Raw genomic sequence first — 56,553 nt, 5'->3', positions numbered from 1 at the left:
GTTTGGTCTAAGCGCAGATGGCATTAATCCTTTTGGGGAGCAGAGCAGCAACCATAGCACCTGGCCTGTGACTCTATGTTTGTATAACCTTCCTCCTTGGTTGTGCATGAAGCGGAAGTTCATTATGATGCCAGTGCTCATCCAAGGCCCTAAGCAACCCGGCAACGACATTGATGTGTACCTAAGGCCATTAGTTGAAGAACTCTTACAACTGTGGAATGGAACAGATGTACGTGCGTGGGATGAGCACACGGGGGAAGAATTTGACCTAAAGGCGTTGCTGTTCGTGACCATCAATGATTGGCCTGCTCTTAGTAACCTTTCAGGACAGACAAACAAGGGATACCGCGCATGCACGCACTGTTTGGACGATACCGACAATATATATTTGGCTAATTGTAAGAAGAATGTGTACCTAGGACATCGTCGATTTCTTCCGAGCAGGCATCCCGTAAGAAAGAAAGGCAAGCATTTCAAAGGTGAGGCGGATCACCGGACGAAGCCTCGCCACTGTACTGGTGCTGATGTACATGATATGGTCAAGGATTTGAAGGTGGTCTTTGAAAAGGGTCCTGGTGGACAACCTGTTCCGAATGACGCTGAGGGACACGCACCCATGTGGAAGAAGAAATCTATATTTTGGGACCTGCCCTATTGGAAAGACCTAGAGGTCCGCTCCGCAATCGACGTGATGCACGTGACGAAGAATCTTTGTGTGACCCTGCTTGGCTTCTTGGGCGTGTATAGGAAGACAAAAGATACACCTGAGGCACAGGAGGACCAGCAACGTATGCACGAAAAAGACGGCATACATCAGGGTCATGCAAGCTACGCTCTTACTAAAGAAGAGAAGGAAATCTTCTTTGAATGCCTGCTTAGTATTAAGGTACTGCCTGGCTTCTCATCGAATATAAAGGGAATAATAAACATGGCAGAGAAAAAGTTCCAGAACCTAAAGTCTCATGACTGCCACATGATTATGACGCAACTGCTTCCGGTTGCATTGAGGGGGCTTCTACCGGAAAACGTTCGATTAGCCATTGTGAAGCTATGTGCATTTCTCAATGCAATCTCTCAGAAGGTAATCGATCCAGAAATCGTACCAAGGTTAGAGAATAATTTGGTGCAATGTCTTGTCAGTTTCGAGTTGGTGTTCCCACCATCCTTCTTCAACATCATAACACACGTCCTAGTTCACCTATGCGAAGAGATTAATGTTTTGGGTCCTGTATTTCTACACAATATGTTCCCCTTTGAGAGGTTCATGGGAGTCTTAAAGAAATATGTTCATAACCGTGCTAGGCCAGAAGGAAGCATCTCCAAGGGCCATGAAAATAAGGAGTCCATTGAGTTTTGTATTGACTTTATTCCTGACCTTAAGCTGATTGGTGTTCCTGAATCGCGACATAAGGGCAGACTGGATGGAAAAGGCACACTAGGAGGGGAACAAATAATATGTATGGATGGACATTCTCTCACTGAAGCACACTACAGAGTTCTACAGAATTCCGCCTTGGTGGCTCCGTATATGGATGAACACAAGAATTTGCTACGCTCCAAACACCCGGAGCGGTCTGATGACTGGATTACATGTGAACAAACCAGGAGTTTCGCCAGCTGGTTGCAGACACGTACCATGCATGACACCTCTATTGAAGATGACATGTACTTGCTGTCCTAGTTACCATCTTCGAATATAATGACTTTCAAAGGGTATGAGATAAATGGTAATACATTTTACACGATCGCCCAAGATAAGAAGAGCACCAACCAAAATAGTGGTGTCCGCTTTGTTGGAAATATGCCCTAGAGGCAATAATAAATTAGTTATTATTATATTTCCTTGTTCATGATAATTGTTTATTATCCATGCTAGAATTGTATTGATAGGAAACTCAGATACATGTGTGGATACATAGACAACACCATGTCCCTAGTAAGCCTCTAGTTGACTAGCTCGTTGATCAATAGATGGTTACGGTTTCCTGACCATGGACATTGGATGTCATTGATAACGGGATCACATCATTAGGAGAATGATGTGATGGACAAAGACCCAATCCTAAGCCTAGCACAGAGATCGCGTAGTTCGTATGCTAAAGCTTTTCTAATGTCAAGTATCATTTCCTTAGACCATGAGATTGTGCAACTCCCGGATACCGTAGGAATGCTTTGGGTGTGCCAAACGTCACAACGTAACTGGGTGGCTATAAAGGTACACTACAGGTATCTCCGAAAGTGTCTGTTGGGTTGGCACGAATCGAGACTGGGATTTGTCACTCCGTGTAAACGGAGAGGTATCTCTGGGCCCACTCGGTAGGACATCATCATAATGTGCACAATGTGATCAAGGAGTTGATCACGGGATGATGTGTTACGAAACGAGTAAAGAGACTTGCCGGTAACGAGATTGAACAAGGTATCGGGATACCGACGATCGAATCTCGGGCAAGTATCGTACCGCTAGACAAAGGGAATTGTATACGGGATTGATTAAGTCCTTGACATCGTGGTTCATCCGATGAGATCATAGTGGAACATGTGGGAGCCAACATGGGTATCCAGATCCCGCTGTTGGTTATTGACCGGAGAGTCATCTCGGTCATGTCTGCATGTCTCCCGAACCCGTAGGGTCTACACACTTAAGGTTCGGTGACGCTAGGGTTATAGAGATATTAGTATGCGGTAACCCGAAAGTTGTTCGGAGTCCCGGATGAGATCCCGGACGTCACGAGGAGTTCCGGAATGGTCCGGAGGTAAAGAATTATATATAGGAAGTGCTATTTCGGCCATCGGGACATGTTTCGGGGTCACCGGTATTGTACCGGGACCACCGGAAGGGTCCCGGGGGTCCACCGGGTGAGGCCACCTGCCCCGGGGGGCCACATGGGCTGTAGGGGGTGCGCCTTGGCCTATATGGGCCAAGGGCACCAACCCCAAGAGGCCCATGCGCCAAAGGGACAAGAGGAGGGGAGAGTCCTAAAGGGGGAAGGCACCTCCGAGGTGCCTTGGGGAGGATGGACTCCTCCCCCCCTTGGCCGCACCCTTCCTTGGAGGAAGGGGCAAGGCTGCACCCTCCCCCTCTCCCTTGGCCCTATATATAGTGGGGGGAAGGGAGGGCAACCATACCTAAGCCCTGGCGCCTCCCTCTCCCTCCCATGACACATCTCCCTCCTCCCGCAGCGCTTGGCGAAGCCCTGTTGGAATCCCGCTACTTCCACCACCACGCCGTCGTGCTGTTGGATCTCCATCAACCTCTCCTTCCCCCTTGCTGGATCAAGAAGGAGGAGACGTCGCTGCTCCGTACGTGTGTTGAACGCGGAGGTGCCGTCCGTTCGGCGCTAGGATCATCGGTGATTTGGATCACGACGAGTACGACTCCATCAACCCCGTTCTCTTGAACGCTTCCGCGCGCGATCTACAAGGGTATGTAGATCCACTCCTCCCTCGTTGCTAGATGACTCCATAGATAGATCTTGGTGACACGTAGGAAAATTTTGAATTTATGCTACGTTCCCCAACAGTGGCATCATGAGCTAGGTCTATGCGTAGTTTCTATGCACGAGTAGAACACAAAGTTGTTGTGGGCGTTGATTTTGTTCAATATGCTTACCGTTACTAGTCCAATCTTGATTCGGTGGCATTGTGGGATGAAGCGGCCCGGACCGACCTTACACGTACTCTTACGTGAGACTGGTTCCACCGACTGACATGCACTAGTTGCATAAGGTGGCTAGCGGGTGTCTGTCTCTCCCACTTTAGTCGGATCGGATTCGATGAAAAGGGTCCTTATGAAGGGTAAATAGCAATTGGCATATCACGTTGTGGTTTTTGCGTAGGTAAGAAACGTTCTTGCTAGAAACCCATAGCAGCCACGTAAAACATGCAAACAACAATTAGAGGACGTCTAACTTGTTTTTGCAGGGTATGCTATGTGATGTGATATGGCCAAAGGATGTGATGAATGATATATGTGATGTATGAGATTGATCATGTTCTTGTAATAGGAATCACGACTTGCATGTCGATGAGTATGACAACCGGCAGGAGCCATAGGAGTTGTCTTAATTTATTTATGACCTGCGTGTCAACATAAACGTCATGTAATTACTTTACTTTATTGCTAACCGTTAGCTGTAGTAGTAGAAGTAATAGATGATGAGACAACTTCAAGAAGACACGATGATGGAGATCATGATGATGGAGATCATGGTGTCATGCCGGTGACGATGATGATCATGGAGCCCCAAGATGGAGATCAAAGGAGCTATATGATATTGGCCATATCATGTCACTATTTGATTGCATGTGATGTTTATCATGTTTTTGCATCTTGTTTACTTAGAACGACGGTAGTAAATAAGATGATCCCTCATTAAAATTTCAAGAAAGTGTTCCCCCTAACTGTGCACCGTTGCGACAGTTCGTTGTTTCGAAGCACCACGTGATGATCGGGTGTGATAGATTCTAACGTTCACATACAACAGGTGTAAGACAGATTTACACACGCAAAACACTTAGGTTGACTTGACGAGCCTAGCATGTGTACAGACATGGCCTCGGAACACAGAAGACCGAAAGGTCGAGCATGAGTCGTATGGTAGATACGATCAACATGAAGATGTTCACCGATGTTGACTAGTCCGTCTCACGTGATGATCGGACACGGCCTAGTTGACTTGGATCATGTAATCACTTAGATGACTAGAGGGATGTCTATCTGAGTGGGAGTTCATAAGATGAACTTAATTATCCTGAACATAGTCAAAAGGTCTTCGCAAATTATGTCGTAGCTCGCGCTTCAGTTCTACTGTTTAGTTATGTTCCTAGAGAAAATTTAGTTGAAAGTTGATAGTAGCAATTATGCGGACTAGGTCCGTAAACTGAGGATTGTCCTCATTGCTTCATAGAAGGCTTATGTCCTTAATGCACCGCTCAGTGTGCTGAACCTGAACGTTGTCTGTGGATGTTGCGAACATCTGACATACACATTTTGATGACTACATGATACTTTAGTGCGTAATGCTAAATGGTTTGGAATTGAGGCACCGAAGACGGTTTTGAAACGTCGCGAAACATATGAGATGTTTCGAGGGCTGAAATTGGGATTTCAGGCTCGTGCCCACGTCAAGAGGTATAAGACCTCCGACGATTTTCTTAGCCTGCAAACTGAGGGAGAAAAGCTCAATTGTTGAACTTGTGCTCAGATTGTCTGAGTACAACAATCGCTTGAATCGAGTGGGAGTTGATCTTCCAGATGAAATAGTGATGGTTCTCCGAAGTCATTACCACCAAGCTGCTTGAGCTTCGTGATGAACTATAATATATCAGGGACATATATGATGATCCTTGAGATATTCGCGATGTTTGACACCACAAAAGTAGAAATCAAGAAGGAGCATCAATTGTTGATGGTTGGTGAAACCACTAGTTTCAAGAAGGGCAAGGGCAAGAAGGGATACTTCATGAAACGGCAATTCAGCTGCTGCTCTAGTGAAGAAACCCAAGGTTGAACCCAAACCCGAGACTAAGTGCTTCTGTAATAAGGGGAACAGCCACTGGAGCAGAATTACCCTAGATACTTGGTAGATTAGAAGGCTGGCAAGGTCGATAGAAGTATATTGGATATACATTGTGTTGATGTGTACTTTACTAGTACTCCTAGTAGCACCAGGGTATTAGATACCGGTTCGGTTGCTAAGTGTTAGTAACTCGAAATAAAAGCTACGGAATAAACGGAGACTAGCTAAAGGTGAGCTGACGATATGTGTTGGAAGTGTTTCCAATGTTGATATGATCAAGCATCGCACGCTCCCTCTACCATCGAGATTGGTGTTAAACCTAAATAATTGTTATTTGGTGTTTGCGTTGAGCATAGACATGATTGGATTATGTCTATCGCAATACGGTTATTCATTTAAGGAGAATAATGCTTACTCTGTTTATTTGAATAATACCTTCAATGGTCTTACACCTAAAATGAATGGTTTATTGAATCTCGATCGTAGTGATACACATGTTCATGCCAAAAGATAGTAATGATAGTACCACCTACTTGTGGCACTACCACGTAAGTCATATCGGTATAAAACACATGAAGAAGCTCCATGTTGATGGATCTTTGGGCTCACTCATTTTTGAAAAGTTTGAGACATGCGAACCATGTCCATTGGTGTATATGCATGAAGAAACTCCATGCAAATGGACCGTTTGGACTCACTTGATTTTGAATCACTTGAGACATGCAAATCATACCACATGGGCAAGATGACTGAAAGCCTCGTTTTCAGTAAAATGGAACTAGAAAGCAACTTGTTGGAAGAAATACATTTTGATGTGTGCAGTCCAATGAGTGCTGAGGCGTGTAGTGGATATCGTTATGTTCTTACTTCACAGATGATTTGAGTAGATGTTGAGTATATTTACTTAATGAATCACGAGTCTGAATTATTGAAAGGTTCAAGTAATTTCAGGGTGAAGTTGAAAGATCGTCGTGACAAGAGGATAAAATATCTATGATATGATCATAGAGATGAATATCTGAATTACGAGTTTGGCACAGAATTAAGACATTGTGGAAATTGTTTCACAACTAATACAGCCTGGAACACCATAGTGTGATGGTGTGTCCGAACATCATAACTGCACCCTATTGGATATGATGCATACCATGATGTCTCTTATCGAATTACCACGATAGTTTATGGGTTAGGCATTAGAGACAACCACATTCACTTTAAATAGGGCACCACGTAATTCCGATGAGATGACACCGTATGAACTATGGTTTAGAGAAACCTAAGCTATCATTTCTTAAAAGTTTGGGGCTGCGACGCTTATGTGAAAAGGTTTCAGGCTGATAAGCTCAAACCCAAAGCGGATAAATGCATCTTCATAGGACACCCAAAACAGTTGGGTATACCTCCTGTCTCAGATCCGAAAGCAATAAGGGATTTGTTTCTAGAATCGGGTCCTTTCTCTAGGAAAAGTTTCTCTCGAAAGAATTGAGTGGGAGGATGGTGGAGACTTGATGAGGTTATTGAACCGTCACTTCAGCTAGTGTATAGCAGGGCACAAAGAGTTGTTCCTGTGGCACCTACACCAATTGAAGTGGAAGCTTATGATATTGATCATGAGACTTCGGATCAAGTCGCTCCCAAACCTCGTGGGATGACAAGGGTCCGTACTACTTCAGAGTGGTACGTAATCCTGTCTTGGAAGTCATGTTGCTAGACAACAATGAACCTACAAGCTATGGATAAGCGATGGTGGGCCCGGATTTTGATAAATGGCTCGAGGCCATAAAATCCGAGAGAGGATCCATGTATGAAAACAAAGTGTAGACTTTGGAAGAACTACTTGATGGTCGTAAGGCTATTAGGTACATATGGATTTTAAAAGGAAGACGGACAATGATAGTAAGTATCACCATTAAGAAAGCTCGACTTGTCGTTAAGATGTTTTCGACAAGTTCAAGGAGTTGACTACGATGAGACTTTCTCACTCGTAGCGATGTTAAGAGTCTGTTGGAATTATATTAGCGATTACTGCATTATTTATGAAATCTTGCAGATAGGATGTCAAAACATTGTTTCCTCGACGTTTTTGAGGAAAGGTTGTATATGATACAAACCGGAAGGTTTTGTCAATCCTGAAAGATGCTAATAAGTATGCAAAGCTCCAGCAATCCTTCTAGGGACTGGAGTAAGCATCCCGGAGTTGGAATGTATGCTTTGATAATGATCAAAGATTTTGGGTGTATACAAAGTTTATGAGAAACTTGTATTTCCAAAGAAGTGAGTGGGAGCACTATAGAATTACTGATGAATATATGTTGTTGACATATTGTTGATCAGAAATGACGTAGAATTTCTGGAAAGCATATAGGGTTATTTGGAAAGTATTTTTCAATGGAAAGCCTGGATTAAGCTACTTGAACATTGAGCATCAAGATCTATAAGGATAGATCAAAACGCTTAATGGTACTTTCAAATGAGCACATACCTTAATATGATCTTGAAGGTGTTCAAGATGGACCAGTCAAAGAAGGAGTTCTGGCCTGAGTTGTAAGGTATGAAGTTAAGACTTAAAGCTCGACCATGGCAGAAAGAGGAAGGACGAAGGTCGTCCCCTATGCTTTTGTCATAGGCTCTATACGGTATGCCATGCTGAGTACCACACCTGATGTGTGCCTTGCCACATATCTGGCAAGAGGGTACAAAGGTAATCTAGGAGTAGATCACCAGATAGCGGTCTAAATTGTCCTTAGAGGAATAAGGATATGTTTCTCGGTTATGGAGGTGATAAAGAGTTCGATGTAGAGAGTTACGTCGATGCAAGCTTAACACCTATCCGGATAGCTCTGAGTAGAGATACCGGATACATATAATGGAGCAACAATTTAGAATAGCTCCAAGTAGAACAGTTATTTGGAATAGCTCCAAATGTAGCGTAGTAGTTGCATCTACAAGATGACATAGAAATTTGCGAAGTACATACGGATCTGAAAGATTCAGACCCGTTGACTATAACATCTCTCACAAGCAAAAATGATCAAAACCCAGAACTCATTGAGTCTTAATCACATGATGACGTGAACTAGTTTAGTGACACTAGTAAACTCTTTGGATGTTGGTCACATGGCGATGTGACCTGTGAGTGTTAATCACATGGCGATGTGAACTAGATTATTGACTAGTGCAAGTGGGAGACTGTTGGAAATATGCCCTAGAGGCAATAATAAAATATTTATTATTATATTTCCTTGTTCATGATAATCGTTTATTATCCATGCTAGAATTGTATTGATAGGAAACTCAGATACATGTGTGGATACATAGACAACACCATGTCCCTAGTAAGCCTCTAGTTGACTAGCTCGTTGATCAATAGATGGTTACGGTTTCCTGACCATGGACATTGGATGTCATTGATAACGGGATCACATCATTAGGAGAATGATGTGATGGACAAAGACCCAATCCTAAGCCTAGCACAGAGATCGCGTAGTTCGTATGCTAAAGCTTTTCTAATGTCAAGTATCATTTCCTTAGACCATGAGATTGTGCAACTCCCAGATACCGTAGGAATGCTTTGGGTGTGCCAAACGTCACAACGTAACTGGGTGGCTATAAAGGTACACTACAGGTATCTCCGAAAGTGTCTGTTGGGTTGGCACGAATCGAGACTGGGATTTGTCACTCCGTGTAAACGGAGAGGTATCTCTGGGCCCACTCGGTAGGACATCATCATAATGTGCACAATGTGATCAAGGAGTTGATCATGGGATGATGTGTTACGAAACGAGTAAAGAGACTTGCCGGTAACGAGATTGAACAAGGTATCAGGATACCGACGATCGAATCTCGGGCAAGTATCATACCGCTAGACAAAGGGAATTGTATACGGGATTGATTAAGTCCTTGACATCGTGGTTCATCCGATGAGATCATCGTGGAACATGTGGGAGCCAACATGGGTATCCAGATCCTCCTGTTGGTTATTGACCGGAGAGTCATCTCGGTCATGTCTGCATGTCTCCCGAACCCGTAGGGTCTACACACTTAAGGTTCGGTGACGCTAGGGTTATAGAGATATTAGTATGCGGTAACCCGAAAGTTGTTCGGAGTCCCGGATGAGATCCCGGACGTCACTAGGAGTTCCGGAATGGTCCGGAGGTAAAGAATTATATATAGGAAGTGCTATTTCGGCCATCGGGACATGTTTCGGGGTCACCGGTATTGTACCGGGACCACCGGAAGGGTCCCGGGGGTCCACCGGGTGAGGCCACCTGCCCCGGGGGGCCACATGGGCTGTAGGGGGTGCGCCTTGGCCTATATGGGCCAAGGGCACCAACCCCAAGAGGCCCATGCGCCAAAGGGACAAGAGGAGGGGAGAGTCCTAAAGGGGGAAGGCACCTCCGAGGTGCCTTGGGGAGGATGGACTCCTCCCCCCCTTGGCCGCACCCTTCCTTGGAGGACGGGGCAAGGCTGCGCCCTCCCCCTCTCCCTTGGCCCTATATATAGTGGGGGGAAGGGAGGGCAACCATACCTAAGCCCTGGCGCCTCCCTCTCCCTCCCATGACACATCTCCCTCCTCCCGCAGCGCTTGGCGAAGCCCTGTTGGAATCCCGCTACTTCCACCACCACGCCGTCGTGCTGTTGGATCTCCATCAACCTCTCCTTCCCCCTTGCTGGATCAAGAAGGAGGAGACGTCGCTGCTCCGTACGTGTGTTGAACGCGGAGGTGCCGTCCGTTCGGCGCTAGGATCATCGGTGATTTGGATCACGACGAGTACGACTCCATCAACCCCGTTCTCTTGAACGCTTCCGCGCGCGATCTACAAGGGTATGTAGATCCACTCCTCCCTCGTTGCTAGATGACTCCATAGATAGATCTTGGTGACACGTAGGAAAATTTTGAATTTATGCTACGTTCCCCAACACGCTTTGATGCAGAAACCAAGACAGGAAAGGAAACATATTATGGTTATATACAGGACATATGGGAACTTGACTATCGACGTGGTTTGAAGGTCCCTTTGTTTTGGTGCAAATGGGTCAATATGACACGAGGCGGGGTAACGGAAGACCCGCAGTACGGAATGACAACAGTGGATCTCAACAATCTTGCGTATGCAGACGAACCATTCGCCCTAGCCAATGATGTGGCACATGTTTTCTATGTGAATGACATGTCTACCAAGCCAAGAAAAAGAAAAGATAAGGAAGCAAATGTATCGTACGATGAGTCAAAGCGGCACATAGTTCTTTCTGGAAAGAGAAACATCGTGGGAGTGGATGACAAGACAGACATGTCAGAAGATTATGAAAAGTTTGATGAAATTGCTCCATTCACAGTGAATATTGACCCGAGCATCCCGTTAAATGATGAAGATTTTACATGGTTACGGCGCAAAGGGACACACGCGAAGAAAAAGTTTCACATCCAAAGATCTGGGATGTGATCGGCTTCACTATCATCACTTTCTTTTGTGTTTCACACCCAGGAGGGAATCTCTGTAATAGTTAGGGTAGTTATGTGTTATGGCATTTGAAACGCGAAGAAATTTTATGTGCAAACAAATTCTTTCATGCCTTTACTGATTTTTAAAGTTAAGTTATTCACAAACTAGTGATTCACACTAATTTCAAATAATTCAAATAAACTATTCAAATTTGAAAACTACGGGCACTAACAGAAAGTTTGTAATTTTTTGTACCTAAAGCAAAAATATTCACAAAGAAACTCTAAATACACAAAAAACAACTAAAAAATAAATAAAGCAAAAAAATAAAAAAAATCCCGTCTACTGGGCCAGAGCGGCCTGCATACGACTAGAAACCCAACCTGTTGTTGGGCCAGGATGCAGGCCCGCAAAGGCCCAGTAGGCCCACAAGGCAGCACAGAACATGTAGGACCAGTAGGCCTGCTTTGGAGAGGAGCTCGAGAGAGCTACCGCACAAGGGTTTATAAACCAGTGCGGACGCCCCTCGGCTAGCGAGGTGGGACTAAACTTGCCGCACAGCACCTTGCCAGCGCACCCCCTTTAGTATCGGGTGGTGGCTCCAACCGGTACTAAAGGCCCCCCCTTTAGTACCGGGTGGTGGCTCCAACCGGTACCCTTTAGTACCGGTTGGAGCCACCACCCGGTACTAAAGGGTGTGCGGTTCCCGCCGCTTGGCCTGGCCAAAATAGGCCTTTAGTATCGGTTGGTGGCTCCAACCGGCACTAAAGGTCCATCCTATATAACTAAACACTTCAAAAATTTTAGTTTCTCATCTGCTTCTTCTCCTCTGCCCCGTCGCCCGCCGCCCCCGTCTCCATATCCCTTGTCGCCGCCCCGTTCCCGTCGTCGCCGCCCCGTCGTCCCCGTCCCCGCCGTCCCTGTCGTCACCGCCGCGCCGTCCCGGCCCGTCCTGCGCGTCGTCCCCGTCCCCGTCATCGCCGCCCCGTCCCCGTCGTCGCCGCCCCGGCCCGTCCCCGTCGTCGCCGCCCCGTCCCTGTCCCCGTCGCCGCGCCCGTCGTCGTCCCCATCGCCGCCCCCCGTCGCCTCTCGCCTCGCCGGTGAGTACACACACACATACATTTTTTAGTTTTTTACTTATAGAAATAGTTATAAAAATGTTAGAAATTTTTCTTTTTTTAGTTATAGACATAGTTAGTTATATAGCATTGTTAGAAATGTTATAGAAAAGTTAGAATTGTTAGGAATTTTTCTATTTTTTAGTTATAGAAATAGTTATAAAAAAGTTAGAATTTTTTCTTTTTTTAGTTATAGAAATAGTTAGTTATATAGCATTGTTAGAAATGTTATAGAAAAGTTAGAATTGTTAGGAATTTTTCTGTTTTTAGTTATAGAAATAGTTATAAAAAAGTTAGAAATTTTTCTCTTTTTTTAGTTATAGAAATATTAGAAATGTTATACAAATGTTAGTTATATATATAGAAATGTTATAATTTTTTTTCTGTTTTTAGTTATAGAAGTATTAGAAATGTTATAGAAATGTTAGTTATATAGCATTGTTAGAAATGTTATAGGAATGTTAGTTATATAGAAATGTTAGAAATTTTAGTTATCAAAATCCAATCATTAAAAATTTCTTACTTTTTGCAGGCATATAGCTAGTATTTGTTCTCGACGATGCCCAGCCCGCATCCTCGCCGTCGACCCGTCCACGACGACGTCCGGCTGACCCATGTCCGGGACTAGGCTCCGCCGGGCTGGCACTGGGAGGTGCTGCCTGGAGGGGCGCGCCGCTTGATGAGGAACCCGGCCCCGGTCGTCGACCCTGATCTTGTTTGGTGGCGTTCGCGTGGGCCAGTTTTGGTGCGGAGGGAGCCGGCCCCGCCGGAGGTGGTATGTCGCCGTGTCAGGGAGGAGGACGAGCATGTCCATCGCTACATGGTTGCGTTAGAGGGCGGCAGGTTCTCCAATACCTGGCAGTTTCTTCAGGGATCTCACTTCAGCTATGATCCTGTGAGGGTTCCTTCTCTTTGGGTGTCCACCGCCCGCGCCGCATGATCCGACGATGTATTCGAGATTATATCTATTATTCGAGACGATGTATTCGAGATTATATATATTATTCGAGACGATGTATTCAAGATTATATCTATTATTCGAGACGACGTATTCGAGATTATATTCGATGATGCTTATTATGTATTATGATTGATTCAGTTTTTCCTTATTAATTGATTGCATCCATGCATTGTAATTTGAATATTTTTCTTTTGGATTAGTTAAACAAAACCTATGGCGGACAATACCGACAGAGAGGGAGAAGAGGCCTTGTTCAATATCATACGCAATCCTCGCGGGCCAGATGATGATCAGAATGAAGAAGATTATGACGGCTCCGAATATCTAAACAACACCGGGGAGGGTGATATGATATTCGATCGCGACGACCGAATTGATGAAGTCATGAACTATGAACATGACGAAGAAAATGTTGATCTTGAAACAACAAAGACCGGCGAGGTATATATATTTATATAAGCAGGCATCTGGTGATCATCACATGTTTTAAATGACTTGAAGATATATTAACGAATCTATCTTTCTTCTTTCAGCCATCCGGATCGAGCGAATCTTCAGGCAACAGGACGAAACAAGGCCCGAACAAAAAGTTGAAGGAGGGCGTAAAGTACAATATCGAGGCAATCAGACCTAATGGCGAACCATTCGCGCCTAAGAAGATTGCGAACAAGTTCGTTCGTCAGTGCAGAGTTCTTGTGAAGGACCAACTCCCGATCTCCCTTCAAGAATGGAGAGAGCCAGCAAAGCCACGTCCAGGAGTTACTTTTGTCGACGACAGACAAAAACATTTGCTTTGGGAAATGCTCATGGAACATTTCACCCTACCAGATCATTTCACAGATGCAGATGTGGAGAAAGTCAAGGACGCTGCTCTTAGGAAGATGGCGGTTGCATTCAAGAATCACAAGATTCGTGAATGGGCCAAGTACGTCAACGGAGGAAGGACGAATCCAGTATTCGAGGGAACACTAGAGAACCAAAGTGCTCATTGGGACGATTTCGTGAAATTCAAGGATTCAGAATTATCTAAGGAACGGTCGAGAATAAACAAGGCCAATGCCGCAAAAAAGGATAAGTTCCATAAGCTGGGGCCAGGTGGCTATGCGGTGGGAATGCCTAAGTGGGATAAGTCTGAGAAAGAGATGCTGGATGCAGGTGTCACTCCAGAAACATTGAGCTGGCCCCCCGGGTGCAGGACTTGGTTCTATGCGCATGGGGGGAGTTGGACCCGAAGACAGGCAAAGTTTTGAAGAAGGCATGTCTGGACGGAGCTGAAGATAAGCTACTTGTTGCAATAGAAGAGGCTCGATCTGGGTTGTTCGAGCCCAACAGAGAGAACGACGAGCTTACGCGTGCCTTGGGAAATCCTGAACACCCGGGAAGAACACGAGGCATGGGCGCTATTCTGTGGTATGAGGGGTTTTCGGACTGGAACGCCGACTATAGAACCGTGCGAGAAAAAAGATTGCGGAGGAGAAGAAGAGGAAGATGGAGGTAGAGCAGAGGAAGCTAGACTGTGAACGCCTTCAAGGCCTAGAATCAGCGCACGCGGACTTGGCAATCAAATTCCAGAGGCAGCAGGAGCAGATCGACTCACTTAGCCAGCAAAGGGGGTCTCAGCAGCTAGCGGATGATCCACCAATGGATAGCACCGTTCCATCCATGCCGAGAAGCAGCGTGGGTTCCGCCCCGGGCGACGCATTGCTGGATAGCTACCCAGTGGATGACATCATGGAGAACACTAACTGCGAGCTACACTTCAAAATGAAGAACATATCCATGAAGGTGGCGGACGCCCTTGCTTTTACAAATCCCCCCGAGGCAACCTTCCATTGCAACCCGATTCCAGCGGGCTATGCTCGTGTCTTGGTTGATGAGGTGGTGGACCAATATTCGGGGCTAGAGCTTGACATTCCTGGAGGTGACGATGAGCACACACTAGGAGAGGCCAACCATTGTATCATCCTATGGAGAAAGGATTGCATCATCTTTCGAAGGCCACCGACACTGCGTCATCCGACTCCTCGTCGCAGTCCACCACCGAGTCAGCAGACTCCCGCTCCTCCAAGTCCACCAACGCGTCAGGCCACTCCTCCTCCAAGTCCGGCACAGCTTCAGGACACTCCTCCTCCAAGTCCGGCAAAGCGTCAGGCCACTACTCCTCCAAGTACGGCACAACTTCAGGCCACTCCTCCTCCAAGTCCGGCACAGCTTCAGGCCACTCCTCCTCCTCCAACTCAGCCACGTCACCCGTCTTCGCCGCCTCAGCAATCATGGAAGAGAGCCACCTCAACTATGGTGTGTAGCGGTACAAGTTGAGGTAGTACTGCAGGTACAGGCGGAGGCAAGCGATTTCAATATGGTCCAAGCCTCGTGCCTTTTCCGCAGAGGCCTTACGACAAGTCCGAGGAGGAAAACGTAGCCATATCGAAGGCCGAGGTGGAAGCCCATTTTGCACCGAAACCGCCACCGCCGCCAAGGGAGAAAGTGCATGTGGAAAAGATTGACCACTTCATTCGTATGGCTAGACCACCAGCTCCCAAGCCTGTTGACACAGACTATGAGCGCCACCTCAGGAAGTTAAATCGAGCACGTCTACAGAAAGAGGCGAGCTCGAGCTCAAGCAAATCAGCTGGCAAAAGGAGCGGTAAAACCGTTCCCCAGCTGGGAGAACAGGCCACGCAATCAATCCCCCCGCTTGTTGTGCCAACAACACATGAGAGTAGGCGCGCCCAATATTATTGTGGGCAAACCGTTAACGTTCCCGGGGTGGGCGATGTGGTAATAACCGAGGAGCATATTGCGCAGGCTAAATCGATCGGGATCACTGTTGGACAACTCCTCGATATCGAGCCCATGTCTCCGACTAGAGAGGAGGAAATAAAACGGAAATATGCCCGGGGCCAACCTTTGGTCGAGCCAGAGGAGGTCAATAAGCTCCCAATGAGAATGTATGAATTGCATCAATGGTACATGGACATTACCAAGATTTCCAATCGAGAGTCCCTCATGGTGAATGCCAACGAGGAGCATTACTACCATAAGAAAGCTGTGACCGTTGAGTATTCAGAACTTTTTCAGCTATACAATAAAGACGCACTCGACAAATCTATCGTCAGTTGCTATTGTCTGTAAGTGATTTCTTTCTGTAATTTAAGTCTCAAGCTAGCTAATCATTTTGATCAATCATTACCTGTAATTATCCTCACTATATTCTTTTCTGTGGTATTATGCAGGATGAAGATTTATGAAATGAAAAAAGGTGGACGCTATGGCATTGGGTTCGTTGACCCAAATACCATTAATGAATACACATGGAAAATAGATCCATATCACGCAAAATGTGTAGAGGAAAGCATGCTACAGTTCTTCAAGGAACTCAAATACAATGAAGATATACTACTTCCTTACAACTTCCAGTGAGTCACACTGTCTTGTACTACAAATTCTGTTTTTCCCTACTAGCTATAGCTACATGTTTTTGCTTACATATGCCCGCTTAATTAAGACATGCAAACGTGTGTGCATGCAAATATCACTGGATCTTGTTAATCATTAAAGTTGATGAAGGAACAGTTGAAGTACTAGACTCGCTACTTAAGAAAGCAAGTGACTACACCATCGTGAAGGGGATAGTCAACAGGTAATTTCAATCATTATTAACTATATCTCGGCCTATTTAATTAGTTCGTCATTTCCTCATAACAACTATTTAATAACCCATTTATTCATTTTCTTTGTCGGCGGGCAGGGCTTGGGAAAAGTTCATCAGGGTCACTCCAGGCCCATGGAAACAAAGTCTGAAATGGTATCGACCCAAGGTAAGTAATTAAGTAGTACTAGCTAGCTGCCATCTCTTTAATTATCATGCTTGATTAATTATTATCTGATCAAATTCCATTCTCGTAAAGGCCCTGAAGCAGGCGCCGTGGAATGATCTATGTGCATACTACGTTTGCGAGAACATTCGCATGATGGCGTCCGAAAGGAGCAAATCTCAAAGACAGGAGTGAGTACGATATCGATTGTCAGAACACTATTCACAATTTTTACACCATTATCGATATCTAGTCACACAACTAATACACATGCATATTGATCTCCTTCTTAACAGTTCAAAGAGGTGCGGGACAAGCTCCTAGCACAGGACCGCATAGAAGCAATTCAAAAGGAAATAGCGGGATTTTTGCTCGACCAGGTTATAGATCCCAAAGGAGAATACTATTACCCGCTACCGCCCCCATGAACCACTTCCAATTGTTATCGTGCTCCGAAGGCACCAATTAGGAGAAATTGTATATATATATATACATGTGTGTATATATGTGTGAATTAATTAATGGTGGTTGTGAGACATTCGATGATATATATATATATATTATGATCGATTCTACTAGAAATTCTATTTATATATATGCATAACGTGTACAATATGTAGTATCGTAAAATACCAGCAAACGAAAAAGAATTAAATGGAAAACACAAAATTAAATGAAAAAGAAATCATAAACCCAAACCCCCCAACATTTTAATACCGGTTGGTGACACCAACCGGTACTAAAGGGCTCCCTGCCCCCGAAGCTGGCTCGTGCCACGTGGTTGCCCTTTAGCACTGGTTCATGCTGAACCGGTACTAAAGGGGGGGCCTTTAGTGCCTACATTTTAGCACCGGTTACCAAACCGACACTAAAGGGTCTTACGAACCGATGCTATTGCCCGGTTCTGCACTAGTGTAAAGAGGAGATTATATACCAAGTGACAGGGCTTCATGTAGACGGGGTCGTAAGAAGAAGGGGCTTCATCGTTGAGCACATAATGAAGCACCACGGACATCATCAAACCGGGTTTCGTCGTACATCCGTAGCTAACCATCACAGGCCTGAGACATGAAAAGGCGAAGTCAAAATAAGAACAACACACGCACCACGGCAACAAACAGACAACAGAGACAAGGAGAAGACATACATTCCAAAAGGATGGATCATTCGGCACCAGCTGCTCTAGAGCTTAAGCCTTTTTTTGGCGTTGGGATCCTCGCCTCCCTCCTCTGCATCAGTAACCCTTCAAAGACAACCAACAGTTCAGCACAACAAAACGGAACCGCATCAAGCCACACAACAAGCAATCCAAAATATCTGGAAAAGGGCAAGCACCTTAAAGAAGTATCTCCATCAACACTCAAGGCCTCAGAATCAGCATCCGGATCCATGACCTTATGAAAAAAATGAACAGGAACCAACATGTTAAATTAAGACAATGTATCCCGAATCATCTTGTTAGCCGTACGATAGAAGAGAGCAAGCACCTCATTAGCAGCAGGAGGTAGCAGAGCCGCACGCACAACAGTCTTGGATGCCTTATCGTTTGCCACTCGCTTTCCATCGGCACTGCAATTCAGAAACCTAACACAAATTAACCTGAAAATTTGAAACATAGTATTCCCAAGGAAGTAGAGAAGGCTAATCTTTAGTGCGTTTGCATCACTTACAATTTATTGACAGATGCCGGAGAGGCCCGACCACGGCCAGGCTAAACTCTAGGAGTACGAGCCTCCTGACAGGAATATAAACAAAGACAAAGAAGCTAGCCTATCAAAAGTAATAGAAAAAAAGAACAACTAAACAACATTCCACTGTGATATGATCTGTACATTTGACTGGCCAACAGACAGGAGATCCGTAGTGGTCAGTGATGGTATGGACTCGACTAGAAGCACGGTAGGTGAGCTAGCAGCAGCATCATGAGGCAGTAGACTCGTGCCACTCTCAGACTGTTCAAACGAATCAGCCTTGCGATACTCAACCGTGGAACGGGAACCCTTCTCCACTGGAACATCAATACGGTTGACCTGGAACGAGCTATCCTCTGCCTCAGGATGGAAGCTCTTCGGAGAGATAGACACTACAAATCAGTACTTCCGGCCAGTCAATGCAGAAAGCTCGTGGGGAATGGCATCAACCCCACGGGCTATTTGAACAACCTCATCAAGAGGCATTCGGTTAGAATGCCCTTCACGGAGCAGGGTGATCAAAGATTTGCCAACAATATCCCTCCCTGCTCTATCAAATAGAACGAACTCAGCCTTGCCCGTATCATCAGCCCCCACGAAACAGATGCGATACCTATCACAAAGCATATAAATGCGTTAAGGGCAATGAAAATAAGATTATAAAGATTGCAATGGACATCCAGATGAGGCAGCACCTTGGTAGTGCATCAGTGCACGAGCATTTTGGATCATTGCACTTATAGACAGACCCATATGGCTGGGAAGACTTGTGACATTTCTCACAGGACATGAACCACCAGCGCTGTCCAGGACTGAACCTAGCCAATGTAACCGATGAGAAGAAACTAGCATCCTACAAATACATCGCACGACAAAATAGCCAGGTCAACCACCAAAACAATGGAAGTCTCCCCCCTCGTTAGATGAGATAAGTATATTGAAGTGACTTACTTTGTTTTTATAAATGTCTAAAGCCAGCAGCTCAGCCACTGTTTTAGTCTCCATCTCAACATGTGCAACCACCTCAGCCATTGTTTGTCCTGGTAAAAGTATCTTCTCTATAGGAGAGAACTTGCCCTGGAGCCTGTAATTAGGAGAGAAAAAAAGCATGAAACAACACATGAAGCAATGTCAAAACAATGTATTACGAATATTTTTCTAGGGAAAGACAACGAACCTTGCATGAAAATCTATTATCTCAGTGATGTCATCATTAATGTACCACCGGCACGATGCACTTCCACTAACCCCCCCCCCCCCTCCGACCTACATACAGGACAAAAACATGCGTTATGATTGGCACAGGAGGTCAAACACACAGGATGTTTATCATCAAAGATGATAAAGACCAGACCTTGATAGTTTTTGACCAGAGTGCCAATGAACAAAGCAAAGACCGGCCCGGCCTGACCAATTGCGATGACATCCTCCGCATCAAACGCCGTCGCACGCTCGCCCCAGAGCACAACATTTATCTGATACCCACTGCACAGAGCATAGGACAGAGCACGGATTTGATGAAATGCCATAACAGTCTAAGCCAGTGGAATTCATAGCAGATGTCTAAGGGAGCATGACAGTAGACCTGAGATCCCTAATGGTGACGATTCGTTTCACAGAAGGTTCGGCCCTGCTTGAACTATGATACTGCATGGCGTCTGACACGCCAACAATGAGGCCAAGTACATCTACAATCCACATGAAGAGAAATCAACTAACGGTCATACAAAGAACAAAGCAACCACAACAAAAAGAACTAACCTGTAAAGAAAGGAGGCCTCTCAAGTGGCGCAGGCAGGTGGGCCAATTCAGTGAGCGAATAGGTGCAGAATGGAAACTCAAGGTCTGTGTCAGCGGTTGGGTCAACAGTGGTGAATCTATTAAACCTGATCATGTTCACCGAATCGACGGGTTTGAAATAGTTTTTATTGGGGAACACCAGGAACTGGCATATGTCATATGCACAACCTTCGACAATTTTATCCATGAACTTTGAAACCTGCTTCTCAGAGATCTCAGCATATATGTGGTTACCCTGGTAAGACAGAACGATAAAGCATCAACAAATGTCATGAACTCACACGACAAAGCAGTAATTTCCTTGGACCATCATCAAACAACATCAAAGAGTAAAAATGGCAAGCAACACGAGCCACAAGGACAAATCAACTACCTCAGCGTCCAGAAGGACCAAGTCGGTGTGCTTTATGGGCCCAACGTCAGTGGCCCCACGATGCTGCCACATCCGCGAGACAAAAACCCGAACAGTGAGACGGCTGTTTCCCGGGACAAGTCCAGCCAAAGCAGTGATATCCATCTGCAGCAAGGACACAACGAAAGTACAGCACAAGAGTAGGCAAAATGGCCAAATGTTATAAAGCATGATAGACATGGATAAGATGAAGATCATCATCATGTAAAAGAACTACAACAATAAAGTACAACACAAAAAGACCTTGGATACAAGGAATCCTATCGCTATACATAAACACCCAGGCAAAGCCCGATCAGAAGAAGCACATAGATTACCAAAAACCTGACCATACACAGCACAAAATACAAACCACTATGCACGAGCACTATGTCATCCCAGCAGATCGAAAGATCTCTGGGAAGACAACATTTTTCGTCTCGGAGCCACAGGTGCCATCATCGTTAACTATAAGGATCCTCAAGGAATCTCTGGAGGTAACACGAGACACTGCTACATATAGCTGGCCATGGGTGAAGACAGGTTTTTTAAGATATATACCAACCGAAGAGAGCGTCTGGCCCTGGCTTTTATTGATTGTCATGGCATAGCACACACGCACTGGAAATTGGCGTCGTCGAAGCACAAACGACGACTTCGACTGCTTTGACAACAATTCAATTCTAGGGATATAGACGGTATCACCCATGTGGGATCCGGTCATTATAATAGCCTCAATAACGCGATCGCCTAGGTCTTTTACAATAAGACGCGTGCCATTACAAAGACCATTCGGCTGACTCAAATTTCTCAGCAACATAATCGGAACCCCCTTCTTAAGAGTAAGCCTGTGGCATGGAAAATTAATGATCTTTAAAGTATTCAGATACTCTACAGGATAAAACATACTCTCCTCTTGAACACAATCTCCAGAGCTATCTACGGAATCAGCACTCAAATACTCTCTGCTAGCAGTTGGAACCAAATTCATAACATGAACATTAATTTCCTCGGCAAAGTCATTGGTCGTTGCTAGAATGGCCCTCTCTCACAAATAGTCAGGTCTTAGATAATTATCCACAAAGTCATCGTAAATGGAAGAAACGATGGCAGATATCGGACTACCATCAGTTTGAACCAACAGATCATCCGGTATTCTTATCCAAGAAGCTCTAGTCTCATCGCCCCGTTTCGTAACAGGCAATTTCCCCTCACCAAGATCTAAGACCCATCTACTAAACAAAGCAGTAGCCTCTTGTACCCTAGCGTCTGCATTCGGCACAGCCAATCGCATGTTAATTGTAAGGGACAACGTACGAACATGGCGCCACAGCGGAGAATTTGTAATGGCTGCATCAACAATTTGAGGCCTAGTACCCCCTTCAATAACCGGCAATATCTGCCTAAGGTCCCCCCCTAGAACCATGATCAGTCCACCAAACGGGAGGGCCGCACGCGATGCATCACGTGCAGAAAGAACATCACGCAACGTCCTATCCACAGCCTCAAAACACTTCCTATGTGTCATAAGCGCCTCATCCCAAATGACTAAAGACGCTGCTTCAAACAACTTGCAAAGGCGAGAACCTCTTTTAATATCACACACCATATCATCATCAATGTTAATTGGTATTTTAAAACGGGAATGAGCGGTTCTTCCACCGGGCAGCAGCAGAGACGCAATACCCGACGATGCAACAGTAAGTACTATCTTTCTCTCGCCTCTAAGTAAAGCACATATTGAACTCCAAAGGTAGGTTTTCCCAGTACCTCCATACCCAGAAACAAAGAAGAAACCCGGACCACCCGACCGAACACAATCGACAATAGTCTTATAAGTAGCCATCTGATCAACATTCAAACTACGAAACATGGCAGGCGCCTCTCTAGCCAAAGAAACAGCATCGTACGACATTTCTTCATGAATTAACCTATTATCAATGAAGGGGGCATCAATATCATCAAGCGTTCGGGACGGCAAATTGAACTCATGAATATCAGAACCATGCTTTAAAAATATGCCAGCCAACTCATCAAGAAGCATGTTTCTAAGCCTATCGACAGGAACCTCGTAATTTTCATTATCCATCACAGAACACTGCATGTTGGATATCATCCGCCATGCTCAACCAATAGCGTTCAAAAAAATCCCTCTCATCCCTAACATGGCAATTTATGAGCATGGTGACAAACAATTGTCTAAGACGATTTCCAAACCCCCAAACCACAGCCTCATCAAACGCCATGTACCATTCACTGTCATCTCCTAATAAACCCCTGGCAGCACAAGCATCTTTAAAACTATCGTACACACATCCATTATACGTCCTAAGGTCTATAAAAGATCTAGCACCCTTAACAATCATCAAGAGCATGCGCAAGTAGTACAACTCACCTTTCGTAGGAAAAACATAATATATGCGACCAATTTTCTCACCGCCACCTCTTTCGTGCCATGATCTGTTCACAGAGTCCCAAGTCCATTCAATTGGAAAATCACAATAAGTTGATGAACGGGCATGCTCATACAATTCATTTGCAACAAACCATTCAGTCAACATTGTTTTTTTTTCAACTTTTCAGAATTTGAAAGCTTGGTAAGATCAACACCAGGAAAGTAACGAATAACATTCATGCCAGGCAGGTGAACGACTAACCTCTCTACAGAAGGCATTCGACAATGTATTGGGAAACCAAATATACACCATAACGCATCATACTCACAAATGTAACGACAACACAGATACTCTTGCACCTCATCTACAGGACCATCGCCATAAACACCTGCCTTTTTAAAACGCTCTAACATCACCTTAGCGTAATCAGCGCCCTTTATGACATATTTAAACAAGTATTTCATCACTTGAGTCTTATTACACCACTCTACATTAATGTGGGCCTGAAACTTTTTAAGCAAAGCCATATTATAAGGAACCACATGCCTATTGTCAAGATAATGGCCATTTTTAAAGATGGTCCGACCGTCGTTACGATGTCGATATAAGGCAAATCCCTTGTCATCTATGATCGTTTCATCTCTAAACTCTTTTGGGAAATGCTTTGAACAAGAACCCTTTTTCATGCAAACACATTTATCGTTCATTTTCCCACAGGGCCCGTGCATCATAAACTCAGAAACCAACACATAACCCAAGGGGTCTGCTAAGGGATCAGGTATTTCAGCAGAGATAAAGGAATCTATACTCTCAACACCAATCTCACCTTGATCACCTACCCGCCAAACCAATACGTGTGCGTGTGGCAGACCCCTCTTCTGGAACTCAACAGTATACAACACTGAAAAGAGACACACAAAACACCAGTGAGAAGCAAGACCTGTCGTACAACACAACCAAGGGGAAAAACATAACAAACAACAACACATGCAGCGTAATCAAACACAAAGACAAAACATAGTACCAGCCTTGATAGGACCATAAGCCTTTCCGCATTTGATCTCTTCCAAGTACTCCACGAGCTTCATATGGTACACCCTAACAACTATATCCGCCCTATCAGATGGCTTCTGCCCTGGCTCCAACGCCGCAGTGATCTCAGGCCACTTGGGATTACAGGTGAAAGTAGTAAAGATATCAGGAGTACCGTGCAGCCTACATATGGCAAGACTGTCTTGGAAATTTTCCTTGTAATAACGGGGACCAGCGGTGTGGCTGGATGGCAGAATGGTTTTCTTCCCAACAAGAGTGCTATCAACACAACCCTCATTAATGGCATCGGTTATACCTTGCAAATGTTCAGCCCTAAGCATGTCCTGGTTTTTCAATATATACCAAAGCCTGTTCTCATCGATGCATGCACGTGCATCCACAACGGACTGAGAAGACAGCAGGCCATAACACAGGTATGGATTGGGCTGATCACCCTTATAATGACACATAAAATGATAATAATCTTGCATGGTCATCTTATTTTTCTTCCCACCATCAGGAGACTGATCAATTGGGACATCAGTAGACATCGTATCAGATGCATAAGGCTGATTACCCGGGACACCAGAAGCAGACCCTACATCTGAGGGAGGAGGATGTCCACGCGGGACACCAGGAATAGACCCTATATCCGAGGGAGGAGGACAACCACGTGGGATACCAGAAGTAGACCCTATATGCACAGAAGTAGACCCTATATCCACCACGGGAGTCCGAGCAATCAGGACACCAGAGGTAGTCCCCGTTTCTACCGCACTCTCATGGACAGGATCAACCGGGACATCATGATCGCCATCATCATCCGCAAGGACAATCAAATGAGGAACATCTATCTAGAACCCCCTCTCTCCATAAGGAAAAAGCAATGGGTATTGCAAAGGCATAAAAGCAGTGTTCAAAGAAGAGATCTGCTTAAGACCTTCAGAACGGCTAGAAATTACTATGTCCTGGGAAGACCTCTCTCCAGTAAAATCGCCAACAATCAAAGCAGCAAGCCCAGCAGTAGTAGGCAGGCTATACTGTGGACCATCACCGTCCGAAGGACCAATTATACAAATCGAAATTTCCTCAATAGGCCCATCACCAGGATTCTCTATAATACTGCTCGCCTCTCTAAAGGTATGCACCAATGGATTGAAGTCATTAAGCATGTCCCTTAGACCAACAACTATATCCCTATCGATATTTCCATCGGGCTTATCGTCTGGATTTAAAGCACGCATTCTATGCTCGATCTCGTTAGACGGATCATGTATATACATCTCAGCAAATTTAGGGTCATCATCGCCTTTCGGCAAGAGCGACCCTATACGATGGGATACCTGTCCACTTATTTTGAAAATCTTAGGCCCACGAGTACCATCTAATGAATGATCAATAGTAGCACCCATCAAAGTGAAAGCGAACATACAATTGTACTGACGTATGTTTCGGAGGAATTTTCTTGCACGAGCAGTTCCATCAAAACGAAGCAGCTCCCGGAGATAAGCCAGGGGGGGAGTCTTTAAAAGGAGGAATGTAAACCTTAGCGCCTTTACAGCAGAGATAGTAAACCATCTTGCACTTCATCCAAGAAGACTTCGATTTCACCCGCTCATTGTACCAGAAAGAGGCACCACAATACCGACACAAGAAATCTGGAGGGCCGTAATACGACTTATCTGCATAGGAAGCTAACAACCCCAAAGAGGCATGGAAGAAAGGAAAATCCATAAACCACACGACAACAAACACACATATACGAACATGCTAATCAGTAACCGACGACTAATACCTTTAAGGGACTCAGCAAACGCAACCGAGTAACCTCGCCAATCCTCTGGCATGGGACCATAAACAGTATGCTCTATAATGAAAAAACCGAACTAACATAAGACAACACACAGAACAAATAAACAACCAACAATGGAACTACAACACCACAAGCACCTGCGTATCCAGAACGAAGCAAATCAAGGCTCACCCTACGCTTTCTGCGGTTCAAGGTCGTCTTAGATGAAATTAAATAGGGAAACCAACTATCACCTAAGACGGGGCAAGAAACACGGGAAACATGAAAGGATTAGCACCGGCAAACAACAACCCAGTAAATAACCAAATTCAGCAGGAAGGAGACAGGACATACGTTTACGCTTCCGGGGAGGAAATCCAGGAGGCACGCACGGCACGTACAATTTCGCAACAGCAGCACGGGCTCGCATGGGAGCAGCAGCAGGCACACGAGCAGAGCCACGTCCACGTGCCACCGCAGCGGGAGCACCACGACCAGAGCCATGACCACGCGCCGAAGGAGCACTAGTCGCACGACCAGAGCCGCGTCCCCGCGCGTAGCAGCGGGAGCAGCACGACCAGAGCCACGGCCTCGGGTTGCAGCAGTAGGCGCACCCCTACCAAACCCATGGCCCTGCGCAGAAGCAGCAACACCCCGTCCAACCCCTTGTGGATGGGCAACATCGCCTTGCCCAGTAACGACACAACCTCGTCCGCCAACAAAGTCCCCAACCAAAATCACATGACCTGTGTCAGGTATACGTCTCCGGGCACCACCCCGCTTAGCCACAGGTCTGCGTGCAGAGGACCCCTCCTGGCCAGAGGCACCTCCCCTTCCCGAGCCATTGCCACATCCAACGGGGGCATCATCGCCTAGGCCAGCACCGGCACGCCCACGGATAGCCCATCTCTCACACCCCTTGCCTCGTCCACGACCATCGCCCCTCTGACCCGCCATACAAACACCGCCCTAGACAACAACACACCCACAGACAAGCACCCCACCATACGGTACCATGGCAATCCAAGACTGAACAATACAAAACAACAGACACAAACATAAAATTCCAGATAGGGCAAATAATAAAGCATTATTAGCGGGCAGTAAGACTAACACGTATGCCAAGACAGAGTATAATGATATGAAAGGTTGAACCAGAACCACAAAAGATAAAAGAGCAGAAGCTATTGACGATTTATTGAATGTCAATTAGTACAGATGAACATAATAGTTAAATAGTACAACATACCAGCCGCACATAGCAGCATATACATAATGATTCGAACACACAACACCTAGAGCAAGTGAAAAACCAAACCATCGAAAAGAAAAGGGAAACCAAAGAAACCCTACACTGGTGCTATAAAGCACATGCCACCGTAACTAAGGCAGCATGGAGCATCTGTCGCTGCGAAACAACATCAATGTCATCCACAACGACAGACCCATCGGCACGTGCAACAGGCGGCGTGGCCCTGACCAGCGACGCAGCCAGAACCACCGCAGAGCGAGCAAGCTCTCGATAAGTAGACATACTCCTATAATTGTAATCCAACACAACAAACCCATACACCCCTTGCAGAAAAGAAATTGCCTGGAAAGCAGCGCTTTCATAAATGGACAAGCCCACACTGGCCTGGGACCAGAAGAACCTCCTGACTGTCAATGCATCTCTCCCAGGAACATCAACCTCAATCTCGACTCCACAGAGCAAATCACCATCTTCCATAACCTCTTGCAGGTATGAGTGGAATGGCAAACGGCATCGAGAGGCGACGGTATCCAACAGATGCACATACGAACAACTCACAGCAAACATCCTGCCATAGATAGTACCCATCAAAAAGTAAACCCACTCCACACAAGAAAGAGAAAGAAAAAACCAGGAACAAACGTTAGATCACTCAGTTCAGAAGATCAACACAAAGCACCCAGACAGGGAAAAAAGCATACAAAAGAAGCAGATCACCCAAAATAAAAGCCCCAGGACCATAGATCAGCACACCAGGAAACAGAACGCATAATTCACCTTTTAATACTTGACAATTGTTCATCCTACCTAGCCTGCAAATATACATGAATTCAAATATCAACCGACGTACTCACTACACCCCGGAACACGACACATAAGCTAGAATACCAGCCAGGCTGCTCAGGCATATATCTAGGACAAACCTCAAGAAGCAGACCCTATAAACTAAAAATAGCCTCCAGTCAAAACAAACCCCTACACTTAAGCACGAACCACTTTATCTAAAGACACGACAAGCTCATACCCATAACCAAAAGTAGCCTGAACCACGTATATACGGATCCTCCTGACCCAAGGCTTTAACAAAGACCCACAACCTCTGTCAACGACGCACGGCATCACAACCATCAAACAACAGGACTGCCATAATAAAAATGCTCCTATGCAACAACCAAATCGACCATTACAACGAAGACGAGCATAGAGTCAGACAGACGGCACAAAAAATGAATCTAGGAAAGTACCTGCCCAAGGACCGTCAACAGAGACCCCAGCAAGAAATACCCGCACCAGATCCAATCCCTTGGAAGCCGAAGACCAGGACGACGCGACGATGACCGAGGGCCAAATCTCAGCAAACCCTAACCCCAATCCTGCGCAACAGACGGGGACAAATCAAAGCAATCAACAGGAGATCAAAAAAATCGAGAGTAGATCAGAGCCAAGCGTGAGAAATCACCTCATCCATCGCAATCAACCGGGCAAAGAACGTAGAGGCATCATCCACAGCAGAAATCCAGCCCTAGCCGTCGGTCGAAGCTACAAACAACACCCCCGCATCAGAGGACGGGCACACACGTATCAACCAAGAGACGACAAGCGGAGACACAGACCAGACCTGAGGATCGACGGCGGGAGAAGCAGCGAGACGACGGCGCCCGGATGCAAGAGAGGAAGAGGAGAACGGCGAAACAGGGAGAGAGTGCTAGGGTTCTGGCCCAACCAACCGGCTCCTCACCTTTACCCCAAGAGACAGCCACACACGAAGCGCCACGCAAGGGCGAACACGTGAAATACCAATAATGCCCTCTGCGGGCACCGAAAATTGCAGGCGGTGGCACGCCATCTCGCACGCAAGGAGCAGCGACGGGCGCAGCTCATCCACTCGGTCACTGACTGTCGTGGCCTACAGCGCCCGGGCCCCACCTGGCATAGTGCACGAGGGTAGTTGAACGGGGGAGAAATGGCAGCTACTATTCATTGATTGTCAACACATCAGTGAAGATCCAACGGCCAGATCCTTTACATCAGTGAAGATCCAACGGACAGATCCTTTCACCTGAAGATCGAACGGCTGGGTTACTTTTGGACACTTAATCCGACGGTCCACAATGCAACGCCCTGAGAAGGCTCCATACAAGACTCCAATTTAACAATGGGATGATCAAACTCGTGCGTCATCCATCGGCCCCACACCAACCGAGGACGCGTACGCTGCATCCGCATCGACGGTCGCCGTCGGCGACCCCGACCACCCATCGATCCATCCATCCAATCCCCGTTGGAGCCCGAAAGCGCGCACTAGAAATGCATGAAATAACGAAACGGGGACGGACGGAGGGGGACCGGCCGACTTGTTCGTTACTAAACCGCCCGCACACGCACAGCGCGCGGCGGCGTCACATCGGCCACCAACAACGGCAACGCCGACGGGAGTGGGAGCGGCGGTTGGGGAGGACTGGTCGCGGCCGGAATCTTGGCGCGCGCGCGTCCCCCGCTGCAACATGCACGGCCCCTAGCTAGCTACCCCCGGCCCAGCGCGCGCCGGGCGATCACTCATCCGTGCGGCATACAGTTCCCGGAAAGAGACCGGCGCACGCGTGCGGCGGCGACGCGCGCGCTAGCTCGGTGGTGGGGGTGGGCGAGCGGGCATACAGCTCGATTGATTGGCTGGCTTATTTTGGGTTGCCTTGTGCGCGTATGTTACTTGGGATCAAATTAAGCTAGTCCGCCCCGCTCTTGCGCGGTGGCCTGCCCTGCCACTACGTACTCCGTTCCGAAATACTTGTCTTAAAAATAATTGTATCTAGACTTGTTTTAATTCTAGATACAATCATTTCTAATACAAGTATTTTCAAACGGAAAGATACTTGGAAGTAGCCTGGTGAGAGCTAGCTAGAGCTTGGCCTGCTGATGGTGATGCCTCTGGCAAGTACAGCGTAACTAACTGTTGGAGATGGCTATGTAGCCGCTTTATATATGAAATGATGGGAGCCGATCTGGTGCATAACTGATAAATAATTCACTTTCCAGGGCGCAACACGTGTTCTAATTAGGCCATAGTACTGTCATAAGTTAGGTGGTTCGGTACTTCTTTTTTTAGTGGTTCGGCACTTCCACGGACACACAGGCGTATATTTTTGTTGCATGTACGTAACAGATTAGCCAGATTCAAGAACACCACCACGTTGCACTCCTGTGCCAAAATCCTGAGATGCATGTACTCTCTTCAGTACGTATGTCGGTTTGTGTTAATTCTCGTTGCTAAGCGTGGTGGTAATGTGTGAAACGGGGATAGTCTACGTGGGGTACATATACAAATCAGTTTTTGTGTCATCTCCCTGACGTGATGAGATCAAGGGACGGCAAGATTTGGTGTCAGTTGCTTTAGATCTATCAAGGATTCAACGACGGTGACTGCGGCTTCATGGCACTGGTTCTTAGCTGCATGTGCACAAAGACATTTTGGTTGTCATCGACAAAGTAACGTCAGCTCCGGTAGGGGAGATGCGACATCGATGCGTTGGCAGCTTGTTCTAGTGACGGTAGTGGCCATTTGGTGGTCTAGAGATCTCAGTATAATTTGTATTATGTTTGACGTGATTTATACTTGTGATGAACTTTTATAATAGATTTTTTTTAAAGTATACCTCTTTTCTATCTATGGGTCTTTACAATGAGAATTTCCCTATTATGAGAGTAGCTTTGCTACACTTACGTTTGCATATTTATGTTCGTTGCGACCAATACTTTCGAACAAGACCTGCTTGAATACATTTTGACGACCTATTTACTTTTACTAAGTTTCAAATATTAAAACTTGCTAGTCATATATTTAGATCTTACCCAATTTCATTTGCTTAAGGGGTTAAATTCTAGTACCGAAGTGCTATTTATAAAGTTCTTACCAAGTTTCATTTGCTTAAGGGGTTAAATTTTGGACGCCGATAAGTGTCATACGTGTGGGCGTTAGGGAGTCCGCCCACACATTTTGTGTGGTGTATAAGAGGAACAGCCCACACACCTACATGTGGGCAAAACAATTAGTGCCCACACGCCTCTTTTTTCCCCTCCCGATCCCTCTCACACGCGTGCGTGTGGGCGAAGTTGATAACGCCCACACGCCCGTATGTCGGGCCTCGTACCTCCTGGTCCCGCACGCCACGCGTGATGGTCACCGGCACCCGCAGTTGCCATGGTCCAGACCCTCGTCCATGTTCGTTTAATTGCAGTTGCCATGTCGCTGAACTACGGTTGCCATGTCGGACAACTGCAGTTGCCATGGTTGCTCAACTGCAGTTGCCATGTATGGTCTGATCTAATGTAGTTGCCATGATTTCATAATTTTAGGAGTTGCCACATACTAACGCTAGGCAGTTGAGAGAGTTGCCATGTGCTCACAAGCATGCTAGAGCAGTTGCCATGTAAAAAGGAAGAGTTGCCATCTGCTTACGTGCACGTTAGGGTAGTTGCCATGTACATGCACGTTAGGGCAGTTGCCATGTACCATGCAAAAACATATGGCAACTCGGTAAAAGAGAGTTGTCATCTGCTTACGTGCACACTAGGCAGTTGCCGTGTACCCTGCAAAACACATGGCAAACTCGGATAAAAAAAGAGAGTTGCCACCTGCTTATAAAAGCACACTAGGGGCAGTTGCCATGTGCAGTGCAAAAACACATGGCAACTAGTAGCTTGGGTGTGGGAGAGGAGAAGGGCGTGTGGGCAAGATGCCAAATGCCCACACACTAGCCCTTGTGTGTGCGTGCAAAGTGGCGTGTGGGCGAACTGCTGAATGCCCACACACCAGCCCCTCCTGTGTGGTGAAACGGCCGTGTGGGCGACCGGCTGAACGCCCACACACCAGACCAGTCCTACGTGACACTAGAAACATGCCAAGATTCGTGCGCTCACGAACGAACGCGGATTCACGCGTGTGGGCGAGATGCAAACGCCCACACGTGTGGGCGTTTACATTTCCGTAAATTTTAGTACCTCCGTCCTAAATTACTTGTCTTAGATTTTTCTAAATACAGACGTGTCTAACACTACAGATACATCCGTACCTAGACAAATAATTCAGGATAGAGAGAATAGTTTTAAAAACTTTGTAAATTTATCACTCGTTCCTATCAAGTTTTAGTAGTTGAAACTTAATGAAGTTTTTAAAGCTTGTCAAAATGTATTAAAAGGATCTTGTTTCAAAGCACTTGTTACAAGAGACACGAATATGCAAACGAAATGTAATTTTGACGTTTGGTTCAAAAGATAAAATAAATTCAAATTTAGAACTAAAGAAGCACATGAGGTGAAGTGAGTGGGGATGCACTCTCTGTTAAAAGCTGCATGTGTGGACTGTGGACCGTTTTACAACAATTAAACCCTAAACACATATAGAAGGCAATCACGACCCAACTGGGCGGCCGCAAATATGCTGCCACAAATCTAACCCCGGATGTGAGTGGTACAAATCGCGTCCCGTCATCATTGGATAATTGACCATATACATCAAATCTAATTGAGAGCATATACACAAATATGAGAGATACAGATATGCTCGCATATCTGTGTGCATCAAATCGCTATAGAGGCCGAGTGTTAACAAATTGAGAGCATATACATTCGGACTTGGCAAATATGATCTCTCAAACGCTCACGGGCACGACTGAGCGCGTCTACGAACAGTAACCGGTCACGTCTCAAACTTAATGCTATGCATTCGAGTCTTTCATATTTTATCCCCTAAATCCATACAAAGTATGCAACATAAACCTACGTACTACGATAGACCAGCTATGCTTCATCGTTGTAGATGCCCACGACGTCGGTGCCGGGCGCCGGGTAGATGGACGCGTAGGAGGGCTCCGGCTCCTCCTCCTCCTCCTCATCAGTATACGTGAGCATCTTGTCGACTTCCGCGGTGTGCTCCGCCTCCACCTCCTGCCGATGATGGCGTCTGGCCTCCGCCTCCGACTGTGACCGGAGGGAATCAAGGATTGCCTGCTACTCTGTCTATAGATCCGTGTCCCAAGCGTTCCCCACATCCTCCTCCGGCTCCTCTTCCTGGTCGTCAACCTCATTCTTCTCAACCCCCAAGTCCTTCTCCGGATCCACCGCGTCCGGAGGTAGCCCCGCGGCGATCCAGGCTTTGCACCTTGTCCAGATCTGCTCAAGGAGCTACATCTAGCGCTCCGGCGTTAGATATGGGTAGCTTCTTACCTGGCGGCATGGTGGCATGACTACTAATGGTGGCGAGCGGCAATTGGAAAGTGCGGCGGCGGTGGAAGGGAGGGGGGAATGTGGACGGATAGGGTTTCGGTGTCGGCGGTCGGCTTAAATAGCCGGGCTAGGCACTACGCCGCCCGCCAGAGCGGCGCCACGCGGCGCCATCGGTCCGACGAAGGAGACAAGTTTCAGACTGTCAGGTTTCAGAGTGTTTTCCTGTGGGACCCCATCGTCACTCCGATGTGGCGAAAGCGTCCGGGCACCCCTATATCCACCCCAGATTTGGGTTGTATATGAGGGGTGCCGGTCAGCCCGGACATTTGAGGCCCGTTTGAGAAGTTCGTCTGTGTCGATTTTTTGTGACCGATCACTGACCGGACCGTCCGTCCGGACGTTTAAGGTGGGTTTAGGGTGCCCGACGCTCCGACGAGTACTTGGTTTGAAGTGTGAATTCATGACTAACTTGTAGTCTTTTTTACATAGCACGTCACTATGGCCCATGTATACCTTTTCCTCAGCGAAACGTAAATTGTAAAAGTCGTTGATCCAGGTTTGTTAAATGTCATGTCGATCAGGTCAATATAGTACATGAGGCTTCACCGTTACACCGTCTAGGGCAACAGGTTTCCAAAAGCGATTCGACGACAAAGGAAGCGTGAATGGATCAGGCTTGTGCGCCGAAAGGCGACAACGATCAATTACACACCGCGCATCAGCTTTCGTCCATTTTCACTTTCACTCGGATGGAACGTGCATTTCATCCGTGCGAGCGAGCTTAGCTTAGCTAGAGTGGAGGTCCAAATCAGGGAAATTTGCGCGGGGATTATTAACTGACGTCAAACGGCTGACTGTTGTAGCGATGATCATGGAGATGTTCGCGGACAAACCGGTAGACGATAAAAATATGGTACACGGATGCCATCAGCTGGCTCCTGCATGACTGATTCAACACCATCACCAACGTGTCCACTTACAGCACATTTACACATCACGCTGCTCATGGGGTAAGGCGTATCGCTTAATGCAACCTTAACTTTTTGTTGCACCTACGTGTATATATAACGCGATAAAATGAGTTAATACTATATAATGCTCCTCCCTTTTATCTAGAAGTATATAACATGATAAAATGAGTTATTATTACTATATATAGCATGTAAATAATCAAGTAGATGCTATAGACACCTAGAACAATATTTAATAATATGACGAAATATTTATGCAAAACACCTATCACGAGCACACACAAGGAAACTGCATACATGCATGCAAGTGAAATCCAATCTACGGGCAATACCGTTGTGGTAAAGGCGGTAATTTTAGAGAACTCATTACAAGCAAGTGAAATCCAATCTATGGATGGCACCGTTGTGGTACATTACCACATGACATAGAGGGGGTGGTCATAAACGCCTATACCGGAATACCGGAATCAACAAACCACATATGATAAAATCGTAATAATAGAATATGATCCTAGCATACATAAGCACACACATCCTTCTAGTAACGCGTACTAAAGGCTCCGTGAGTGTCAAGTTTAGTGAAAGTCACCTCCATCTTTAATGAGACATAGAGAGCAACAAAAATGAGGTTCAATCTCTGATGGACTGCCATTCCCTGGAGAGTTTATGTTGCCGCAGTCATTTTAACTGTTTGTAGGTTATCAACAGCTATGCCGATATAGCCTTAGCTGTTTTGTGATCTTGGCAGACAGACGAGTCTAGCTCGTGCTGTTCTGCCAGGATTGTGCATCTTTTTATTTCCTTTTGCTGCTTCTAGTCCCTGGTAGTTGTAACAAAAGACAAGTGGTTCTGATATATGGAAAGCGGAGAGGGGGCTCTCTTTATCAAAAAATAATAATCTCTGATGGACTCGCGGGTACAATATACAAGGGGACTATTCTGTTATCTTTGACAGTGGAAGGTCCTAGGGGAAAAACTATCTCATGACTGATTAAAAACCCATAATAACCAATAATCAAACAGATTAAATGACTTATTAAAACATAAAAAAACATCCCATGACTGATTAAAACCCCATAATAACCAATAATTAAACATATTAAATGAGAACAAAAAATGTTTATTATTAATTAAATTTACAAATGATGAGAGAAAAGCCTCGTTCTCCATATCTCACGAAGAACTCTGCATGGACGGGCATATACATGCATGTGTGCGTACATCAATAAATTAAATGTACATGTCATATATATACTTTTGCATTTCGCTTAGCTTCCTCTATAAGTATATTTGGTGTTAGATTGCTACAGATGTAGCATGGCCCGGCCTCCTCACAAAGCATTACAAGCTGCTTTGGATGCACCACCCCTAGTTAAATACTGACCCATAACACATATAGATAAGATAAATCACTGACGAGAAGTCCCAACCTCCATGAAATCTATGAGCGACACCTGCCCTTCGGCTTGCTGATCGTCGTCGTCGTCCCGGTTCTCCTCGATGCTCGAGCCGCACTTGGTGTCGCTCGAGCTCACGTTCACCTGGAGGAAATCGTAGAACTCCACCGATCTATTCGTATCTGCAAAACAAACCCTAATTGACTCATTCCAGACATACAAGCTAAACTGATGGGAGAACGCTCTGTATACTAGAACCCTGCATGCATGCAATGGATCAATCATTTCACCTTCATTCGTGGATGAGCAGTAACCCTCCTTGCTACTGTGATGGCTGATCGCGAAGGGGGCAGCAAATTCTCTGCGGTACTTGTGGAGCAAGGCGGCCATGGTATTCGTCTCCGGAAGTCTCGGCTTCTCGCCGCCCGTGGTGTTCTTAGGGCTCTCGTCTTTCTCGGCACCGGCGGTGGTGGTGGAGGCGGCGGCGGGCGTGGCACGTCTGTTGGACGACAGCCTCATCCGCTCCCTGCACCGGCGCGCCATGATCACATGCCAGTGGTTCTTGACGGCGTTGTCGGTGCGGCCCGGGAAGAGCCTCGCGATGACGGCCCACCGGTTGCCATGGACGCGGTGCGAGGCCAGGAGCAGCTCCTCCTCCTCCTCCGAGAAGGGGCTCCGGTTGATCCTCGGGTCCAGCTGGTTGAACCACCTCAGCCTGCAGCTCTTCCCTGAGAAATCACAGACACAACAGGTCATTTTCCATGGGTTTTCTCGTTAATTAATCATCTAAGAAGCTTAGGCGATGTGCTTGCAACGACACCATGGATAGATAGCTTGTGCGCGATAGATGAATTAGGAACCAAGAAAGGTAAAATTAACTCTCTAAGTGGCTAGCAAGCTAGTAGATAAAATTGCTCCACAAGTGATAGAGATGCCATATGCACATCAAGGTGAGCATGACACCCTAACAAATCGAAATTCTCTCGTGGACTAATTAACAAGAAATCCCCCAAAAGTCAGATAAGCTTAACGGAACCGGATTGCGCCTTAACGGAACACAAAGTACACCTAATTAGCCAATAAGAGAGATTCATTAATTCCACAGATGATCGGTTGATGATCATGCATGCATACATGCATGTCTCGTACCTGATCGGCCCTGGAGCTTCTCGGCGATGGCGTTCCAGTTGTGCGGCCCGTACCGCGCGACGAGCTCCTTGAGCCTCTCGTCCTCCGACGGCCTCCAGTGGCCTCTGGTGCACATCCTCCCTCGATCGATCGCCCAAATAAGCAACAAATCTCTCTAACCTCTATGGATCCCTCTAGCTAGCTATCTCTTAAATATATAATTAGATTTGAAAAGCTAGCTGCACATAAACAGCAGCAAAAGAATGAACTAACTAACTAAAGCTAGTTTAAGACCAAGATCGATCGATTCGAGGGCCACTGGAGAGAGATGAACAAGATGCAAAGAGAGAGAAGGGAAGAGAAGAGACAAAGATCGGCAGGATGAGAAGAGGCAAGAGAAAGATAAGAGGTGGGGGATATATAGATAGATAGAAAGGTGGGGAGAGGGGGCCAAGGGAAAGTGATGAGCAGGCAGTTTCTCTCTCTGTCTAACTGGCCAACCCCAGCGAGCTCTCGTTATTGTTGATCGGTTAGTGAGGGAGAAGATAGCGAGTTGGGAGATGGTTACACCGGAGTTAGTTTGATGCTACGTGTGCGCTAACGGGTGGTTTTGTACGTTAAGCTTCGCGAGAGGGGAATAGAAAATGTTAGTTACATGCTATCTATAGCTAGAGCTAGCTAGGTCCACAAGATCAACGAACTAATCTGCAGTGTCTCGCCACCAGTTACATTTGCTCAACAAACAACATACGGAAAAGAAACCATTTAAGCTCACTGTTTGTGTTTTCTTGTGTGTGTTTGTGTCCCCAAGCATGTGTGACGTGTCATGGACAAATGCCAACAACTTACTACTATGACATTTGCGGCAACCGGTGGCTTATATTATAGCAACAGTTGATTTGAGAGTTACAACTAATAATTACAACAAATTCTGTTGTGATTTTTTATTACTTAACAAATCAGTTTGGCCAAACCAATGTTATTCTGTGCTAGCTAGCTTGTGCTTATCTTGTAATTAATTAAGCTGGTGCAATAATTAATTAAGCCTGCAGGTTGGATCACTATATTACATATGTGCCTTTCAGAGAGATCATTTGTTACTGTCTTTCACAGACCGGTGAGCCGGTCTTGGTGTGCAAGGAAAATTCTGCACTTGGTGCACCTAATGTTTTTTGGGGATTTTGGGGGCAGAAAGATGCCGCTAGCTGCAGGGTTGCTTGGTGGGGGGAATTCTGTTGTTCAGGTCTCAACATCCCTCTGATGTTTCAAACCTACAACGTCTACTTAGAACCAACCCGTCACTCTCCTTCCCCAAATGTACGCCGCACCTAACTACAACAGTAACATACCTTAAAATAGGTTCTGCTGCGTTCGCCGGTCAGCTGAATAACCTCCTTTTCTCTTCCTTTTAGATAGCAATTAGCTCCAAGCCGACTAATTAATCGTCCTGGTCACTACTTCTTGTCTTTTCATTGCTATACCATACAATGCTTTCATTCTCAGGGCTAGTGCAATATTGCATGCATGGGCATTAATGAACAAGAACACTAATTAAGTATTAAGTAGAGTATAAACAGATCAACATGCTGGCTAGTTGATCTGTACGTATACTCCATTACAGTACGACTTGTTTGATCTTCTGCTTGCCTAAAATAGGCAGTATAGTTAATGAACAAGAACACTAATTAAGTATAAACAAATCAACCGTACTACTACTCAGAATTATTTATGGGGAAGACTTTGTTTCTGCTTGTTAATTGGGAACAAAGAGCCAGCAAGTTAATTGTTACGGGTTTTCCTGTGCCGTTGGGCGCCTCAGACCTACCTGGCCAATCAATGCAATTCTCTATTCGGTTGCATTGCTAAGCATGCATAATTATGTCAACTCACTACTCTACACGCATGCTACGTACTTCAGTTGCTGCTTAGCACTACTAATTTGTTGTTTTCAGTGTGCGGAAATGTTTGTAATTCCGTTTGTGCGACTTAATTTGGAACAGCTCTTTCGGCGGCGCAACTTTATGTTATGTTTCAAGATAATCAAATTTGGCTATTGGACGAAACAATATTCTCTATATATCAGATTAATACTAGTTAGTGTATGGTATGTGTATTTTGGCAGGATCTCGGTGTTTTTCAGTTGGTACAAAGCGGACTCTTTGTCGAGTGCCCATGAAAAATATACTCGGCAAATGGCCGAACACTAGGCAAAGACAGATTTTCCTATAGTGATATGTGTCAACACTGTGATTTCATTAGTTATAGATTGGCAAATACATGTACTAGCCATGCACAAGTAGAAGAGAAACATTCTTGGAATGTATATCTCTAAAAGCGAGAACAGAGCATAGTTCGAGTGGCTTGAGAAGCATGTCTATGCCTTGCCCGCGTGGGTTCGAGTCCTGATGGGGCTCCCCAAGGCTCTCATTTCTTTTAAGATGTTGACTCCGGATGCTAGTATCCTTGTGTTCGCATTTTTTATACTCCGTATTTCTAAAAGCATTCGTTGCATAATACGTACATGAACATGCAAATTGTGTGTATAGATTGAAGAACACACGCATGAAGTTCCAAAAAGTACAAACATTTTAGTAAGAGTGTATTAGTAATTTGGAACATAAAAGAGGTTATTGTTATGTCTCTATCTTTATTGCTTTTTCTTTTTAGCTTTTCCTATATAGAACATAGCCATCTTTTTTAAGATGGACTTTTAAAACTTGGGTGATGGAGCCTTGACAACTATATGAAACATTCCTACGATAACGAGTTTGTATCACGGTAACAGCAACTACCTGCCAGAAGTTCACATAAATTCGTTCCTTCCTGCCGTGGATTGCTTTGATGGTCAACAAAAGAGGAGCCGCTAGATAGGCAGCTTGTGCTTGAAGAACACACGCATGAAGTTCCAAAAAGTACAAACATTTTAGTAAGAGTGTATTAGTAATTTGGAACATAAAAGAGGTTATTGTTATGTCTCTATCTTTATTGCTTTTTCTTTTTAGCTTTTCCTATATAGAACATAGCCATCTTTTTTAAGATGGACTTTTAAAACTTGGGTGATGGAGCCTTGACAACTATATGAAACATTCCTACGATAACGAGTTTGTATCACGGTAACAGCAACTACCTGCCAGAAGTTCACATAAATTCGTTCCTTCCTGCCGTGGATTGCTTTGATGGTCAACAAAAGAGGAGCCGCTAGATAGGCAGCTTGTGCTTGTGCGGTGCTTCTATTGCAGGTAAGATGCATCACAAGAGTTCTAGCGAGCTAGATGTCAGCCTCAACCGTTGGCCTAACTCTGTTCGCATTTTTTATACTCCGTATTTCTAAAAGCATTCGTTGCATAATACGTACATGAACATGCAAATTGTGTGTATAGATTGAAGAACACACGCATGAAGTTCCAAAAAGTACAAACATTTTAGTAAGAGTGTATTAGTAATTTGGAACATAAAAGAGGTTATTGTTATGTCTCTATCTTTATTGCTTTTTCTTTTTAGCTTTTCCTATATAGAACATAGCCATCTTTTTTAAGATGGACTTTTAAAACTTGGGTGATGGAGCCTTGACAACTATATGAAACATTCCTACGATAACGAGTTTGTATCACGGTAACAGCAACTACCTGCCAGAAGTTCACATAAATTCGTTCCTTCCTGCCGTGGATTGCTTTGATGGTCAACAAAAGAGGAGCCGCTAGATAGGCAGCTTGTGCTTGTGCGGTGCTTCTATTGCAGGTAAGATGCATCACAAGAGTTCTAGCGAGCTAGATGTCAGCCTCAACCGTTGGCCTAACTCTGTTCCGTATGCATGGCGCAGATAAAACTCCTTAGATTTTAAGCAACAAACACCGATCAGCTTAAGAAACGTTAAAAAAAAACCTCAACTTGCTGCTGGTATGCATCTTTGTCTTCGACTAGTGGCAGCTGGAATTGACATATATACACGCACACTGAACTAATTACTTTTCGAAGGGTGGCATGTTGTACACGTTCTTTTTATAGAAGAGTATGTTGGGCGTTGTGTCGTTAACTAGCTTTCAGTCTGACACTTTGCTGTGCCAAGTCTTTCTCGTTTGAACATTTCGATCCAACCGCAGCGATTTCGTACCGTACCCGATGTCGAACGAGATGGTACTTTTGGACTTTAATTGGACTATTGAGCACATCCTAACGTGTGCATGTCTTTACTGATCGAGACGTCACGGAGAACATAAGCGCTCCTTGATTATTTTTCTTCTCACACGGAGAGAGATTTTATTCAAGCATTTGAGAGAGTACAAATTCGTTTGAACGCACACATGATAGAGAAGATGAGTACGTACTTAACGGCGTTTCGGTGGAGAAAAAGGAGGGACTAACGGTGCAGAAGTGACGTGAGTGCCGTAGACGATTTCGCCATTTTATATAACCAAGGAATCTTGTTCGATAAGGTATCAGGGGTGAGGCGACCTAGTAATCACCCACCACCCGGCTTGCTGAGCAGCTTAGCTGAACCGGTGTTGGTTTCACGTACGGCCCGCCGGGGTTTTCCTGCCTACTACCATCCTTGAACGCCGTGATCTCAGCACGCATGCACGGAGTAGGACTTAGTTAAGCTAACCTAAAGTGACAACTGACATGGATGTAAGCCACGGAAGATGGACAGATGTGGTTCGAGTTTTGATATAATCCATGCCTGCGTGTGCAAGACAAATATCTTCTCACCCTTTTTTTTTTCTCTCTTTTCTATATGTTAGGCCATTGAGGTAGTTGATTGGGGTAGCGGTGGGTCTCGGGTGAGGTGGTGTCAAGGTCTTAGATGTCGGGGCGGCGGCCCTGAGGATGGTAGAGTGCTGCTCAGGGGCAGAGCCCGTGGCTTCGAGCTAGCCCACGGTTCGTGGTATGCGGCTTCATCTCTTCGCAGTGGCGTGTTCACGGTCGAGGACTCCTGCTGCTCTTGTAGTGTTCGGGATGGTGTTGCTGCGCTCAACGCCTATGTATCCTGCCTTGGGTGTATGTGTGGGTGTGTGTTGTGATGGCGTGTGTTTGTACCGGGTTGTTGTTGATCGTTGCTTTATATGTAAAGCGGGACGAAAGCCTTTTTCAGTATACGTTAGGGCATTTCTAACCGATCCCTTAAAAGATAGCGGAGTATCCGGCCGAGTAAATCTTAGTGGAGTATTTATACTCCACTAAGTTTTAGTCGGTTCTAAGCGATCCTCTAAACTTAGTGGAGTAAAACGTAATTTGCATAAATTCAGCCTAATTTCAACCAAACTTTGCATGCATTTAAACATAAGTTCAACATAGATAGGCTTGACAACCGAACATTAAACATATATTCAAACTTAAACCACACAAAAATAGACATCTTCATCAGCTGTAGTGGAGGTTGAGCCAATCCTTCCTCGACAGGCCACACTCGGTGAGACATGTGTCTGGGTCGGTGCCGTCCTCGTTGCAGTCGGGGAAGATGCTCCGCCACTCACTGACGTCGAACTTGTTGGGGAACGTAGTAATTTCAAAAAATTTCCTACGCACACGCAAGATCATGGTGATGCATAGCAACGAGAGGGGAGAGTGTGATCTACGTACCCTTGTAGACCGACAGCGGAAGCGTTAGCACAACGCGGTTGATGTAGTCGTACGTCTTCACGGCCCGACCGATCAAGCACCGAAACTACGACACCTCCGAGTTTTAGCACACGTTCAGCTCGATGACGATCCCCGGACTCCGATCCAGCAAAGTGTCGGGGAAGAGTTCCGTCAGCACGACGGCGTGGTGACGATCTTGATGTTCTACCGTCGCAGGGCTTCGCCTAAGCACCGCTACAATATTATCGAGGATTATGGTGGAAGGGGGCACCGCACACGGCTAAGAATATGATCACGTGGATCGACTTGTGTCTAGAGGTGCCCCCTTGCCCCCGTATATAAAGGAGCAAGGGAGGAGGAGGCCGGCCCTAGGAGGGGGCGCGCCAAGTGTGGAGTCCTACTAGGACTCCCGAGTCCTAGTAGGATTCCACCTCCCATATGGAATAGGAAAAGAGGAAGGGAAAAGGAGAAGGAAGGAAGGGGGCGCCCCCCCTTCCCTAGTCCAATTCGGACCAGACCAAGGGGAGGGGTGCGGCCACCCTTGAGGCCCTTTTTCTTCTTTCCCGTATGGCCCAATAAGGCCCAATACGTATTCCCGTAACTCTCCGGTACTCCAAAAAATACCCGAATCACTCGGAACCTTTCCGATGTCCGAATATAGTCGTCCAATATATCGATCTTTACGTCTCGACCATTTTGAGACTCCTCGTCATGTCCCCGATCTCATCTGGGACTCCGAACTCCTTCGGTACATCAAAACTCATAAACTCATAATATAACTGTCATTGAAACCTTAAGCGTGCGGACCCTACGGGTTCGAGAACAATGTAGACATGACCGAGACACGTCTCTAGTCAATAACCAATACCGGAACCTGGATGCTCATATTGGCTCCCATATATTCTACGAAGATCTTTATCGGTCAGACCGCATAACAACATACGTTGTTCCCTTTGTCATCGGTATGTTACTTGCTCGAGATTCGATCGTCGGTATCTTAATACCTAGTTCAATCTCGTTACCAGCAAGTCTCTTTACTCGTTCCGTAATACATCATCTCACAACTAACTCATTAGTTGCAATGCTTGCAAGGCTTATGTGATGTGCATTACCGAGAGGGCCTAGAGATACCTCTCCGACAATCGGAGTGACAAATCCTAATCTTGAAATACGCCAACCCAACATGTACCTTTGGAGACACCTGTAGAGCTCCTTTATAATCACCCAGTTACGTTGTGACGTTTGGTAGCACACAAAGTGTTCCTGTAAGGGCATATTTATCCCTACGGTGTTTTGGTGATTGATGACAATGCATTTGCGGACTAATCGGGTGCTTTGAGTTCTTTCAGATATTCATCTTTTGGCACGAAACGATTATTTCCCCTCGGCGCTCTACTCAAGACGGTGTAGCTTCTTTCGTGACTTTGTTGGTGGACTAAGTTTCGTAGTAGTCACCGTTCTATCAAGAGGGGATCTGCTTCGGTATGGGTTGGGTGGAATCAACACGTACACGTCCTTCTCACACCCACCGTTTCTTTCCGCCTCACTGGAGCTTCTCTTTTCTTCCCTGTGTGTCTTTTCCTGGACCCAGCGGTAGTACCGCAGGCCACAGCGGTAGTACCGCTGAGGCTCACTAAGCGGCAGTACCGCTCCTCGGAGCGGTAGTACCGCTTGATGGCCTCAGCTGCAGTACCACTGCGGCTCCGTGCTCCTACCGCCTCGACCCTAGTGCGCTCTTTCTCGTGTCTGGGCCTTACGGCACTAGCTGCAGTACTGCGGTAGTACGGCTTAAGCGGTAGTACCGCTCCTCGGAGCGGTAGTACCGCTTGATGGCCTCAGCCGCAGTACCGCTGCGGCTCCATGCTCCTACCGCCTCGACTCGAGGGCGCATTTTCTCGTGTCGGGTTTTGCGGTACTAGCGGCGGTAGTAGTGGCGGTAGTGCCGCTTGTGAGCGGTAGTACCGCCCTGCCTCCATGGTAGTACCGCTCTGGGTCCTAGCCCCAGCCCCTTCTCTTCTAGCGCGGCAGTACAGCTGAGGGGGAGCGGTAGTACCGCTTATGAGCGGTAGTACCGCCCTGCCTCCGCGGTAGTACCGCTCTCTGCGGGGCTGAGTGGGGGGTAACGGTTGGATTGTTCCACCCACTATAAAAGGGTGTCTTCTTCCCCTCCTTTGAGTTACCTCTTCCACCATTAAAGCTCCATTATTGCTCCAAGCTCCATTTTCGCCCGATCTCACTCCCTAGCCAACCAAACTTGTTGATTTGCTCGGGAGTGGTTGAGAAGGCCCCGATCTACACTTCCACCGAGAGATATTTGATTCCCCCCACTAATCCCTTGCGGATCTTGTTACTCTTGGGTGTTTGAGCATCCTAGACGGTTGAGGTCACCGCGAAGCCATAGTCCATTGTGGTGAAGCTTCGTGGTCTCGTTGGGAGCCTCCAATTGAGTTGTGGAGATTGCCCCAACCTCGTTTGTAAAGGTTCGGTCGCCGCCTCCAAGGGCACCAATAGTGGAATCACGGCATCTCGCATTGTGTGAGGGCGTGAGGAGATTACGGTGGCCCTAGTGGCTTCTTGGGGAGCATTGTGCCTCCACACCGCTCCAATGGAGACGTACTTCCTCTCAAAGGGAAGGAACTTCGGCAACACATCCTCGTCTCCACCGTCTCCACTTTTGGTTATCTCGTGCCTTTACTTGTGTAGCTTATTTGTTTCATATATCTTGCTTGCTTGTGTTCCTATTCGTGTTGCATCATATAGGTTGCTCATCTAGTTGCATATCTAGACAACCTATTTTGATGCGAAGTTTAAATTGCTAAAGAAAAGCTAAAAATTGTTAGTTGCCTATTCACCCCCCCTCTAGTCAACCATATCGATCCTTTCAATTGGTATCAGAGCCTCGTCTCTTTATTAAGGACTTTACCGTCCAAAGAGTATGGTTGATACCATAGACGGAGCGGAGGAACACTCCGGTGTGAATCCTATCTCGTCTACGGGCGATGGGGGAACTTCGGTCTCTCATGAGGAGTTCAATGTAGCCTTGGAGACATTGAAAACCTCCATGACGACCGAAGTTGAAAGCATGTTTACTAAATTTCTTGAGGGGCTTAAACTCTCCACCGCATCGTTGAAAGTGGGGGATCCCGCCAACAAGGTGTCGGATGCTATCCCCGACAAGGGGGAAGCTAGTAGTGAAAAGGCTCCTTCTTCTAGTGGCAAGAATGGCACCGGCATCTTTGCCCATGTGGAACCACCACTTGTTTATGGTGGACCGGTTCCTTCTACTCATTTGAATCATGCCGGTCCTCCTCCTAAGATTGTGAAAAATGAGGATTTTGATTCTTGGGTTTACCGCTTTAAACGTCATTTAAATCATGTGAACACTAACCTTTGGAGAATCATTGAAGAAGGTTTCTACCCACATGATACAAGCAACTTCACTCCTCGAGAAGCCGCGGACAATCAATTCAATGAGAATGCTCTCTTCATCATTCAAGATGCAATTCCACCCGAAGACCTACCTCATCTTCGTCCCTTCTCCTTGGCTAAAGATGCATGGCATTGTGTCGTGTCTCTCTACCGGGGAAGCGCAAGCATTCAACGCTCCAACTATGAAGTGGTACAAGATGAGGCCGATTAGTTTGCAATGAAGGAAGATGAAGAACCTCGTGAGCTTTATCGGAGAGTCACCAAACTCGCGGTCTCACTACGAGATCACGGGAGCAAGGACACGGATGACAATTGGATCAAGCGCAAATTCCTCAAGGCAATGATGCCCTACCACAAGGCCATGTCCTCCGTCATCCGCCAAAGACCGGACTTCCACACTTTGACCTCAAGCGAGGTGTTGGATGAGTTTGTGGCCATGAATATTTTGGACAAGACCGCCGACAATGCGGTGCTCCGTTCTCAACGGGCAAAGAAGCCTAACCTTGCTTTGAAGGCCAAGCTCACGGTGGAAGAAGAAGAAGAGGAAGAGGAGGAGAGCAACCCCGAAGATACAAAGTATGCATATCATGAACACATGGCACTTGCTTCAAGGCAATTTTGGAGCAAGAAAAACTCGAGGCCCAACTTTAGCAAAAACAACTCGAGTGGCACAAGGGGCAAGCAACATGTAAGGACTTGCTACAATTGCGGCAACGTGAGTCATTTCGTTGCGGAATGCCCGTATGAGAAGAGGGAAGACAATGGTGGCAAACTCATCCGAAAGGACAAGGCCAAGTCGTTCCCCAACAAGAACAACTTCACCAAGAAGACTCCTCCCAAGGCCTTGGTTGTGCAAGAAGAGTACAATGAGGATGATGACGATGATGAAGATGATGAGTCGGTTGCCATGGCCTCCGTCGCCATTGCAACAACATCACGAGTGTCTCTCTTCGACTCACCCAACGAGAGCATCAACGCCAAGTGCCTCATGGCTAAAGCCACCAACAAGGTAACCTCCAACATCAAAACTACCATCATTAATCATCCTTCCCCATCGGATAGCATTAATGAAGTTGAGGGAGCTAATGTGGAGGCGAACGAGTTTGAGGCCTTTATGGGCAAACTCAAGGAAAAATCCAAGAAGCACTTTGTTGCTCTCTTGGAACAACTTGGTGAGGCCAATGACATGATCGAGGCTCACGAAGACACCATCTCGAAGATGGAAGGGCATAGTCGTGACTATGCCGATGAGATTTCGGATCTTTCCAATGCTCTTGAGGAAGAGCGTGGTCTTCGTTTGGCTCTTGAGGAGTCACACAACGTTGATCATGCTAAGTTAGAGAAAGATTATGATCATGCCCTCGTTGTCTCTCGTGTGCTAAATTCCGAGAAGGCCAAACTTGGGGTTGATCTTGCTAGACTCAAAGAGGAGTTTGAAATACTTGACAAGGCCCACAAGGCCTTGAAGGGTACTCACGCTAGTCTCAAGGAGTCTCATGATCAACTCCAAGTGAAGCTAACTATGGAGAAAGCAACTTTTCCTCATATGGTTTTGGTTGATAATGCAAATGCTACTAACCCGTGTTGTGAGCATATGCATCTTGTTGAAGAAAATGCTAAGTTGAAGGCGCAACTTGAGAGAGGTCTTGCGACGTGCATACAAGGCAAGAAGAACCTCAACGATCTCTTGATCAACCAAAAGGGAGGTGTGGCGAAGGAAGGGGTTGGGTACGTCCCCGACTCCAAGAACAAGAAGAAGAATGACAAGACCAAACGACCTCCTCCCCTCATGCAAACCTTTGTGAGGGCGGGAGAGAGTGTCCCTGAGGAGAAGAAGAACAAAGTCAAGAAGGGCAACGTCCCCTCTCCCAACAAATCCGGCGATTTTAATCCTTCTTATGTGTTATGCCGAGCTAGTGATGGGCATGTTTATGCCAAATTTGTTGGTTCTCTTCATGAGCACATTGAATGGTCTATTTGGGTTCCTAAGACCCTTGTTACTAACATCAAAGGACCCATTACAAGATGGGTACCTAAAACCAAGCATTGATCTCTTGTAGGTGTTTGCTTCCGGTGGTGGATCATGGTTGCTCGATAGCGGGGCTACAAATCATATGACCGGAAGCAAGGACTTGGTGGTGGACGTGCACAAAGTTCCATCTATGCCCACCAATGTCGAGTGGGGTGACGCCTCATCCTCTAAGGTATTGGGACTTGGCAAGGTGGTAATCTCTCATGATCTCACGATCGAGAAGGTCATGCTTGTTGAGTCCCTTGCATACAATTTACTTTCCGTTCGTCAACTTGCAATCATGGGCTTTGCCACTTTCTTTGACATTGATACTGCGGCCCTCTTGTGGAGCAAGACTCTTAAAGTAGCTTTTGTTGGGCATGTCGAGAACGGTCTATATGTGATTAACTTTTCAGAGCGACCCACTAAGACCGCGACATGCCTAATGGCTAAAGTTGATGTGGGATGGCTTTGGCATCGCCGTTTAGCCCATGTCAATATGAGATCTTTGCAAAGTATCCTAAAGGGGGACCATGTCCGTGGACTAACGAATGTTAGTTTTGCTAAAGATCGTGCTTGTAGTGCCTGTATCGAAGGAAAGCTACATGAGAAGGCTCACCCTCCCACGACTATCATTTATTCAACGAGGCCTTTGGAGCTCCTTCACATGGATCTCTTTGGGCCTCCATCCTTCGATAGTCTTGGAGGTAGAAAGTATTGCTTGGTGATTGTGGATGACTACTCAAGGTACACGTGGGTGTATTTCTTCAAGAGGAAGAGCAAGACCCAACAAACCATCATTGACTTTGCCAATGAAGCACAACGTCAACACAATGCAAAGATCTTGACAATAAGAAGTGACAACGGCACCGAGTTCAAGAACTACACCTTGGATGAATTTCTTAGTGATGAGGGAATCAAGCATCAATACTCCGCACCATACACCCCTCAAAAAAACGGTGTTGCGGAAAGGAAGAACCGGACATTGATGGATGCGGCAAGGACCATGATGGCGGAGTTCAAGTCTCCGTACAACTTTTGGGCCGAAGCCATCAACACCGCGTGTCATGCATCAAATCGGCTCTACCTCCGCAAGGGTTTGAACAAGACTCCTTATGAGATACTCACCGGTAACAAGCCCAACCTCAAGTACTTCCGGGTATTCGGGTGTAAGTGTTTCATTCTCAAGAAAGGTGTTCGGTTGTCTAAATTTGAGGCTAGAGCTTATGAGGGCATATTTGTTGGTTATGCTACAAACTCTCATGCTTACCGTGTCCTTAATAAATCCACGGGACTTATTGAGGAGACGTGTAACGTGGAGTTTGATGAGAATAACGGCTCCCAAGTGGAGCAAAGTGGCACTTGTGATGTAGGTGATGAAATTCCTCCTCAAGCCATAAGAAGAATCGGTGTTGGTTTCATCCTACCCATTGAGGAACCCCTTGTGGCCGAAGGAGAAGGACATTGCTCCACTCAAGTGGAGCCATCACCAACCCAAGGCCCACACGCTTCCGAAGAACAAAGTGAAGGCCCTCAACCTCATGAACGAGACCTAGGGCAAGATCATACTCAAGACGGTGTTGACACACCAAGTGATGCCCAAGGTCAAGTTCTCTCCCCCGAGCAAGTTCAAGACCAAGAACAAGTTCATGACGACGCTCAAGATGATCAAGTAACCGCTCCTCAACTCACCAATGAGGAGGAATTAGAGCGTCGTGCCGCCAAAGTTGCTTCCAAGCTCTCCACCAAGGATCATCTCATGACGAATATGCTTGGAAGCTTAAGAAAGGGGGTAAGCACTCGTAGACAATTAGCAAATTATTGTGAGCATCACGCGTTTGTCTCTTGTGTGGAACCTCACAAGGTCTATGAGGCGCTCGAAGATCCAGATTGGCTCAATGCCATGCATGAAGAACTCAACAACTTTGAGCGCAACAAAGTGTGGATATTGGTGCCAAGGCCAACGGGGAACCACAATGTCATTGGAACCAAGTGGATATTCAAGAACAAGCAAGATGCCCATGGGATTATCATTCGCAATAAGGCTCGTTTGGTAGCACAAGGCTACTCCCAAGTCGAGGGTATCGACTACGGTGAAACCTTTGCTCCCGTTGCTCGTCTTGAATCCATTCGCATGTTGATTGCATATGCTTCTCATCATAACTTTAAGTTACATCAAATGGATGTGAAGAGTGCTTTTCTTAATGGTCCCATTAATGAATTGGTGTACGTCAAGCAACCCCCCGGGTTCGAGGATCCCTTCTTTCCCGATCATGTGTATCAACTCGATAAGGCACTCTATGGCCTTAAACAAGCCCCACGTGCGTGGTATGACCACCTTACCGAGTTGTTACAAGACCGTGGGTTTGAAGTTGGGATAATCGACCCCACTCTTTTTACTAAGAAGGTCAAATGGGAGTTGTTTGTGTGCCAATTATATGTTGATGATATTATCTTTGGTTCCCCTAACAAAGCTTTCAATGAGGAATTTGCCGCTCTCATGACCTCAAAGTTCGAGATGTCCTCCATGGGGGAGTTGAAGTTCTTTCTAGGGTTCGAAGTGAAGCAAAGAAGAGAAGGAACCTCCATCAATCAATCCAAATACACTCAAGACATGCTCAAGAGATTCAAGCTAAGTGACGTCAAGCCGGCTTCCACCCCAATGCCCACCAAGTGCCAACTTGATCTAGATCCCAATGGTAAAGTGGTGGATCAAAAGGTATATCATTCCATGATTGGATCCTTGCTTTACCTTTGTGCATCTAGACCGGACATCATGTTGAGTGTGGGAATTTGTGCACGGTTTCAAGCCGCACCTAAGGAAAGTCACTATGTGGCCGTCAAACGAATCTTTCGATATTTGGCTCATACCCCAAACTTTGGCTTATGGTACCCAAGAGGATCAAACTTCAAGCTTGTAGGGTACTCAGATTCCGATTGGGCGGGAGACAAAGTGGATAGGAAGTCCACTTCCGGAGGATGCCAATTTCTTGGTTGCTCGTTGGTAAGTTGGTCTTCCAAAAATCAAAGTTGTGTGTCTCTCTCGTCCACCGAAGCGGAGTATGTTGCGGCCGGTAGTTGTTGTGCACAACTCTTATGGATGAGGCAAACTTTAAAGGATTACGGTGTCACTTGTGACAAAGTGCCTCTTTGGTGTGACAATGAAAGTGCCATCAAGATTTCTCTCAACTCGATGCAACACTTCAAGACGAAGCATATTGAGATTCGGTATCACTTCATCCGGGATCACATTAGGCGAGGAGAGATCGAGCTCAACTATGTCAACACTCATGACAACCTTGCAGATATTTTCACGAAGCCCTTGGATGAAGCAAGATTTCGCGAGTTAAGGCATGAGCTAAATATCATTGATTCGAGCAATGTTGCTTGAACCCGTGCACACCCTACCACGCTCAATTTGTTGTCTAGTTTAGGTGTAGGCATGGACATAGGGGGAGTGTTGTTCTCTCAATGAACTCTCCCTCCCCCCATTATGCATAAATTGATCAAGTCTTTCACTTTAGCCATTGTTGATGGCACGTGTGCTTAAAAGACGAGTTTTGGTCATGGGCCCAAGGTTAAAATCTTCGCGGCGCCATACCTCTTGACTCAAACATAGGTGGCTTCGGCCACCGCCCTCTCTTGAAGAGGGGTTTCTTGGCCTCTTGCTGGTGTGTTCTTTTGCTTTTCGTTGCGGGTTTTCTGTTTTTTAGCTAAGCCATGTAGTCTAGTTGCCGCGGTGTGCTGGGCGGTACTGCCGCTGCTGGCGAGCGGTACTACCGCTGATAAGCGGTACTACTGCTGGTGATGGACGGTACTACCATGTTAAGCGGTACTACCACCACACCAGTGCGGTACTACCGCTTGTGAGCGGTACTACCGCTCCCCAGCGCGGTACTACCGCTGCGGGGCGGGGCCAGGGGTTTTTATCGGGGCAGGGGGAGGTTTCTTCTCCCCCATACCCATTCGCTCGCCCCCTCGTGCCTCTCCCTCTCTCCAGCACCGTTCCGCCGCGGAAGGGCTCCGGTGGATCTCCTCCTCCGGGGCGTTCCTCTCCATTTCCTTCGGTGGAGTCAATCCCCACCTCGTCCTCTTGCCATGGATGCCGGTATTGCCCCCGTTCCTTCTCTCTTTTGGTCTTGCTTTTAGATCTTGTGCTTAGGGGCAATGGTGGTTGCATCTCTAGATTTTTGGCTAAATCTAGGCTTGAGTTGGTTGGAGAAGGCAACTAGATCATCTAGATTGATGTTTGGTAGGATTATTTTTGAATTTGGTAGGCCGGTAGTGCCGGATCTGTCCACGGTAGTAGGAAACCACTGTTTCACCGCCTCGTGCTATGAAACTGCTGTTTATCCGCCAAAAGCCGTACTACCGCTCCCTTTGGAGCGGTACTACCGCTTGACCGAGAGCGGTACTACCGCTCCCTTTGGGGCGGTACTACCGCTTGGGGTGGTACTACCGCAGGCAGGTCACGGTACTACCGCTGCATGCCAATTTCCATCATTCTCCTGGCTTACCTTGATCTTTTTGTTGTGTTTGTTGGCTTATGCTCGTTTCTTCTGGTTGTTTTGCGTCTTGTTGTGTTTGGCTCCAGGTGATGACATTTCCGAGCAGCAAGGTCGCCGTATCAACCCCGGGCGTGCCTCCTCCAAACGCTACCGGACCTCAGAGCCTGCCGGTGGTTCCTCGAGCACCCAACCGCCTCCAGCAAGTGCTACTACAAGTGTTCCTCCACCTCCTCAGCAATCGAAGCGAGCCGCCAACAAGCCAAAAGGGAAGGCTGTGACTGAGATGATCAGCAAGGAGTTTTGGGAGAAGCGTCGCCGCAACCCCTATACGGTGGAGCAAGAACCCACTTTGGTCAACCGTCCATTCTGGAACCGTTTTCAGTTTGCCATCTACTTTGATGTGATCAAGGCCAAGAAGAATCTCTATGTTGATGTTCGCTCCATTGACACTGATTCTATGGAGAAGGATCCAGAGTACTTTGGAGAAGCCTTTCAGATGTGCACTCAGCTGAACATTCTCAGGATCATGCAGTTCAACAAGGATTTCGATGCGGATTTGTTGGCTCAATTCTATGCCACCGTCCATCTTGGAACAGATAGCGACAGGACTCTGACTTGGATGACCAATGGCAAGCGGCTTTCTGTCAAGTGGCGGGCGTTCATGGAGTTACTTGATGTGGTGGATAACGGGCTTGAGACTCCTGTCGGTTTCCGTCCTCACCGCCATGTTACTTCCACCCACAAGCAAGCCCTTTGGCCCTACTGCACTGTGAAGGTTCACCCTGTCACTGAGAAGAAGACCTACGAGCTGTGTCCGTATCTGGACATTCTTCATCGCATATTCCGTGAGACTCTCTTCCCTCGCATTGGGAATCTGGATCAGGTTCACTCCTACCTCGTGGACATGCTCCTTTTCTGTCAGCATGAGAAGGAAGCAAACACTGGAGAGAGCCTGGATATCTCTCATGTCATGTGGTCTGAACTTGTATCTGCCGTGTCTGAGCGCAAGTGTCCTATCTATGGTCCCTTCATCATGAGGCTCATTGAGAGGGCCTGGGCACAGACTTATCCCAGAGTGCTGCTAGAAACTGGAGAGTTGGTGTCCCATGAGATCAAGCGTCTGAGGAAGACGGACAACTGGTCAGCGCCTCACACAGGGGGTCCTTCTGCTACTGCTGCCACGGGGGGCCCGTCTGCTGCTGCCATGGGAACTGAGGGTGAGGCTGCTCCTGATGCCCACGATAAGGATTTTAGCCACTCCAGTGCAGAACCATCTTGGGCCCATAAGCTCAAGCGCAAGATGAAGAAGCTCTTCTGCATGGAGTCCCATGGTCAGTACATGACTCATGTGGCGGAGAAGAATGCCAGGACGCGCCACAAGAAGATCATGCGTCAGTTGGGAGCCACAGTTGTCAGTGGGTCTGAGGGACAGATCACTGAAGAGGAGGACTGGATTCATCAGAACTGTCACTGGACCGACTCCGATGCCGAGCACTTTTCAACCCACGGGGAAGATGCAGAGATGTGATGTTCAGGACCTTCCTCGCCCATCACCTGGAGTCGTAGTGTCCCTCTCTGCCCTTTTTGGTGTCTCAATGCCAAAGGGGGAGAGAGTTTAGGGATTTGTGTTTGCGAGTGTGTCTTTGTGTCGTTCGTTTGCTTTCTCGTTGTTGGTTTTGTTTGGTTTTGTGCTTGTGAGACCTAAGTTCCATACATATGGTGTAAGACATATGCTACCTTTGTTATCTTATCTATGTGTTATGCACCTCGGTATCTTATAGCTTGCATGCTTATCCTATCATATATGTTGTTCTCATATATCTTGCTTAGGTTGTTGGTCTCTAAAATATAGGGGGAGCCGTGATCCTAGTATGTGTGCCGTGCAGTCCAAAGCACTTATCTAGTGTGCACAACATCTAGGGGGAGCCTGTCTATTTTTTAGAGGCGTGGGTTCTCTTGCATTCTATGTCATTACTCTTTTCTGTGCAAATCCCGTATTGTCATCAATCCACCAAAAAGGGGGAGATTGTAAGGGCATATTTATCCCTACGGTGTTTTGGTGATTGATGACAATGCATTTGCGGACTAATCGGGTGCTTTGAGTTCTTTCAGATATTCATCTTTTGGCACGAAACGATTATTTCCCCTCGGCGCTCTACTCAAGACGGTGTAGCTTCTTTCGTGACTTTGTTGGTGGACTAAGTTTCGTAGTAGTCACCGTTCTATCAAGAGGGGATCTGCTTCGGTATGGGTTGGGTGGAATCAACACGTACACGTCCTTCTCACACCCACCGTTTCTTTCCGCCTCACTGGAGCTTCTCTTTTCTTCCCTGTGTGTCTTTTCCTGGACCCAGCGGTAGTACCGCAGGCCACAGCGGTAGTACCGCTGAGGCTCACTAAGCGGCAGTACCGCTCCTCGGAGCGGTAGTACCGCTTGATGGCCTCAGCTGCAGTACCACTGCGGCTCCGTGCTCCTACCGCCTCGACCCTAGTGCGCTCTTTCTCGTGTCTGGGCCTTACGGCACTAGCTGCAGTACTGCGGTAGTACGGCTTAAGCGGTAGTACCGCTCCTCGGAGCGGTAGTACCGCTTGATGGCCTCAGCCGCAGTACCGCTGCGGCTCCGTGCTCCTACCGCCTCGACTCGAGGGCGCATTTTCTCGTGTCGGGTTTTGCGGTACTAGCGGCGGTAGTAGTGGCGGTAGTGCCGCTTGTGAGCGGTAGTACCGCCCTGCCTCCGCGGTAGTACCGCTCTGGGTCCCAGCCCCAGCCCCTTCTCTTCTAGCGCGGCAGTACCGCTGAGGGGGAGCGGTAGTACCGCTTATGAGCGGTAGTACCGCCCTGCCTCCGCGGTAGTACCGCTCTCTGCGGGGCTGAGTGGGGGGTAACAGTTGGATTGTTCCACCCACTATAAAAGGGTGTCTTCTTCCCCTCCTTTGAGTTACCTCTTCCACCATTAAAGCTCCATTATTGCTCCAAGCTCCATTTTCGCCCGATCTCACTCCCTAGCCAACCAAACTTGTTGATTTGCTCGGGAGTGGTTGAGAAGGCCCCGATCTACACTTCCACCGAGAGATATTTGATTCCCCCCACTAATCCCTTGTGGATCTTGTTACTCTTGGGTGTTTGAGCACCCTAGACGGTTGAGGTCACCGCGAAGCCATAGTCCATTGTGGTGAAGCTTCGTGGTCTCGTTGGGAGCCTCCAATTGAGTTGTGGAGATTGCCCCAACCTCGTTTGTAAAGGTTCGGTCGCCGCCTCCAAGGGCACCAATAGTGGAATCACGACATCTCGCATTGTGTGAGGGCGTGAGGAGATTACGGTGGCCCTAGTGGCTTCTTGGGGAGCATTGTGCCTCCACACCGCTCCAACGGAGACGTACTTCCTCTCAAAGGGAAGGAACTTCGGCAACACATCCTCGTCTCCACCGTCTCCACTTTTGGTTATCTCATGCCTTTACTTGTTTAGCTTATTTGTTTCATATATCTTGCTTGCTTGTGTTCCTATTCGTGTTGCATCATATAGGTTGCTCATCTAGTTGCATATCTAGACAACCTATTTTGATGCGAAGTTTAAATTGCTAAAGAAAAGCTAAAAATTGTTAGTTGCCTATTCACCCCCCCTCTAGTCAACCATATCGATCCTTTCAGTTCCTCCGGCAAACGGGAGTTGCATAATCTCATAGTCATAGGAACATGTATAAGTCATAAAGAAAGCAATAGCAACATACTAAACGATCGGGTGCTAAGCTAATGGAATGGGTCATGTCAATCACATCATTCTCCTAATGATGTGATCCCGTTAATCAAATAACAACTCTTTTGTTTATGGTTAGGAAACATAACCATCTTCGATTAACGAGCTAGTCAAGTAGAGGCATACTAGTGACACTTTGTTTGTCTATGTATTCACACAAGTATTATGTTTTTGGTTAATACAATTCTAGCATGAATAATAAACATTTATCATGATATAAGGAAATAAATAATAACTTTATTATTGCCTCTAGGGCCTATTTCCTTTAGAACTCCCTCCTCCTGGCCGCCCTCCTCGCCGCCTTGCACCTTGTCATCGGAGATGACGATGACCTCCCCTTCA

The 56,553-nt window shown here is 46.5% G+C and overlaps 1 protein-coding gene across 1 annotated transcript; it reads right to left on the bottom strand.

Moving 5' to 3' along the window:
- Positions 1-35,506: 35,506 nt before the first annotated feature.
- On the bottom strand, positions 35,507-37,389 carry LOC125550442 (transcription factor MYB52-like). The gene is made up of 3 exons (XM_048713440.2): positions 36,954-37,389; positions 36,095-36,532; positions 35,507-35,986 (listed from the first exon to the last, which is right to left on the bottom strand). Exons 1-3 carry the CDS (start codon positions 37,066-37,068, stop codon positions 35,817-35,819), a joined length of 723 nt encoding a protein of 240 aa, XP_048569397.1. The 5' UTR covers positions 37,069-37,389; the 3' UTR covers positions 35,507-35,816.
- Between the last annotated feature and the right edge of the window lie 19,164 nt (positions 37,390-56,553).

This window comes from Triticum urartu, chromosome 4A, assembly GCF_056163025.1.
Source record: "Triticum urartu cultivar PI428250 chromosome 4A, HENAU_Tu73, whole genome shotgun sequence".
Lineage (NCBI taxonomy): Eukaryota > Viridiplantae > Streptophyta > Magnoliopsida > Poales > Poaceae > Triticum > Triticum urartu.
Note: the sequence above shows the minus strand (reverse complement) of the source record. Positions and strands in the feature narration are given on the sequence as shown.

What these genes read in the sequence shown, in the direction of transcription:
- LOC125550442 (XM_048713440.2), bottom strand. Translation starts at nt 37,068, where the DNA reads ATGTGCACCAGAGGCCACTGGAGGCCGTCGGAGGACGAGAGGCTCAAG. An exon ending in GAAGCTCCAGGGCCGATCAG is followed by an intron (nt 36,533 to 36,953) that starts GTACGAGACATG and finishes GTGATTTCTCAG; the next exon opens with GGAAGAGCTGCAGGCTGAGG. An exon ending in CTGCTCATCCACGAATGAAG is followed by an intron (nt 35,987 to 36,094) that starts GTGAAATGATTG and finishes TTTGTTTTGCAG; the next exon opens with ATACGAATAGATCGGTGGAG.